Source organism: Balaenoptera physalus (genome assembly GCF_965194825.1).
Source record: "Balaenoptera physalus genome assembly, chromosome: 7".
Lineage (NCBI taxonomy): Eukaryota > Metazoa > Chordata > Mammalia > Artiodactyla > Balaenopteridae > Balaenoptera > Balaenoptera physalus.
The window spans coordinates 19399489-19468309 of record NC_138886.1 but is presented as its reverse complement, the minus strand read 5'-3'; the positions used below and the strand labels follow the sequence as shown (position 1 = coordinate 19468309).

Here is a 68821-nt window from a genome sequence, read left to right as displayed (position 1 = left end):
AGAGTTTTTAATCATAAATTGGTGTTGAATTTTGTCAAAAGCCTTTTCTGCATCTATTGAGATCATCAAGTGGTTTTTATTCTTCAATTTGTTAATATGGTGTATCACATCGATTGATTTGCATACATTGAAGAATCCTTGCATCTCTGGGTGCAATTCTTGTATAAAAAAGGAATTTGAAGGGAAAAAGATATGCACACATTCCTAAAATTCCCCGTACATATCCATATCCAAACTACCTTTCTATAAGCTCTATCCAGTCTCTCTGTCTATAATTCTGCTACATATCTGGCAAAAATAAGAATTCCTGCTTCTGATAAAACTTACATGGTTAATCCTCTAATAAGAATATTTCCCAAAGGAACATGTATTTCTCTACTTTGATATTTAGGACCTTCTTATTTTTTAGTAGCCATTAGTGCTATTTATCAAATATTTCCAGATCTTTGCTTTCTGGGTGTACGGTGGAATTATATTTCCTCTAACTTTGAGTTTAAATGTGGATATTACTTTCTTTGACCAAAGAAATATGACCAGAAGTGATGCATGTCAGACTCCTGCGGATCCACACTGAACATGTAGTGTGAACCAGAAATAAACTCTGGTTGTGTTAAGCCATTGAGATTTTGATTCTGTTTGTTAATGCAATGTAGCCTAATTTATTGATGGTTACAGCTCAGTCTACATTTCCAGTTTTCCCTCCCGTAATTTTCCATTGTAGAACCTTTACTCCATTCGTATTCCTTAAGAATACTTTATAGCCTCCTTTTTCTGACCTTTGCCACCCTTCTTTCTGTCTTTTTAAATCATCCTTATTTGCTATGGCCATGATGAAGTTATACCTCTTTCAGGAAACCCCTTCAGACCACCCAAACCATAGGTAAAATATGTGGTTTTGGTAAACCTAAATTTAAGGTAAACCTAAATTTAAATCTGTTTTCTGCCACTAACAAGTTGGTTGACTTTGTGCAGGTAATTTGATGTCTTTGAAATCTTTTGTATTCATTAACAAATGTTAGCTACAGTAATGGATAAACCCCTGAACTTTGGTGGTTTATGACAATAGAATTTTCTCACTAACCATGCAAAGATTCCAGGAATCAGACCCAAAGTGTCTCTGTCATCTTCAACATGTGACTTCCAGGATTCTTCTGGCTGTGACATACAGATGAGGGAAAATGAAGGATCACACAGAGTTTTTGTGGACCAGAGTTCCTGTTGGTCAGGACTCGTACCCATAGCCATACCTGCAAGGGATTTTGGGAAATGTAGTCTACATGTATGAACAGGTAAAAGAGAAATGAGTTTCTTCAAGGTTCTTTTTTTGTTTTTTTTTAAATATTATTTTGTTTTTCTAGATTTTTTATTTTTTTAATGACTACATTTATTTATTTATTTTTTGGCTGTGTTGGGTCTTCGTTTCTGTGCGAGGGCTTTCTCTAGTTGCGGCGAGCGGGGGCCACTCTTCATCGCGGTGCGTGGGCCTCTCACTATCGCGGCCTCTCTTTGTTGCGGAGCGTAGGCTCCAGACGCGCAGGCTCAGTAGCTGTGGCTCACGGGCCCAGTTGCTCCGCGGCATGTGGGATCTTCCCAGACCAGGGCTCGAACCCGTGTCCCCTGCATTGGCAGGCGGATTCTCAACCACTGCGCCACCAGGGAAGCCCGAGTTTTTTCAAGGTTTGTCAGTCTGTGCTACACTGAGTTTCTTCTCCCACTGTATATAAAATATGCAAAATAATTTCTATTTCATGGTTTGTTGTGAGGATTGAATGAGATGCCACATGGAAAGCACTAATATAGTATCTGGAGTATAGTGGGTGCTCAAAAATGTTTGGTTTCCCCATCTTTTGAATTTATGGCTTTAATTTAGGTTCTGTAGACAAAACTGCCCTGGCTGATAATGAGTCTTCTTTATCCTTGAGCTTTCCATTGTGCCAGGCACGATGACTGGCATATGGTAGGTGTTTGATACAGATCTGGTAGTTCATTGCATTTGCTGAGAAAGGGAGAAGGTTGAGGCCTGCAAACTCCAAAAGTCCAGAAGTTACAGACATCAGAGAGCATTAGTTGATCTAAGCCCAGCTCTGAGCAGAGAGAAGTGGTTTAATAATTGTGGTGGCATGTTGCTTCTTTTTGGCATGCTTGCCTGAAGAAGCAAGGGGAGTGAACATTGCTGTGACACCAAGACCACAGTGACCAAGGAACCATGGGTGTGCAAGGCGAGGCTAGGGAGTAGGTGGGGACAATTCTCCCATAAGAGGAAATGCTACCTTTTGCCTGATGTTTCCTCCCTATGTACAGGGACTGTTTTAACTGTGGGTGAAGGGCTGGCAAATTGTGTGGTGGAGATAAAGAAAGTCCAGGCCCCATCCCAGTCTGGTGGGGAATTTGAGCTGGACAGAAATGACTCCGGGTGATCTCTCTTGGATTTTCTTCCTTTGTTCCCCTAAAGAGGAAGTGCGAGCTTCCAGGGTGATGTTAATGACGACCAACCCCAAGGTGATCTTGGCAATTTGGCCTGTTGGGGATCCCTTGTTCCTGGGGGCTCCTACAGTCAAGAGGAGTTCTGTCCCAGCTCCACGTCCTCCTGACTTTATGACTTTTCGCCTCACGGACTGTTAGTGTCTCCATTTATGCGATGGGAAGAGTGTTATCTATCTTACAGGGTTGTTGTGAGTGGTATATAAGTAATGTACGATATTAAATACACCACCTTGTTATTCCCTGAGCCAAACGTGTTCTACCCCTGGCATCATCTAGCTTTGAAAGTAGCACTACTATGCTTCAATTGCTCCAGCCAGAACCTGGGCATCATACTTGCATATTCTTCTCCTCCAATCACTACATTCTATCAGTTGTCAAAGGCTGCTGAATGCGCCTTCTGCGTGTCTCTGGTCTTCATGCTTTGCTTGGTCTCTCTGACGATACTTTAGTCCAGGCCACTAGCCTCCAAATAGATCTTCCTGACTCTACTCTTGTTCCTAACCAATTCTTTTCTCCTGAGTGCAGCTAGGATAATCTTCCCAAGCTGGAAATCATATCAAGTTCTACCCCTGTTTCAAGTCCGTTCATGGCTTCCTAGGACTCCTAGAAAAAGTCCACAATCATTGACATGGCCCACAGTACTTCTCATCCCTGGTTCCATCTACCTCTTCAGCCTCATCTTTCTTTGTGCCCTCAATCTCCGCCTCTCACCCCAGTGCTCTTCTCTCAGTCAGATTGAATCCCTGTCAGTTTCCCAAACACACCAGCCTGCCTTGTACCTCTAGGCCTTTGGCTGGGCTCTCTCCTCTACTTAAACCTCTCTTTGCCAGGCTAACTCTTATTCAGGCTGGGAGGACTAGCTCATGGTCCCTTCTGCTGGGAAACTTGCCTGTGATGCTCCCTTCACTCTTTCCCGAATCATCTGGTTCCTTGTTATCTCCCACACTAGGGCATAAGCCCCTTGAGGTCATGGCTAGCCGTGTGTCTAAGGCACATAAGGTCTTGAACTGATAATTGTTAGCGTGAACTGAAATGAATTTAACAACGTATAGTCTCTTTTCTGAAAGGGTCCCCAGTCAAGACAAGGACAGTAGCTGCTGGTGGTAATGATCATACGGTAACACTGTGCTCGGTACTTGTTTTCTCTTTCTGAATGAAGCAGGTTGGTCTGAAACAGCATATTTTCATGTCACTGGAAGTTGCCAGGTAACATGGGGTTTGCAGTAGAGAGAGCACCCTGTTGAGTTGCTAGATTCCTCCAAACCTTGTTTCAGGAAAGTTTAGTTCTTGGTGAAGGACTTCCCGTGTGCTTCCAGGTGCCAGAGCAGAGCAAGGCTGATGGCCTTCATCAGTGAGAAGTGAAGGGATGGGGCATAGAGTCAGCAGAGGTACTGGGAGGGGAATCTTGATTCTGTGTACTCTCAGCTCTCCTTCCTCTTCCCCTTGTCATGGAAGGCCATTTGACTTGTTCCTCTCCTTCCTAAAATACTGGGAAAGCCCAACATCTTTTCCCTCACCCTCCTCTCAAAGTTGGGAGGACAGTTTATTTCACTTCTGAAATCTTTGAACATCTGGACCTGTATAGAACTTAGAACTCAAAGGCTGATGCTGTTGGTTGTAGAGAAAGGGGTAGGTGAGAGTTGGTGGATCGGAGAGAGGAAGTGTGGGTGAGCTGCGTTCTCACTGTAACGATAGGGGATTCTCTCTTGGGTGGAGTGAACCTCAGAAAGGTGCCTGGGGCTTAAACCTTCCTGCTGATTCCTCTAGGTGGACCACTAGTAGGGGAAGGGGCCTCTGCCCACAGGGGCTGTAGGACGGACTTACCCGGGGGTGAGAGGGTTGAAAGAAGAGGAAGATGTCAAGCCTCACCTGGGACTCCCAGCCAGGGGCCTGGGTAGAGAGCAGTCCCCAGAGAGCCCCCCCACCAAAGAACTACAAACAGCCTGTACAAGAGAGCCTGCATTTGGACACTGGCCCCTAGAGAGGAACAGCCAGCATTTCCAGAATCAGACTGAGAAGCAGAGAAAACCAAAAAGAAGGGTCACCAAAAAGAAGGTCACCCACCTTCACCTCGAAAGATCCCTGTGGGTTTGCTCACAAAAGGGAACAAGAGTTACGAGCAATGAAGAAGAGAAGAGAAGAGCCACTCCCCCACCAATAGTTGGGTGAGAACAAACATCAACTTCTTTCTCCCTCCTTCCCACCCCAACAGAGGAAGAAAGCCAGGGAAGAAGGAAGAGCAGAGTACGTACCGTATCCAACTCCTCCTGCCCCACGCTACTGAAACCACAAGCACAACCTGGGCTGGGGCCCAGGAAGAGAACTTTTATGAGATGGCTTCAAAAACAGATGGACCAGGCTGTAAAAATAGAAACTAGACCGTGTTTAATATTTAAGGTGACTGAGAAGTAGTAGAACAGAAGTGAACCATATTTAAGGAAGCTCATTATCCAAAGGGAAGGGAAAACTGGACAGAGTATAAAAGTAGCAAGAATTTGAAAACTAAAATCTTTCACTGTGTATGTACCAATAAATCGAGAGTCTCTTAATCCTTCCAAAAGCCCTGCAGCATAGGTATTATCGCCTTCATTTCCAGAGATAGAAATTGAGAGTCATTTAAGTGACTTGCTGAAGATCGCCCAGCTGAAAGGTGGATAATCATATTACAGTGTGACAGCAACACAGACTGGAGAAAGGCACAAGGTGGGATTGCTCCTATCTCGGAGGGGAGTGGGTTTAAGGAAGGTCTGCTGGAAGAATTAACATCTAAGCTGGATTTAGAGTGACGAATAGGATTTTCCTGCAATGGAGGGTGCTGGAGTCAGGAAACCCAGAGAGGTGGAGGGGGTCTGGCAAAGGTCGGATGATGCCGAAGAACAATGGTCTGTGTTTGTAGAGCAACAGTACATCTTATGCAGCTGGATTTTTGATAAGTATTTGCTAAATTTCTCTCCATACTTTTCTCTGGCAATGTATGGAAGTGCCTTTTCCCACTAACCTTGCCTATTTTGCGTGTTCACATAAAAGAAATTGCTCATGAGATTTTCAAAAAATGCCATCTCAGCATTTTATTTTGCATTCTCTGATTGCCAATGAAGTTGAAATGTTTTATTAATCTGTTTATTGGCTATTTTATTTTTTCTCTTGTATATATATATCTTTTGCCCATTTTCCATTGGGGTGTTTGTTTTTCTTCTTGATTTGTAAGAATTATTTAAATAGTGATGTTACTAATAAATTTCCTAGTTTTTGGTTGATTTTTTAAATTCTAGTTTTTGATGAATAGAAATTTAAAATATTCATCTAGTCAAAATGTCTTTCACTTTATGGCTCCTATTGTCAGAGTTTATAGGAAGGTCGCCAGCTTTATCTTCATATGACTTTATCCCTATTTTCTCCTAGTACTTTTGCTGTTTTATATTTTATCCCTACCTAATTTTATATTTCTTAGTTTTGGTAGGTTTGTAAAATTGAAAGTTAAACTTAGCAGAATTACTAGTAGGGTCATAATGAAGGCCTTGCCTTTTTTTCTTTTTCTTTTTAAAGCCAAGTTTGTGAACTTGAGTGCAGGTAATTTTGAGTTGTTTGTGGTTTCTCTCTCCCCTTCCTTACCTCAAATTCTCCTCTCAACTCACTTCCATCAGGCTATGGTCCTGTGGAAGATTAAAGATGGCCACAGTTTCTCTGCTAACCTCCTATTGGAAGGTGAAGGCTATTTCCCCTCCCCTTGATTCTGGGCTTCCTTTGATTAGTAGGACATTGTAGAAGCGGTGCTTCATGACTTCTGAAGCTAGCTCATCAGAATCCCTGCAGTTTCTGCCTGGGTGGGTCTCATGGTCTGGTCCCTCTTGCGACACTCCTTCTCAGAACTGAGATGCCGTGAGAAGCCCAAGCTATGTGGAGAAGCCACATGTAGTCAGTATGGTCCATAGCTCAAGTGGAGCTCCCAGCTGACTGCCAGCATTAAATTCCATCCACGCTGGAAGTTCCAGCTTGACTGATTCCAGATGACTGTAATCATTCCAGCTCACCACCCGATGCTACGTGGAAGAGAGGAACTGCCAGTCAACCCACAGAATGGTGAGAAATAATAAACTGTTCTTTTCAAGTTGTTTTTAAGTACTTTGGTGATCTGTTACTTAGTGACAGACAACTGAAACAGATTCCCACCACCACACTGAGAGACTGCTTTTCAAGTGTACCAACGATCTTCATGTTGTCAGATCCAGTGGTGGTCATTTCTTGGGTTTTACATTGTGTGGTCTCCCAGAAGTATCCCTTCTTGAAACGCTTTATTCCCTTGGCTTCTGTGACCTCTCACTTCCTGGCTTTTTCCCTACCTGACTGGCTGACAGTTCTGTTTCTTTTGCCTTCTCTTTCACTCAACCTCTAAATCTTGGGATGTCTCAGAGTAGTCTTGGGCTTCTTTCTCCATCTATATCTATATGAGTCTCTCTAGGTGACCTCATTTAGCCCTATGGCTTAAAAACTATCTCTGTGCTGATGGCTCCCTGACATATAGACTGGTGTTGGTTTCTCCCTGGGACTGTAGATTCATATTGCCCATTGCTTGTCTGCCACCTCCACCTGGCTGTTCAGTAAGCGTCCCCAAACTTACACAGTGGGATATAACTCTGGACTCTCCCCACAGCCAAGGCCATTCCTCCATCTGTTGACTCTAGGAAATGGCAGCAAGAGCCACCCAGATGCTAAAGCCCAGAAAACTAGATGTTAACCTTGACTTCTCTCTTCCTTTCAACGCCCACATCCAATCCAGTGTTAAGTCATGTGGGATCTATTTGAAAAACGTGATCCAAAAGAATCCACTTCTCTTGAATCTACATCTATAGACTATGCCCCATTTTCTCTTGCCTTGGATCATCCAAACGATCTCCTAACTGGTGCCCTTTTTCTCCTACTCTTGCACCTCTATCATCTATTCTCTAAATTGCAGACAGATTGCTCTTTGAAAATATAACTCAGATTATGTCACTACCTTGTTTACTGTTAATGGATTCCAACTGCCTATAGATTAAAGCCCAACTCTTTTTCCTTATACAGAGCCCTACATGATCTGGCCCCTATCTTCCTCTTTGACCCTATCTCCCACTGCATTGCCTCCTTCCTCCTCATTCTTCTAGGGCTGCCCTGGCTTTCTCTTGGCTCCTTGAACACTTCAAGCTCATCACGCTTAAAGTCTTTGCACTAGTTATTCTCTGTGCCTGGAATTGTCTCTTGTTTGATCAACTCTAATCGGTTCCTTTCTGCCCACTCAATCACTCCTGATTCCATCCATCATCATTCTTAGCTCTCCTTGTAGTGGCTGCTTTGTTACCAGTTTCCCCCACTAGAATATTATCTCCATGAGAGCACAGATGTTATCTGTCCTTCTCACTATGGTGTCTCCAGTACTTCCACTAATATCTGGCATATAGTAGATACTCAACAAATATTCATTAAAATAACTCTTCTTTTTCATTTTTTCATTCTTCTCTGCTCCCTTTGAGCCAGAGATAAATAAAATGCTGTTTAAAAAGGAAAACAGCAGTAAGCTGCCAGGGCAGAGAGCTCACTAGAAGAAGGGAATCTCCTGGAAGCACCATCTTGCCTTGACTCTCATAACTCCCCCAACAAAGCCCCGAATCAAGGAGGGCCACACCCAGTTCCACCTGCCACTTCGATCTTATCCACCATTGCTGCTCTGTGTCACTCTCTCTCCCCAGTAAACTCATCTTCTTCCCTAAATAGCCAATTCTTCTCCCTGTTTCTGTATTTTTCCCATTGGTCCCCAAACCGAAATGCCTGTTCCTTTTGTCTCAACATATCCTGCCAAATCCATCCTCAGCCCCACCTCAGCAGGTTGGCACACCTTTTTTGAGCTCTCACCACAGGTCAGGCCTGTTTAGTCACTGATGTCGGGCAGACTCACAGTGGCAGCCACACCTTACCTGCATTTGACAGATGGCCCAGGACTTGGTCTCTAGAGAGGTGAAGAGAGTCAGGGGAAGCTGCATCGGGGAAGGGGAGGCTCTTGGAGTTTCTCCCATGTCACTTCATCAGAGCCACTCTGCTTTATCTGTGGTATAGTAGAATCTGATCCTAACCAGGGTGAGATTTTAAAGTCAGCCTGTGAAAACCCATTCAGAAGGCATGGCTCTGGAGAGAAACTCTCCTTAAGCACTGAACAGCCAGTGTTATCTCCAGTAGAGCCGCTGTCCCTTTAGCTGGGCAGCACTGTCCTCCGCTTACTGGGCATGATTTATGGACAGTGCATATCTATACCTTTAAATGATGGAGCTACCTTCAGCTCACACTCTTCAAGGAAGCGTAGGCTGAGACCACCTCCTGCCCCACGGGTCCGGCAGCATCACAGCTGCTCACCTGGTGGAATGACTGGCAGAACCCCACACGATCAGACTTGCTGATCTTGTGTTTGTGGGCAGTAACCAAAGTAGTCTGGGATCTTGCCCAGTGACTGCCTTGCTTTCAAAGCATCTTATGTTTCATTTAAATATAGGGCTCTGCTATTAACATGTTGCAACCACATGTTGATAGCTGTACTTCAGCAAATTGCTGAATTTGCACTATGCATATGTAGTATGTCTTGGAGATGATCTGAGGCCCACAGTGAAATTATTGCTTTCAAGTTATGGGAGCAGGGAATTCATCACCTTGTGCTATAAGTACAGCCATGAGAAATGTGGATACATAGGATTAAATCCAGCTGTTTTGGCTAAAAAGAGTGCTATCGAGGTGCTTTTTTTCCTTTTTATTCTAAATTCTCAGAATGTAAGGTTATTAAATCAGCAAGGTCAAGAGAAAAAAAGGTTCTCAATTGAATAAATTGAAAGCAGCTTCACTAAGCATTGTGTGAACTGAGTAATTAGGATTTCCAATCTCTTGTTAAAATACCTCAGTGACTTTCAGGAGGGAAATTTTCCTGAAATTTACAACATATCAACAGAAAGGACTTGATGATGGGCTTGACTATGCATTTTAGGAGGCCAGTGCATTCAGTTCTTCATTCACCCAATATTTGTTGAGTGCTTACCTGTGCCAGGCAGTGTTTTATACGCATTAGGCTATAACCATTAACAAATAGGCAGGGTCTCAGCTCTCAAGGCGCTTACATTCTAGTGGGGACGGAGAGAGGCAATAAAAAAAAAAAACATGATTTTTTAAAATTGAAGTACAGTTGACGTAAAATATTACATAAGTTACAGGTGTACAATAGAGTGATTCACAATTTTTAAAGGTTATACTCCACTTATAGTTATTATAAAATATTGGCTATATTCCCTGTGTTGTACAATATATCCTTGTAGCTTATTTTTTTTTAAACATCTTTATTGGAGTAAAATTGCTTTACAATGGTGTGTTAGTTTCTGCTTTATAACAAAGTGAATCAGCTATACATACACATATATCCCCATATCTCCTCCCTCTTGCGTCTCTCTCCCATCCCTCTAGGTGGTCACAAAGCACCGGGCTGATCTCCCTGTGCAATGCGGCTGCCTCCCATTAGCTATCGATTTTACATTTGGTAGTGTACATATGTCCATGCCACTCTCTCACTTCGTCCCAGTTTACCCTTCCCCCTCCCTGTGTCCTCAAGTCCATTCTCTATGTCTGTGTCTTTATTCCTGTGCTGCCCCTAGGTTCTTCAGACCATTTTTTTTTTTTTTTAGATTCCATATATATATATGTTAGCATACAGTATTTGTTTTTCTCTTTCTGACTTACTTCACTCTGTATGACAGTCTTGAGGTCCATCCACCTCACTGCAAATAACTCAATTTCGTTTCTTTTTATGGCGGAGTAATATTCCATTGCATATATGTGCCACATCTTCTTTATCCATTCATCTGTCGATGGACACTTAGGTTGCTTCCATGTCCTGGCTATTGTAAATAGAGCTGCAATGAACATTGTGGTACAAGACTCTTTTTGAATTATGGTTTTCTCAGGGTATATGCCCAGTAGTGGCATTGCTGGGTCGTATGGTAGTTCTATTTTTAGTTCTTTAAGGAACCTCCATATTGTTCTCCATAGTGGCTGTATCAATTTACATTCCCACCAACAGTGCAAGAGGGTTCCCTTTTCTCTACACCCTCTCCAGCATTTATTGTTTGCAGATTTTTGGATGATGTCCATTCTGACTGGTGTGAGGTGATACCTCACTGTAGTTTTGATTTGCATTTCTCTAATGATTAGTGATGTTGAGCATCCTTTCATGTGTTTGTTGGCAATCTGTATATCTTCTTTGGAGAAATGTCTATTTAGGTCTTCTGCCTACTTTTGGACTGGGTTGTTTGTTTTTTTGATACTGAGCTTCATGAGCTGCTTGCATATTTTGGAGATGAATCCTTTGTCAGTTGCTTCATTTGCAAATATTTTCTCCCATTCTGAGGGTTGTCTTTTCATCTTCTTTATGGTTTCCTTTGCTGTGCAAAAGCTTTTAACTTTCATTAGGTCCCATTTGTTTATTTTTGTTTTTATTTCCATTTCTCTAGGAGGTGGGTCAAAAAGGATCTTGCTGTGATTTATGTCATAGAGTGTTCTTGTTCTGCCTATGTTCTCCTCTAAGAGTTTTATAGTGTCTGGCCTTACATTTAGGTCTTTAATCCATTTTGAGTGGGTTTTTGTGTATGGTGTTAGGGAGTGTTCTAATTTCATTCTTTTACATGCAGCTGTCCAGTTTGTGCAGCACCACTTATTGAAGAGGCTGTGTTATCTCCATTGTATATTTTGCCTCCTTTATCAAAAATAAGGTGACCATATGTGTGTGGGTTTATCTCTGGGCTTTCTATCCTGTTCCATCGATCTATATTTCTGTTTTTGTGCCAGTACCATACTGTCTTGATTACTGTAGCTTTGTAGTATAGTCTGAAGTCCATGAGCCTGATTCCTCCAGCTCCGTTTTTCTTTCTCAAGATTGCTTTGGCTATTCAGGGTCTTTTGTGTTTCCATACAAATTGTGAAATTTTTTGTTCTAGTTCTGCCAAAAATGCCATTGATAGTTTGATAAGGATTGCATTGAATCTGTAGATTGCTTTGGGTAGTATAGTCATTTTCACAATAGTCATTCTTCGAATCCACGAACGTGGTATATCTCCCCTTCTGTTTGTGTCATCTTTGATTTCTTTCATCAGTGTCTTATAATTTTCTATGTACAGGTCTTTTGCCACCTTAGGTAGGTTTATTCCTAGGTATTTTATTCTTTATGTTGCAGTGGTAAATGAGAGTGTTTCCTTAATTTCTCTTTCAGATTTTTCATCATTAGTGTATAGGAATGTAAGAGATTTCTGTGCATTAATTTTGTATCCTGCTACCTTACCAGATTCATTGATTAGCTCTTGTAGTGTTCTGGTAGCAACTTGAGGATTTTCTATGTATAGTATCATGTCATCTGCAAACAGTGACAGCTTTACTTCTTCTTTTCCGATTTGGATTCCTTTTATTTCTTTTTCTTCTCTGATTGCTGTGGCGAAAACGTCCAAAACTATGTTGAATAATAGTGGTGAGAGTGGACATCTTTGTCTTGTTCCTGATCTTAGAGGAAATGGTTTCAGTTTTTCACCATTGAGAACGATGTTGGCTGTGGGTTTGTCAGATATGGCCTTTATTATGTTGAGGTAAGTTCCCTGTATGCCTACTTTCTGGAGGGTTCTTATCATAAATGGGTGTTGAATTTTGTCGAAAGCTTTTTCTGCATCTATTGAGATAATCATATGGTTTTTCTCCTTCAGTTTGTTAATATGGTTTTTCACATTGATTGATTTGCATATATTGAAGAATCCTTGCATTCCTGGGATAAACCCCACTTGACCATGTTGTATGATCCTTTGAATGTGCTGTTGGATTCTGTTTGCTAGTATTTTGTTGAGGATTTTTGCATCTATGTTTATCAGTGATATTGGCCTATAGTTTTCTTTCTTTGTGACATCTTTGTCTGGTTTTGGTATCAGGGTATGGTGGCCTTGTAGAATGAGTTTGGGAGTGTTCCTCCCTCTGCTATGTATTGGAAGAGTTTGAGAACGACAGGTATTAGCTCTTCTCTAAATGTCTGATAGAATTTGCCTGTGAAGCCATCTGGTCCTGGGATTTTGTTTCTTGGAAGATTTTTAATCACAGTCTCAATTTCAGTGCTTGTGATTGGTCTGTTTATTTTTTCTATTTCTTCCTGGTTCAGTCTCCGAAGGTTGTGCTTTTCTAAGAATTTGTCCATTTCTTCCTGGTTGTCCATTTTATTGGCATATAGTTGCTTGTAGTAATCTCTCATGATCCTTTGTATTTCTGCAGTGTCACTTGTTAATTCTCCTTTTTCTAATTCCATTGATTTGAGTCTTCTCCCTTGTTTTCTTGATGAGTCTGGCTAATGGTTTATGAATTTTGTTTATCTTCTCAAAGAACCAGCTTCTAGTTTTATTGATCTTTGCTATTGTTTCCCTCATTTCTTTTTCATTTATTTCTGATCTGATCTTTATGACTTCTTTCCTTCTGCTAACTTTAGTTTTGTTTTGTTCTTCTTTCTCTAATGGCTTTAGGTGTAAGGTTAGGTTGTTTATTTGAGATGTTTCTTGTTTCTTGAGGTAGGATTGTATTGCTATAAACTTCCCTCTTAGAACTGCTTTTGCTGCATCCCATAGGTCTTGGATCATCATGTTTTCATTGTCATTTGTTTCTAGGTAGTTTTTGATTTCCTCTTTGATTTCTTCAGTGATCTGTTGGTTATTTAGTAGTGTATTGTTTAACCTCCATGTGTTTGTATTTTTTACAGGTTTTTTTCCTGTAATTGATATCTAGTCTCATAGCGTTGTGATCAAAAAAGATACTTGATAGAGAACGGACATATGGACACCAAGGGGGGAAAACTGCGGTGGGGTGGGGATTGTGGTGTGCTGAATTGGGTGATTGGGATTGACATGTATACACTGATGTGTATAAAATTGATGCCTAATAAGAACCTGCAGTATAAAAAAACAAACAAACAAAACAACTAAAAAAAAAAAAAGAGACTTGATATGACTTCAATTTTCTTAAATTTACCAAGGCTTGATTTGTGACCCAAGATATGATCTATCCTGGAGAATGTTCCATGAGCACTTGAGAAGAAAGTGTATTCTGTTGTTTTTGGATGGAATGTCCTATAAATATCAATTAAGTCCATCTTGTTTAATGTATCATTTAAAGCTTGTGTTTCCTTATTTATTTTCATTTTGGATGATCTGTCCATTGGTGAAAGGGGGGTGTTAAAGTCCCCTACTATGATTGTGTTACTGTTGATTTCCCCTTTTATGGCTGTTAGCTTTTGCCTTATGTATTGAGGTGCTCCTACGTTGGGTGCATAAATGTTTACAATTGTTATGTCTTCTTCTTGGATTGATCCCTTGATCATTATGTAGTGTCCTTCTTTGTCTCTTGTAATAGTCTTTATTTTAAAGTCTGCTTGTCTGAGAATTGCTACTCCATCTTTCTTTTGATTTCCATTTGCATGAAATATCTTTTTCCATCCCCTCATTTTCAGTCTGTATGTGCCCCTAGGTCTGAAGTGGATCTCTTGTAGACAGCATATATATGGGTCTTGTTTTTGTATCCATTCAGCCAGTCTATGTCTTTTGGTTGGAGCATTTAATCCATTTACATTTAAGGTAGTTTTCAATATGTATGTTCTTATTACCATTTTGTTAATCGTTTTGGGTTTGTTATTGTAGGTCTTTTCCTTCTCTTGTGTTTCCTGCCTAGAGAAGTTCCTTTAACATTTGTTGTAAAGCTGGTTTGCTGGTGCTGAATTCTCTTAGCTTTTGCTTGTCTGTAAAGGTTTTAATTTCTCCACTGAATCTGCATGAGATCCTTGCTGGGTAGAGTAATCTTGGTTGTATGTTTTTCTCTTTCATCACTTTAAATATGTCCTGCCACTCCCTTCTGACTAGCAGAGTTTCTGCTGAAAGATCAGCTGTTAACCTTATGGGGATTCCCTTGTATGTTATTCGTTGTTTTTCCCTTGCTGCTTTTAATATTTTTTCTTTGTATTTAATTTTTGATACTTTGATTAATATGTGTCTTCACGTGTTTTTCCTTGGTTTTATCTTGTATGGGACTCTCTGCACTTCCTGGACTTGATTGACTATTTCCTTTCCCATATTAGGGAAGTTTCCAACTATAATCTCTTCATATATTTTCTCAGTCCCTTTCTTTTTTCTCTTCTTTTGGGACCCCTATAATTCGAATGTTGGTGCGTTTAATGTTGTCCCAGAGGTCTCTGAGACTGTCCTCAAGTCTGTTCTTTCTTTTTTCTGCTTTGTGGTAGTTATTTCCATTATTTTATCTTCCAGGTCACTTATCCGTTCTTCTGCCTCAGTGATTCTGCTATTGATTCCTTTTAGAGAATTTTTGATTTGATTTATTGTGTTGTTCATCATTGTTTGTTTGCTCTTTAGTTCTTCTAGGTCCTTGTTGAACGCTTCTTGTATCTTCCCCATTCTATTTCCAAGATTCTGGATCATCTTCACTCTCATTACTCTGAATTCTTTTTCAGGTAGACTGCCTATTTCCTCTTCATTTGTTTGGTCTGGTGGGTTTTGACCTTGCTCCTTCATCTGCTGTGTGTTTCTCTGTCTTCTCATTTTGCTTTACTTACTGTGTTTGGGGTCTCCTTTTCGCAGGCTGCAGGTTTGTAGTTCCTGTTGTTTTTGGGGTCTGTCCCCAGTGGCTAAGGTTGGTTCAGTGGGTTGTGTAAGCTTCCTGGTGGAGGGGTCTGGTGTCTCTGTTCTGGTGGATGAGGCTGGATCTTGTCTCTCTGGTGGGCAGAACCACGTCCGGTGGTGTGTTTTGGGGTGTCTGTGACCTTATTATGATTTTAGGCAGCCCCTCTGATAATGGGTGGGTTTGTGTTCCTGTCTTGCTAGTTGTTTGGCATAGGGTGTCCAGCACTGTAGCTTGCTAGTTGTTGAGTGGAGCTGGGTCTTAGTGTTGAGATGGAGATCTCTGGGAGAGCTTTTGCCGTTTGATTTTACTTGGAGCTGGGAGGTCTCTGGTGGACCAATGTCCTGAACTCAGCTCTCCCACCTCAGAGACACAGGCCTAACACCCGGCCTGAGCACCCAGACCCTGTCAGTCACACAGCTCAGAAGAAATGGGAGAAAGAAAGAATGAAGGAAAGACTAAAATGAAGTAAAATGAAGTTATTAAAATAAACAAGAAAAAAAATTATTAAAAATAAAAAAATTAAAAAGCAGTAAATAAAGAAGAAAGAAAGAAAGAAGAGAGCAACCAAACCAAAAAACAAATCCACCAATGATAACAAGTGCTAAAATCTATACTAAAAAAAAAACCCAAAAAATAAACTGACAGACAGAACCCTAGGACAAATGGTAAAAGCAAATGTATCCAGAGAAAATCACACAAAGAAGCATACACATACACAGTCACAAAAAGAGAAAAAGGAAAAAAATATATATATATATACAAAAAAGAGGAAGAGAGCAACCAAATCAATAAACAAATCTACCAATGATTATAATCTCTAAATACTAAACTAAGATAATGATAAAACCAGAAACAAATTAGATGCAGGAAGCAAACCCCAAGTGTACAGTTGCTCCCAAAGTCCACCACCTCAATTTTGGGATGATTTGTTGTCGATTCAGGTATTCCACAGATTCAGGATACATCACGTTGATTGTGGAGATTTAATCCGCTGCTTCTGAGGCTCTGGGAGAGATTTCCCTTTCTCTTCTGTTTGCACAGCTCCCAGGGTTCAGCTTTGGATTTGGACCCGCCTCTGCGTGTAGGTCGCCTGAGGGCGTCTGTTTTTCGCTCAGACAGGACGGGGTTAAAGGAGCAGCTGCTTCGGGGGCTCTGGCTCACTCAGGCCGGGGGGGAGGGAGGGGTACGGATGTGGGGCGAGCCTGCAGCGGCAGAGGCCGGCGTGATGCTGCACCAGCCTGAGACGCGCCGTGTGTTCTCCCGTGGAAGTTGTCCCTGGATCACGGGACCCTGGCAGTGGCGGGCTGCACAGGCTGCCGGCAGGGGTGGTGTGGAGAGTGACCTGTGCTCGCACACAGGCTTCTTGGTGGCTGCAGCAGCGGCCTTAGCGTCTCATGCCCGTCTCTGGGGTCCGCGTTGATAGCCGCGGCTCACGCCCGTCTCTGGAGCTCGTTTAGGCGGTGCTCTGAACCCCCTCTCCTTGCGCACCCCGAAACAATGGTCTCTTGCCTCTTAGGCAGGTCCAGACTTTCTCCCGGACTCCCTCCCGGCTAGCCGTGGTGCACTAGCTCCCTTCAGGCTGTGTTCACGCAGCCAACCCCAGTCGTCTCCCTGGGGATCTGACCTCTGAAGCCCGAGCCTCAGCTCCCAGCCCCGCTCGCCCCGGCGGGTGAGCAGACAAGCCTCTCGGTCGGGTGAGTGCTGGTCGGCACCGATCCTCTGTGCGGGAATCTCTCCACTTTGCCCTCTGCACCCCTGTTGCTGTGCTCTCCTCTGTGGCTCTGAAGCTTCCCCCCACCACCCCCCCATCTCCGCCAGTGAAGGGCCTACCTAGTGTGTGGAGACCTTTCCTCCTTCACGGCTCCCTCCCAGAGGTGCAGGTCCCATCCCTATTCTTTTGTCTCTGTTTTTTCTTTTTTCTTTTGCCCTACTGAGGTACATGGGGAGTTTCTTGCCTTTTGGCAAGTCAGAGGTCTTCTGCCAGCGTTCAGTAGGTGTTCTGTAGGAGGTGTTCCACATGTAGATGTATTTCTGATGTATTTGTGGGGAGGAAGGTGATCTCCATGTGTTACTCCTCTGCCATTTTGAAGGTCTCTTATGGTGAGTTAATTAAATCATGTTTACAGCAGCTAAAGAAATGTGTCCAGAGGAAATAAACTTATTTAAGACTATTAACCTTTTGGCAAGAAGAGTTGCTTGAAAAGCTGAAGACATTGGGAGCAACATTAATAGTCAGTTAAAAAACAAGGTAAATGATTTCAGCTATTTTCCTTGGCTGTTGATGAGTTGACAGATGTTACCAATACTGCTTGGTTGTTGTTTATTCTAGAAGTCACTGCCATTTGAAATGACTAAAGAATCGGCCTCTATGAATAGTCTTTGTGGAAAAACTGCAGGTAAGAATATTTTCAGAGAGGTTGAGAAAACTCGAGTTCAGTACAACTTGAAGCGGGATCTGCTAAGATGTGTTACAACTGATGGTGGTAGAAATGTGTGTGAAGAAAAACTCTTAGTTGTGCAAATTTACAAAGGTTGTGAAAATGTGAGGTGTTTGAGACCAATGGTTTATTCATTATGTTATTCATCAGTAGGTACTTTGCTGAAAATATTTAAATCTTTCATGTGTTATTAAACCAGTAGTGTTAATGGTGAGTTCATACGGGAGTGAATGAAGTTCATATCAGTTCTATGAATTTTTGTCAACAATAAAAGTGAATATCTTTACTTGCCCTACCACATAGCAGTCTGATGGCTTAGTAGTGGTAAACATTTATTGCAATTTCCTTTTTAAGCTCAGGGATGAGATTGAAATTTTTCTGAATGAGAAGAACTTCCCTAAACTCCTGTTAACCAACCTTTGAAAGACAGGAAATTAGCTTTTGCTGCAGAGTCCGTCATGTTTCTTACGGAATTCAACTGAAAATTACAAGACAACACAGCATGTATTTGTGGATCGTGTCCGGCAACAAAGTCATTTGACTACAGCTAACATCATTTGAGTCACAAATAATGTCAAGCTGCTTGGTGCAACCCATGCTGTCAAAACTTAAAACAAGAAGCAAAATCTCTATTCTCAGGCAAGTTTACAACATACATATTTTCTGAGCTCAAACTACAGTTCCAACATTGTTTTTGAAACCCTAATGCAAGTGCAAACAAAATGTTCATTTTCAAAATCCATTAAAGTGGGCAGTTGAGGAGATTCCCCCTAAATTTCAATTGAAAGTGGTTAATCTGCATTGTAATGACATGCTAAAAGGAAAATATCAAGAGAAGAATCTAGTAAAAATTTTAAATGCCTTCCAGGTGGTGAGTGGTGAATATGTTCAATTATAGTCATATGCTAACAATTTGGTGTTGGTATTCCCAGTACCACCTGTGTGATTAAAACATTTTTCAGAAATAAAATACATAAAATCTCATTACAGATCAGGATTCACAGATGAACATTTGCAATTGAATTTGATGATAGAGAATACTAACTCTGAACTCCAGTTAGGCGAAATGTTATCCCTCAAAAAAAGAATTCCATTCTTCTCATTAGTAGACCTATATTACAGAAAACATTGTATTCAATATTTATAATTTTGTCAATGAAAATTTGTTGAAATTTGTTTTCTCTTTTGTTATATGAGAACTTATATGATATCTGATTTTGCCTGTTGGCTCACAGAGTCTAAAATATTTAGTATCTTGCCCTTTACCAAAAAAGTTTGCCAACTTCTGCTCTACACTGAAAACTAGTAAACAATATTTAGAAGACCTTAAAAAGTAGAGAGAATTACCACTTCTTGGATCATAAAACTCAATATTATTAAGATGTCAGGGACTTCCCTGGTGGCACAGTGGTTAAGAAGATTGCCTGCCAATGCAGGGGACATGGATTTGAGCCCTGGTCCGGGAAGATCCCACATGCCGTGGAGCAACTAAGCCCGTGCACCACAACTACTGAGCCTGCGTTCTTGAGCCCATGAGCCACAACTACTGAGCCCGTGTGCCACAACTACTGAAGCCTGTGTGCCTAGAGCCCATGCTCCGCAACGAGAGAAGCCACCGCAATGAGAAGCCTGCGTACCGCAAGGAAGAGTAGCCCCTGCTTACCGCAACTAGAGAAAGCCCGCATGCAGCAACGAAGACCCAACGCAGCCAAAAATAAATAAAATAAGATAAATTAATTTTAAAAAAAGTCATTTCTCCCTATAATTGATTGATAAATCCAATATAATCCCAATTAAAATCCCATGGGTTTTTTAAATAGAAATTGATAGATTGATTCTAATGCATAAGGAATTGCAAATTACTTAGAATATTCAATGCAATCCTCTGAAAGAAAATAGTTGGAGGATTTATCCTGTCTGATTTTGTCTTATGATAAAGCTATGGTAATCAAGACAAGGATACAAAGATAGGTCAATGGAATAGAATAGAGTCCAAAATACTCCTATATTTATACCTGCTATTGATTTTTTATGAAGGGCCAAATAATTCAAGGGGGAAAGGAAAGTCTTTTCTACACATGATGCAGGAACAACTAGATGTGTATATGAAAGATAGTAAATCACACCATGCACCAGAGAATTATTGGAAATGAGTCATAGGCCTAAATATAAAACCTGAAAGTAAAGGAACATATCTTCCCTACATTGGGGCAGGCAAGATCTTTTAGACAGGGCACAGGAAACACTAACCATAAAGAAAAAGTAATAAATTGGACTTCAGAATATATGAAGAATTCCTACACTTAAATAAAAAAAAAATTAGACAAACCAATATGAAAATAGGCTAAAACTTGAACATATATATCACCAAAGGTGATATTTAAGTGGCCAATAAGCACATGAAAAAGAGCTTAAGATCATTGGTCATTAGGATAATACAAATAAAAGCACAATGAGAAACCACAGTACACCCACTAGAATGGTTAATATTAAAAACAGTATTGTCCAAGATGTGTTTTGTTTTTGTGTTTGAACATCTTTATTGGAGTATAATTGCTTTACAATAGTGTGTTAGTTTCTGCTTTATAACAAAGTGAATCAGCTATACATATACATATATCCCCATATCTCCTCCCTCTTGCATCTCCCTCCCACCCTCCCTATCCTACCCCTCTATGTGGTCACAAAGCACCGAGCTGATCTCCCTGTGCTATGGGGCTGCTTCCCACTAGCTATCGATTTTACATTTGGTAGTGTATATATGTCCATGCCACTCTCTCACTTTGTCCCAGCTTACCCTTCCCCCTCCCCATATCCTCAAGTCCGTTCTCTAGTAGGTCTGCGTCTTTATCCCCGTCTTGCCCCTAGGTTCTTCATGACCATTTTTTTGTTTGTTTTTTAGATTCCATATATATGTGTTAGCATACGGTATTTGTTTTTCTCTTTCTGACTTACTTCACTCTGTATGACAGACTCTAGGTCCATCCACCTCACTACAAACAACTCAATTTCGTTTCTTTTTATGGCTGAGTAATATTCCATTGTATATATGTGCCACATCTTCTTTATCCATTCATCTGTCAATGGACTCTTAGGTCCAAGATATGGAACAACTGTAACACTCACACACTGCTGGAGGGAGTGGCAAATGGTACAATCACATTGAAGAGCCGTTTGCAGTGTCTTATACAGTTACCTTATATATCTACCTATGACCCAGTAATTTCACTCTTAGGTAATTTTCAAGAGTAATTAAAATATATATCCCCAAAAAGAATGTATTGAAAAGACTTACTCATAATAGCCAGAAACTGGAAACAACCCAAACATCCATCAGCAAGAGAATGGATAAATAAACTGTAGTATATGCACACAGCAGGATACTACTCAGGATGCAACCACAGGTATGAATCTCAAAAACATTGTGTTGAATGAAAAAGCAAGATGCAAGAGAGTACACACTGTATGATTCTGTTCATGTGAATAGGCCAAAATAATCCACAGTGATACAATGAGAGCAGTGGTTTCCTCTGGACAGGGGAGAGCCATGGATTGACTGAGAAGGGCTTTTAGGGAACTTTCTGGAATGGTAGAATTTTTCTATATCTTGATAGGGATGTGGGTTACATAGCTGTATGTATTTGTCAAAACATATGAAACTGCACACGTTCTGTGCATTTCACTGTATGTAAATTAGACTTCAATTTTTTTAAAAAAAGACCTTGACATTGTCCTAAAGAGGTTCACCCTCTTATCTGCAAGTTCCTTCAGGACATGAATGGAATCCTTCCTTATCATCTCTCCATTCCATCCGTTTCAACTGCAGCCTCATTTCTCCACAGTAGTTGACGCTCCGAACCAGATTCCCCATCTATAGCCCGACCTCTCCAGTGAGTCCCCCACACTGCAGTCAGCAATCAGTCTGAAATAGAAATATTCCAGTGTCACTCTCTAGGGCCCCTAGGGTAAGTTCCATCTCCTCCCAGGCATGATCCTGTGTGATCTAGCTCACCTCCCACCACCCTCCTTTTGCAAACTGTCTCACAGTCGACTTGAGTTCCTTAGCTCTGATTTTGCACATTGATCATTCTACTCTGAATGTTTTAATGAGCTCCAAGTGGTCCATGGACTCAGCAGCAGCTGAATTTAGAACCACTCTAAGTGCTCGATTTCACAGACCATTTCAAAACCAAAGTCTTCAGAAGATGTGGGTCCTTGAGTGTTTTTCTGTAAAGAAAAATTTTCACTCTAGTCCATTAAAAAGCAGACAAGTGAGCATCTTTCCAAATGAGGCCCCATTGTGATTGTAAACCTTAGAAAAAGTTAAACAAGGAATCAACCCTGGGACGTCATATTCACCATGGTTAGGAGTGCAAAGTGGAGTCAACCAACTGGGGTCCTGCTCTGCACTCTACTCCTCACCTGCTGAATAACTGTGGGCAAGCGACTTAGGGTCTCCAAGTTCCATGAGCTGCATGACCATGGGCAGCGGCTCAGAGCATCAGCCTCTTCATCAGCAACGTGAGGATGAGGATAGTTATGCCTCCACATTAGATTAAATCATGAGCATTAAATGAGACCCCATGTATAAACTGCTCAGCATTCTCTGAGTTCTCCAGGAGTGTTATCTATTACTATTATCTTTATCTCAGAATTCTATTCCCTTGGGCTGAACACTATCTAACGTTTTCGGTGCCCTTCTCCCATTTGTGCAAAATATTCAAGAAGGAAAGTCAAAATTCTCTTAAGGGGTATCAGCTCACAAATGGCTTGAGTAAGCTGTTGTGGGCAAACCCGCAGATTTTTTTTTTTTCTTTTTAGGTAATGTGAGCACATTTCTATCTTGTGTTGTCTGCCATGTGGACTCAAGACTGTCAAAACAAGTTAATTTAATACTTTCTGTAAGCAGTATTTAAATAGCCTATAGCTAGTGGAATTTCTTCCGGGATTTCTGAAATGTACTGCTTTTACAAACGTCCTTGAGTTAAAGTATATAGTGAAAAAATGAGGCACAATTTTGGGTATAACTTTATATAATAAAATATTTAAATTCTAAATAAATAAATAAATAAATAAATGTTCCTACAGGAGTGAAACAAGAATCCTCCAGAGAGTGAGATAAGCTGCCAGGTGCTTCTCCAGACAAAGCTACTGTTCTGTGAAATCAGTATTAACCCCTTAGCTTCTGAAACAAAGCGACACCTCAGAAAAGATATTCATTATTGTTTCATTGTGTTAGCTCCCAGCCCTCCCTCAGTCTCATTCCAATTGCAGACACACAACGCACACACACGCATTGGTCCCCTATGCTCGCACACACACATACACATATATTCTCACACACATTTACACTTGCGTGTGTACACACACACACACACACACACACGCAGACTGAGGATCCCTTTGCTCTTCCTCATAGAGGACCAGTCCTCCACACCAGTGGCCTCACCGTCCTCTACATTTGGAAAGGGAGCAGGAAAGCCCCACCTTATCAGTCTTGTTGCTTTTGCCCTTGCTTTAGGGGTTCAAAGGATGCCATTGGGTGGTGCCAATCAAGTGAAGGAGTAAAACTAATTTGAAAGTTGGATCTAAGGATCATTGTCCTCGGCCACATCAATTCTGATATAATATCGATAGAACTAAGGGTTAAAATGAAAGTGCACAGTCTTTATTCCCAAAGTGCCCATTGTACTCTGTTCCCAGAACATCTGGCCACTCTGAGCCACTTAAAGATCCCTGAGAAGCTCCTTGATAACTCAGTGCTTTGCACGGGATGTTGCAAAGGTCTGGAAAACCTTTTCCCATCTTCAGCCCTCTCCCCTTCCTCAGTCTCCTCTGGCTCACTCTTACTCATTGTTTGGGACCCAGATGAAATGTCTCCTCTTCCAGGAAGCCTTTGCTGACTCCACATGTGCCACTGGGTCAGCTTTTCCCTCTTTTCTCCCTAGCAGGGCTTACGTCACCCATAACACTTGCCCACTCTGCTGTGTCATTTGCATTGATTTGTCCTCTTTCCCTGGATGGTAAGCTCTGTGAGGGCAGGGACTCTGCTTGTTTCATCTCTGTGTGCCCGTGTCTTTCACATGGCAGGGGCCCACTGCACATTTATGGAATGTGCATCTTGTTATTCACAGAGGTTAACAAGAAATACGGAGCATGGTGCATGACCACTTTCTGGCAAATTTTGTTCTGATGTGTTTGGATCAAAAAACATGAGGATCTCCGGGCTTGAGACTTGGAAACACTAAGTGGCATCATCTGAAGACACCCCTTTGGGTTAAATCTTAAATAGTTAAATCTCTTTTTGATGCCTAGGACCTAAAATGCATTTAATAAATGAGTAAATGGATGAATGAAGTGAATAGCACTGCCAAGAAGTGAAGAACGCTATAGAAAGTCCTGGCCTATAGGAATAAAAAATCCAGGGTTCTAGTTTTCTCTAGGTCGTGAATTTACTGTTTGAACCTCGGCAAGTCCCATCTCCTGCCTGAGTCTTAGCTTTCCTTTCTGCACAGTCAAAGGGTTGGACTAAGCACTGGTTCTCACACTGAGTTCCGTGGAGCCCTCAGTGGCCACAGAGCACTTTCTTGGCCTCTGTGGAGCAGGAGGGGACACTGCACTAACTGGATGTGGGGTGCCCTGCCACTGTCTCTGTTGGGACACCTCACTTTGACTTGCTTTATATTTTGACATTCTGTCTAACATTTGATACAGAACATGGCAGAGGGTGGAGGGGGGGGAAATAGATTGAAAACAATTACATTAGATTCTTTCTCTGAATAAACGTTTATTGAGCCCAGCACTATTCTAGGCACTGGGGAAAATAGCAGGGCACAGAAACGGCAAAATTCCATCCCTCGTGGAGCTTACATTCTTGGGCAGGAACACAGGCAAATAAGAAATAATCAGAATAATTTTCACATAATGATATGTCCATGGAGGAAAAAAATTAATATGATAAAGAGTAATAGTTTATTATTGTTTGCTCACCTTCAGTGAGGATGTTGTTTGGCTCATGTGGGCAGAGAAGGTCTTTTTGAGAAGGTGATGTTTGAACTGAGATCTGAATGAAGGGAAGGAGCCAGCCAGGTTAAGATCAGAGGGAAGAGCATGCCAAGCAGAGGCAACAACAGGTACAAATGTCCCAAGGAGGGAAGAAGCTTAACATCTTCCGGGAACAGCAAGGAGGACAGTGTGGCTGGACCTGTACCTGGAGGGGACTGGGCAGGGCAGAGCAGTGGGGAAGGAGAGAGAGATGGGTAGGGGCTTCAAAGACCATGGCAAGGAATTTGGAGTAGATGAGCGTGAAGGGCAGAGCTCTGGAAGTAACCTAAGAGGAGCAAGATGTTCTACCTGGTGGAACAGGGCTAGAATTTCCATGTAAAATGGACTAAAATCGAGGCTCTAAAAAGGACAACATTTAAAAATCAAGGAAAGAATTCTTTGGCAAGTGATTTGGAAACCTTCATTTACTTAGCTCACAAGAGCAGAGACTCACAGTTAGCAACGATATCTTTAAGAACCAAGGAGAAGATGCTCTTTACCTGGGGCCAATTCAGGAAGAAGAGTGAAGCTGTATTTCAGGGACTGCTGTGCCTTTGGGAGCTCAGTCACTATACTTCCCCCATTAAAAATGTTAAAGAAGTGGCCAAGAGCATTACAAAAACTAAAAATTTTAAAGGATTTTTGGGTGAATATACGAATTCCCCTTAGCACTAATGAAGACAGCTCAGCCTTGGAAATGAAATCTACAAGCTTTAGGGCTTGGAAATTCTAAAACCATACACCAGTATCAATTCAGATCATCTGAAAATAGAGGCTTTTTTCTATTTGATAAGTGCTAAGGAATGTATGCGATAAGTCTTAAATCCATTGGGGAAATGATGGGTCCCTCTGTGTACAAGCGTAAGGAACCATCTAGTCCTGTCTGATGGCCCATTTTTGCGAAAATTCTATTCTCACCTGGAGGCTCAGCCAAACATATTCTGGCCATAGGACCTGGGACTTTATCTGCTGTCTCACTTGCTTCTTAGAAGGTATAAATGTGATAAGGTGCATAAAGCACTAGCCCAGTACCTGAAATATAGCAGGTGCTCAACAAAACAATGGTAGTGGTTTTAAGTTTCTGCTATCTTTTCTAAATTTAACCACTCTTTTGCACTTATTTAATTGTAAGCTTCATTCCCATCCAAGCAGGAAAATATATCATTAAAAACCTATGATCTTAATTTCCCTACTTGTAAACACTTGAGGCAAAAGGGGATCATATGGAGAAGTTCCACAGCAGAAACACCAGGAAAGGCTCAACATTCCAATTTCCAAAAGCCTTATAAATCGGAATCTCTAAGATTGGGCCTGGATAAGTATTACTTTACATCTTTCTATGTGAGGTGATTCAGAATCTCTGATCTAATCCTTCCTTCTGCAGGGGAATAAGCTGACGCAGCAAGCAAATAATGAATGATCCCATTCTCTTGCTTAAAACCTTCCAATGGCTTCCCATTGCAATTAGAATTAAATGTCCACTGTGGCGATTTGCTGACTGTGATCTACAAGGCCCTGCATAACAGGACCCCACCTGCCTTTAACCACTCTCCTCCAGGGATTCTCAGGGACTTTGTACTGGCTGTCCTTGTGCTCATAATGTTCTTCCCAGAATTTTTTGTGCCTCACTCCTTCCTATCAGTCTCAGCTCAAATGTCACCTTCTTGAAGAGGCTTCCCCCAACCCTAGCAAGCCTGAACCCTACCCCTGCTCCCACCACTCTCTCCGTTGTTCCTATTGTCCATACAGAGCATGTACCACTATCCAAAATAATGTTTGTTTGTTTTTCAACCCAATTAAGAAATGGGCAAGAGAACTGAATAGACATTTTTCCAAAGAGGACATGCAGATGGCCAACAGGCACACGAAAAGATGCTCAACATCGTTAATCAGAGATGCAAGTTAAAACCACAGTGAGATATCAGCTCACACCTGTCAGAATGGCTATCATCAGAAAGAACACAAATAATAAACATTGGCGAGGATGTGGAGAAAAACGAACCTTTGTGCATTGTTGCTGAGAATGTAAATTAGTGTAGCCACTGGGGAAAACAGTATGGAGGTTTCTCAAAAAAACTAAAAATAGAACTACCATATGACCCAGCAATTCCACTCCTGAGTATATATTAAAAAAAAAAAAAAAAACACTAATTCAAAAAGATACATGTATCCCAATGTTCATAGCAGTGTTATTTACAATTGCTAAGATAAGGAAGTAACCTAAGTGACCATCGAAAGATGAATGGATAAAGAAGATGTGGGGTGTGTGTGTGTGTGTGTGTGTGTGTGTATGTATATGTATATGTATATACACGCACAGTAGAATACTATTCAGCCATAAAAGTAATAAAATTTTGCTATTTGCACCAACATGGATGGACTTGGAGGATGTTATGCTAAGTGAAATAAGTCAGAGAGAGAAAGACAAACATGGTATGATATCACTTATATGTGGAATCTAAAAAATACAACAAACTAGTGAGCATAATGAAAAAAAGCAGATTCACAGATATAGGAACAAACTAGTGGTTACTGGTGGGGAGAAGGAAGGGGGAAGGGGCAATATAGAGGTAAGGGGTTAAGGGGAACAAACTATTAGGTATAAAATAAGCTACAAGGGAGAAAATGGCAGCCTCCAGGAGACCTCACACGGAGGAATATTTTCTGGAACTTCTGCCACTAGTGTCTTTGTCCCCACAATGAGTCACAGCCACCCCCACCTCCCCAGGAGACCCTCCAAGACCTGCAGGTCCTATGGGAACTTGTCTGCCTGGTGGAACAGTCAATGGAGCCTGCAGACACTTCCTGAAATCGATTTCCTGACCAAGGGCACTGTCTATAGGGATCAATGAACCCCCAGAGTTTTGGAGGCTCTCATCCGTGAGCCAAGCACTTGGAACAGAAGCCGTGTGACTGACAGGGTCTTGGTGCTCCGGCCTGGTGTCAGGCCTGTGTCTCTGAGGTGGGAGAGCCAAGTTCAGGACATTGGTCCTCCAGAGACCTCCCAGCTCCAAGAAATATCAAATGGCAAAAGCTCTCCCAGAGATCTCCATCTCAACGCTAAGACCCAGCTCCACTCAACGACCAGCAAGCTACAGTGCTGGACATCCTATGCCAAACAACTAGCAAGACAGGAACACAACCCCACCCATTATCAGAGGGGCTGCCTAAAATCATAATAAGGTCACAGACACCCCAAAACACACCACTGGACGTGGTTCTGCCCACCAGAAAGACAAGATCCATCCTCATCCACCAGAACACAGGCACCAGCCCCCTCCACCAGGAAGCCTACACAACCCACTGAACCAACCTTAGCCACTGGGGACAGACACCAAAAACAACGGGAACTACGAACCTGCAGCCTGCGAAAAGGAGACCCCAAACACAGTAAGTTAGCAAAATGAGAAGACAGAGAAACACACAGCAGATGAAGGAGCAAGGTCAAAACCCACCAGACCAAACAAATGAAGAGGAAATAGGCAGTCTACCTGAAAAAGAATTCAGAGTAATGAGAGTAAAGATGATCCAAAATCTTGGAAATAAAATGGAGAAAATACAAGAAACGTTCAACAAGGACCTAGAAGAACTAAAGAGCAAACAAACAATGATGAACAACACAATAAATCAAATTAAAAATTCTCTAAAAGGAATCAATAGCAGAATAACTGAGGCAGAAGAACGGGTAAGTGACCTGGAAGATAAAATAATGGAAATAACTACTGCAGAGCAGAAGAAAGAAAAAAGAATGAACAGACTTGAGGACAGTCTCAGAGACCTCTGGGACAACATTAAACACACCAACATTCGAATTATAGGGGTCCCAGAAGAAGAGAAAAAAGAAAGGGACTGAGAAAATATTTGAAGAGATTATAGTTGGAAACTTTCCTAATATGGGAAAGGAAATAGTCAAGTCCAGGAAGCGCAGAAAGTCCCATACAGGATAAAACCAAGGAGAAACACGTCAAGACACATGTATATATATATATTTTAAATTTTTAGGGAAGGCTCTTTTATTTATTTATTTGTTTATTTTTTATATTTATTTTTGGCTGTGTTGGGTCTTCATTTCTGTGCGAGAGCTTCCTCTAGTTGCGGCAAGCGGGGGCCACTCTTCATCACGGTGCACGGGCCTCTTCACTATCACGGCCTCTCTTGTTGTGGAACACAGGCTCCAGACGCGCAGGCTCAGTAGTTGTGGCTCACGGGCCTAGTTGCTCCACGGCATGTGGGATCTTCCCAGACCAGGGCACGAACCCGTGTCCCCTGCATTAGCAGGCAGATTCTCAACCACTGCGCCACCAGGGAAGCCCAAGACACATATTAATCAAAGTATCAAAAATTAAATACAAAGAAAAAATATTAAAAGCAGCAAGGGAAAAACAACAAATAACATACAAGGGAATCCCCATAAGGTTAACAGCTGATCTTTCAGCAGAAACTCTGCTAGCCAGAAGGGAGTGGCAGGACATATTTAAAGTGATGAAAGAGAAAAACATACAACCAAGATTACTCTACCCAGCAAGGATCTCATGCAGATTCAGTGGAGAAATTAAAACCTTTACAGACAAGCAAAAGCTAAGAGAATTCAGCACCAGCAAACCAGCTTTACAACAAATGCTAAAGGAACTTCTCTAGGCAGGAAACACAAGAGGAGGAAAAGACCTAAAATAACAAACCCAAAACGATTAAGAAAATGGTAATAAGAACATACATACTGAAAACTACCTTAAATGTAAATGGATTAAATGCTCCAACCAAAAGACATAGACTGGCTGAATGGATACAAAAACAAGACCCATATAAATGCTGTCTACAAGAGACCCACTTCAGACCTAGGGACACATACAGACTGAAAATGAGGAGTTGAAAAAAGATATTCCATGCAAATGGAAATCAAAAGAAAGATGGAGTAGCAATTCTCATATCAGACAAAATAGACTTTAAAATAAAGACTATTACAAGAGACAAAGAAGGACACTACATAATGATCAAGGGATCAATCCAAGAAGAAGATATAACAATTGTAAATATTTGTGCACCCAACCTAGGAGTACCTGAATACATAAGACAAATGATAACAGCTGTAAGAGGGGAAATCGACAGTAACACAGTCATAGTAGGGGACTTTAACACCCCCCTTTCACCAATGGACAGATCATCCAAAATGAAAATAAATAAGGAAACACAAGCTTTAAATGATACATTAAATAAGATGGACTTAATTGATATTTATAGGACATTCCATCCAAAAACAACAGAATACACTTTCTTCTCAAGTGCTCATGGAACACTCTCCATGATAGATCATATCTTGGGTCACAAATCAACCCTGGTAAATTTAAGAACATTGAAATGATATCAAGTATCTTTTTTGACCACAACGCTATGAGACTAGATATCAATTACAGGAAAAAAATCTGTAAAAAATGCAAACACATGGAGGCTAAACAATACACTACTAAAAAACCAAGAGATCATTGAAGAAATCAAAGAGGAAATCAAAAAATACCTAGAAACAAATGACAATGAAAACACGACAACCCAAAACCTGTGAGATGCAGCAAAAGCAGTTCTAAGAGGGAAGTTTATAGCAATACAATCCTACCTCAAGAAACAAGAAATATCTCAAATAAACAACCTAACCTTACACCTAAAGCAATTAGAGAAGGAAGAACAAAAAAAACCCAAAGTTAGTGGAAGGAAAGAAATCATAAAGATTAGATCAGAAATAAATGAAAAAGAATTGAAGGAAACAATAGCAAAGGTTAATAAAACTAACAGCTGGTTCTTTGAGAAGATAAACAAAATTCATAAACCATTAGCCAGAATCATCAAGAAAAAAAGGAAGACTCAAATCAATAGAATTAGAAATGAAAAAGGAGAAGTAACAAGTGACACTGCAGAAATACAAAGGATCATGAGAGATTACTACAAGCAACTATATGCCAATAAAATGGACAACCTGGAAGAAATGGACAAATTCTTAGAAAAGCACAACCTTCTGAGACTGAACCAGGAAGAAATAGAAAATATAAACAGACCAATCACAAGCACTGAAATTGAGACTGTGATTAAACATCTTCCAACAAACAAAATCCCAGGACCAGATGGCTTCACAGGCGAATTCTATCAAACATTTAGAGAAGAGCTGACACCTATCCTTCTCAAACTCTTCCAAAATATAGCAGAGGGAGGAACACTCCCAAACTCATTCTACAAAGCCACCATCACCCTGATACCAAAACTAGACAAAGATGTCACAAAGAAAGAAAACTACAGGCCAATATCACTGATGAACATAGATGCAAAAATCCTCAACAAAATACTAGCAAATAGAATCCAACAGCACATTAAAAGAATCATACAACATGGTCAAGTGGGGTTTATCCCAGGAATGCAAGGATTCTTCAATATACGCAAATCAATCAATGTGATAAACCATATTAACAAACTGAAGGAGAAAAACCATATGATCATCTCAATAGATGCAGAAAAAGCTTTCGACAAAATTCAACACCCATTTATGATAAAAACCCTCCAGAAAGTAGGCATAGAGGGAACTTTCCTCAACATAATAAAGGCCATATATGACAAACCCACAGCCAACTTCGTTCTCAATGGTGAAAAACTGAAAACATTTCCTCTAAGATTAGGAACAAGACAATGTTGTCCACTCTTACCACTATTATTCAACATAGTTTTGGAAGTTTTAGCCACAGGAATCAGAGAAGAAAAAGAAATAAAAGAAATCCAAATTGGAAAAGAAGAGGTAAAGCTGTCACTGTTTGCAGATGACATGATACTATAAATAGAGAATCCTAAAGATGCTACTAGAAAACTACCAGCGCTAATCAATGAATTTGGTAAAGTAGCAGGATACACAGTTAATGCATGGGAATCTCTTGCATTCCTATACACTAATGGTGAAAAATCTGAAAGGGAAATTAAGGAAACACTCTCATTTACCATTGCAACAAAAAGAATAAAATACCTAGGAAAAAACCTAACTAAGGAGACAAAAGACCTGTATGCAGAAAACTATTAGACACTGATGAAAGAAATTAAAGATGATACAAACAGATGGAGAGGTATACCTTGTTCTTGGATTGGAAAAATCAACATTGTGAAAGTGACTGTGCTACCCAAAGCAATGTACAGATTCAGTGCAATCGCTGTGAAACTACCAATGGCATTTTTGGCAGAACTAGAACAAAAAACTTAACAATTTGTATGGAAACACAAAAGACCCTGAATAGTCAAAGCAATCTTGAGAAAGAAAAACAGAGCTGGAGGAATCAGGCTCCCTGACTTTAGACTATACTACAGTGCTACAGTAATCAAGACAGTATGGTACTGGTACAAAAACAGAAATATAGATCAATGGAACAGGACAGAAAGCCCAGAGATAAACCCACGCACATATGGTCATCTTAATTTTGATAAAGGAGGCAAGAACATACAATGGAGATAAGACAACCTCTTCAATTAGTGGTGCTGCGCAAACTGGACAGCTGCATGTAAAAGAATGAAATTAGAACACTCCCTAACACCATACACAAAAATCCACTCAAAATGGATTAAAGACCTAAATGTAAGGCCAAACACTATAAAACTCTTAGAGGAGAACATAGGCAGAACACTCTATGACATAAATCACAGCAAGATCCTTTTTGACCCACCTCCTAGAGAAATGGAAATAAAAACAAAAATAAACAAATGGGACCTAATGAAACTTAAAAGCTTTTGCACAGCAAAGGAAACCATAAAGAAGATGAAAAGACAAACCTCGGAATGGGAGAAAATATTTGCAAATGAAGCAACTGACCAAGGATTCATCTCCAAAATATACAAGCAGCTCATGCAGCTCAATATCAAAAAAACAAACAACCCAATCCAAAAATGGGCAGAAGTCCTAAATAGACATTTCTCCAAAGAAGATATACAGATTGCCAACAAACACATGAAAGGATGCTCAACATCACTAATCATTAGAGAAATGCAAATCAAAACTATAATGAGGTATCTCCTCACACCAGTCAGAATGGCCATCATCCAAAAATCTGCAAACAATAAATGCTGGAGAGGGTGTGGAGAAAAGGGAACCCTTTTGCACTGTTGGTGGGAATGTAAATTGATACAACCACTATGGAGAACAGTATGGAGGTTCCTTGAAAAACTAATAATAGAACGACCATACAACCCAGCAATCCCACTATTGGGCCTATGCCCTGAGAAAACCATAATTCAAAAAGAGTCATGTACCACAATGTTCATTGCAGCTCTATTTATAATAGCCAGGACATGGAAGCAACCTAAGTGTCCATTGACAGATGAATGGATAAAGGAGGTGTGGTACATATATACAATGGAATATTACTCAGCCATAAAAAGAAACAAAGTTGAGTTATTTGTAGTGAGGTGGATGGACCTAGAGTCTGTCATACAGAGTGAAGTAAGTCAGAAAGAGAAAAACAAATACTGTATGCTAACACATATATACAGAATCTAAAAAAAAAAAAGTGGTCCTGAAAAACCTAGGGGCAGCACAGGAATAAAGACACAGGCGTAGAGAATGGACTTGAGGACACGGGGAGGGGGAAGGGTAAGCTGGGACAAAGTGAGAGAGTGGCACGGACATATATACACTACCAAATGTAAAATAGATAGCTAGTGGTTAGCAGCCGCATAGCACAGGGAGATCAGCTGGGTGCTTTGTGACGACCTAGAGGGGTGGGATAGGGAGAGTGAGAGGAGACGCAAGAGGGAGGAGATATGGGGATATATGTATATGTATAGCTGATTCACTTTTTTATAAAGCAGAAACTAACACACCATTGTAAAGCAATTATACTCCAATAGAGATGTTAAAAATAAATAAAATTGCTTTCTAAGTAATAAAAAAAAAAATTAACTCACCATTGGTGAGTGATTTGTCCTTGCTTGGCTAACATATGAGCCCCTTGGAACTTATTTTACTGCGGCTTCATTTCCGTTTCTCATTTTTGTGAGGAGATTGTGTTGTGAGGACATTTGTTATTTCTAAATTTTCTAGTTCTTCTGACCATTGCTAGCTCACGAATGGGGAATACTGTGACAAATGCTTAGTCTGGTAATGTTAACATATATTGTATTCTTTTCACACAGTTACAGTGCCATTGCATAATAAACAGACTATATTGCCATCTATTTGGCAAAAAAATAATCCACACTCCACAGTACCTTAAAGCGAGACATCGGAAGTCCACTTTTATTTTTTTTAACATGACAGATTTGCATTGGTAATATTAAGAAAAGTTGCATTACAGGTATAAGTATGAAACTCAAAATGCTCTTAAGTTATGACTGCGTTACTGTGATTTGCAGTTTACTACAGAGCAGTGAGAGGTGACGGGAGTGGCAAATACCGGTTCTGTTGGTCTACTGTGCCATTATTGTGCAAAAGCAGCCATAGATGCTGCCTAAGCAAATGAGCTTAGCTGTGTTCTATGCAGTGAGTGTTTTTATGGACAGTGAAATTTGAATTTCATATAATTTTCCACATGTTGTGAAATGTTATTACTCTGTTGATTTATTTTCAGCCACGCAACATTAAAAAATTTTTATCTTTAACAAGGCATTTTACCTTGTGGGCTGTACAAAAATAGACAGCAAGCCAGATATGACCTGCTTGTTGTAGCTTGACGAGCTCTACTTTAAAGTCAATTGCCTTTTTTTTTTTAATTGGCGTATAATTGCTTTACAACGTTGTGTTAGTTTCTGCCGCACAGCGAAGTGAATCAGCCATACGCATACACACACCCCCTCCCTCTCGGACCTCCCTCCTCCCCATCCACCCAACTAGGCCATCACAGAACACTGAGCTGTCAACGGTCTTTTAAAAGATTAACAAATAAGGGAAAATTTCTTTTATATTCCCTTTTGTATTTGCCATTTCTGGTGTTTTCATTTCTTTGCACAGATCTTTGTTTTCTGTGGTTTCATCTCCCACAACCCTGAAGAAATTCCTTTAATATTTCTTTCAGTGCAGATCTACTACTGATAAATTCTCAGTTTCTGTATATTTTAAATGGTTTATTTTGCCTTCATTATTGCCCCCCCCCTTTTTTTTTTCGATGTGGATCATTTTTACAGTCTCTACTGAATTTGTAACAATACCGCTCCTGTTTCATGCCTTGGTTCCTTGGGTGTGAGGCAGGTGGAATCCCAGCTCCCTGACCTGGGATCGACCCTCCTGCCCTGTCCCCACACTGGAAGGTGAAGTCTCAACCACTGGACTGCCAGGGAAGTCCCCATTATGCCCATTTAAGTATTTTTATTTTCACAAAGACAAAAAAAAAAAGGCAGTACACCAAATAATGACAATATTAATAACATTTTAAGGAAATGAGAAGCAATTTGTAGTTCTATTATGTAATCACTCATTTATATTCCATCTTGGCCATCAAAATATCCAATACTATTAATTTCCAGTTAGCATTCACACTGCTTATTAGATACATTTTTCTCCTTTCTTTAGTTCCAGCATGATGCTGGTACAATTGTTTATGTGATAATGCACATCTCAAGAGGTGTGTGTAAATAGGTGTATGTGTGTGGTATGTGCATGCATGTTTTGGTCCTCTACCCAAAAGTTTACAAATGTCAAGAAAATCTGGAGTTCCTCTTTTCTGGATCTTCTTCTGTGTTACACCCTCTCAGTTGTCTCCATCTTCATCAAGTCTTCGCAAAAGCTAAGGTCTGCTTTAATTCCAAAACATTATATTCCTCTGCTCTCAATTTAACTCTTTTTTTTATAACTATCAACCAATTGAAGTTATTCAGTTAGATGAAAATTCAAATTCTTAAGGTTACCAAAATGAAATTCATGTGTGCTTAAAATTCAGCATATGGAACTCTCCATTAAGGAGAAGAAAGTGCAGACATATCGTGGCTTTAAAGACTTTTTTTGGTGATCAAGTTTAAGCTGAAATATTTTTATATGTTTCATAGTTTTCATATACCTCAGGAATAGAATTAACATTCTTTGTAGAATGTTTATACCTTTATACTTCAATTTCAACTTAAAATTTTATCTTACAGACTGGCTATAATTAAAAACTATAAAACTACTTAGTGTAAATATTTAAAGATGTATAATATCTGCATTTCTGCCTTTCAGTAAGCTATTTTCCAGTTGAGTATTCATTCAACACATTTTTGTTACATAGTCACTATAGTTAGGGCACTGTGTTAACTGCTGGGATTCTGCAGTAAAAGTGCAGATGTTCTGCCTTATAAGCACTTAAAAATAAACTATGCAAGGTGATATGAAGGAAACAAAAGAGATGCAGGGCTATATGTAGAGTTTCAGGGAAATCTTCACTAATGAGGTAATCAATGAATTGGATGACTTTGAATAATGACTGATAAAAACATGGGTGAGAAGGATGGTCTCTATGGGCCATCTGAGACAACAGTAGATTCTTTTCAGTTTACTTGTAGCCATATGGAATCTAGTTGCCTTTCGTTCAGGCTTCGAAGCGTTCCTATGTATGGCTGCTGAACTGGAGCTATTGCCTATTGCTACAGCTGAGCTGTATTACCTGCTGAAATGTTAGTTCATCAGTGCCCTGAAAGAGCTGCTGCTGGGAATTGTGGTCCAAAAGACCTAGGGTAGCTTCTGAAGAGTCCACTGGTACCTGAATACCAAGACTGTCAACTATAAAAAGTCCAGATCAACTTGTTCCAGGTGTCCAGATTCTGTGTTTCAGCATTTGAAAATTCTTCAACTAGGGCTTTATTACCTATAGAATTAGGAAGAGGCCACAATTCACCTGGGGGATTAGCACTGGGGCCCAGGTGCTCAACTACTTCAGTTGAGAGACTTGATGACTTCTAGGAGTACACGTAAATCTTTGCAATTAACCTCCATTCCATTTGATAGATTTTTAAAATTTATTTTATTTATTTTTTGTTTTTGTTTTAAATTTTTAATTTATTTTTTTACAGTAGGTCCTTGTTGGTTATCTATTCTAAATATAGCAGTGTGTACATGTCAGTCCCAAACTCCCAATCTATCCCTCTCCCCGACCCCCCGGAATCATCATCATCATCTCCTTTTTTAAGATCTCTGTCCGCAACTCCATCACTCTCTCCATGGCTCCTATTGCCCATATAGAGCATGTGTACTATCCAAATTGTGTTTTTAAAAGATTCTCCACTCCCACCCTACTAGAATGTTAGCTTCTTGAGAGCAGAGACCATGCCTATGTTGTTAATGGTTATAGTCATGACACACAGAACACTGTCTGGTACAAGGTAAGCACTCAACAAATACTGGGTGAATGAATGAGCTGAATGCATTGGCCTCCTAAAACGATATCAAGCCCATAGGTCCTTTCTGTTGATATGTTGTCAATCACAGGAAAATTACCCTAGTGAAATTCTCTGGGGTATTTTAAAAAGGGAATCCTAGTTACTCAGTTCACACAATGCTTTCTGATCACAGAGGCAGTATCACATTTACTGCATTGTTTCCATGAAAAAAACCCTGTCCAGATTTTCTCTGTACCATAAGCTGGAACACTGAATGATGAGAAGTTTCCCATGCAGTCTCTCTTCATTCATTGTCCCCCAAGAAATGTGCCTTTTTGTGGCTTTTGTTAAGGTTCCCAAAGAATCTTTTTCCATAGAAAAAGTTTTCAAAAAATTTTGCTAGTCAAAAGCTATTTCTGGGTGAACAACTAGAAGAAATTGCCCTTCTGATGGTGGGTCAGTAAAGTTATCATCATCTCTTTCATTCCCTGAGATTTTAACCTCAGAGCTTGAGAGTCACGATTCATTTCATCCACAGGCAAACCTAGACTACTGCAATTCTCTCGGGTCTCCCATGCTGCAATCTAATCTCTATTTGGCCTTCACTTCTGAAGGAGAGTTTCACTGAATACAGAATTGTGTGTTGATATATTTTTTCCGTCAGCAATTTAAAGATGTTATTCCATTGTCTTGTTTCTGTTGAGAAATCGGATGTCATTCCTATCATTGTTTCCCTGAATGTAATGTGTATTTTTCTCTGACTGCTTTAAGATTTTTCTCTTCTCCATTCATTTGAATATGATAACCTTCGTTTGGTGTTCTTTCTTTCTTTTTAAAAAACATATCCTGTTGGTGGCTTTAAGTTTCTTTGGTTCATGTGTTGTTTTTTTTCCATCTAATTTGGAAAAATTTTGCTATTATTTCATGTATATTTTCTGCTTCAATGAATTTTCTTCTCTCTTTTGGGGACTCTCATTAAACATATATTGGACCTGATTTTGTCCCTCAGGTCACTGGGTTTCTGTTAATATTTTCAGTACTTTTTCTTCTTCTGTCTTAATTTGGTTAATTTCTATTAACCTGTCTTAGAGTTCACCAATATTTTTTTTTTCTGCAATGTCCATTAAGCTGTTAAACCCATCCAGCAAATTTTGAAATTTATGATGTGGTATTTTTCAGTGCTAGAATCTTCTTTTGATTGTTTTTATAGTTTCCAGTTATTTACTGAGAGTCCAGATGTTTACTTGTCATGTCCATCTTTTGACTTAAAACAATGACCATATATATAATATCAAATAGATATTGTCCCCTATTTCCAACAGCTCTGCCATCTCTGGGTATGTTTCAGTGATTTTTTTTTTTCTTTCTGGCTGCAAGTCACATTTTTCCTGACTTTTGCCCATGTCTGGTAATTTTTATTGTATGCTGGATATTATGGATGCTAGGTTGTTGAGAGCCTGGATTTTTGTTGTCTTACTTTGAAAAATGTTGAGCTTTTTTGTGTTTTCTTTTGTTTGTTTTGTTTTGTTTTGTTTTGTTTTGTTTCTGGAAGTCTTGATCCTGTCAAGGCATGTTCAAAGGGCTTGTTAGGATGAGACTAATGTCTACTAACATTTATCCTATTCCTAAATGTGGTCTTTCTAGGGTCTCAGCTGAATGCCTGGGCTTACAGTCATCTGTCTCTACTCTGGTTGGTCAGAATTCCATCATATCACAATAGTGTGTGACTTCTGTAATCTCCATTCAGCTCTTAAGCTCCCTGTAGCTGTTTGCTGTGATGCTTCTGCGTTTGCACAGTTTAATATTCAACCAAAGGGACCTGCATGAAGATTTCTGCAGCTTCTCTACACAATATCCTTCTTTCCTGTATCCTTCTGCACAAATTCTAGCTGTCCCCAAACCTGCTGTTTCCTCTACTTTGTAAGACTGCTGCTTTCTCTTTGGGCACCGCTTCCCTGGGTCACTGTTTGCAAACTGCACAGGCAGGAAGCTGAGATGAATGTGGAGCGCATCTCACATATTTCCTTTCTCTCAAGATCACAGCCCTATGTTGTCCAATGCCCAAAAGCAGTTGCTTCATATACTTAGTCCAGTTTTGTAGCTGTTATGACAGGAAGTCTTTTAGTCATTACTCTGCATGGCTAGAACTGGAAGTCCCAATGTCTCCTTTTTTTTTTTTTTTTTAAACTTTTTTTTTAATTCAGTATTTTTCAAGTATAAGTAATATTTGTTTTTTTAAAAAATTTATTTATTATTTATTTATTTTTGGCTGTGTTGGGTCTTCGTTTCTGTGCGAGGGCTTTCTCTAGTTGCGGCGAGCGGGGGCCGCTCTTCATCGCGGTGCGCGGGCCTCTCACTGTCGCGGCCTCTCTTGTTGCGGAGCACAGGCTCCAGACGCGCAGGCTCAGTAGCTGTGGCTCACAGGCCCAGTTGCTCCGTGGCATGTGGGATCTTCTCAGACCAGGGCTCGAACCCGCGTCCCGTGCACTGGCAGGCAGATTCTCAACCACTGCACCACCAGGGAAGCCCCCCAATGTCTTCTTTATCTTTGTTCTCTCAGGGTAGTGCTTAGAACTAGGTGCTGATGTTGGTTGAATGAGTGCACAGTAATTTTGTTAAGTGACCTGGATGAGGGCATGCGGTGGAGCATTACAGGGACCCCATGTCTCTAGCCTCTTGCTCTTGCTTTTCTATGCTGTACTGTAAGGGGCTTCATTTTCTTCCCTCTGTGGTTATGAATTGCGGCCCGGTGTTCACCTTTGCAGAAAGAAGGCTTAAGTTCCCCACGAATGACTTTTTCTTCCCCGTTTTATGAAATTGACAAGCACACTTGTGATGAAACCACTTTTAACCTTTCAGGATTCACTTTGGGGGACTATGGGGAAAGCACAGGCAAATGTCCAGTGTTTTTCAGTACTGTCTTCATAGCTTCCTTCTTCATTTACCAAAGCCGTGGAACATTGCTTAGACCGTCTGTCTGATTCAATCAGGGGCTACTTTTCTGTCTTCCTGAATAATCCTAATGATTAGCCTGGTCCATCTGGAGCAACTGTTGACTGGCTCACACTCTTTCGAGTTAACGCTGAGCCATCAATTGCTATTTAAGCCATTTCCTGGGAGTGACCGTGGGGGAAATCGGGTTAGAAGATTGCGACAGGTCAGAAATGTAAACCCTGGAAGGAAGAAGGCCTCTGAAAGCTGAGTTCTATTACTTACGAGGTGAACAGCAGTGGTCAATTTTCTTACACCTTTCTAAGTCTCAGTTCCTTCATGTGTAAAACGGGAATATTAATACCTATCTTCTAGGTAAGGTTAAATGAGTTAACAAGGGTAAAGCACCTTGTGTCACGCCTGCCTCAGGGGAGGTGCTCAGTAATGGCAGATATCCTTCCCTTTCCCTCCCCTCCCCTTCCCCCTCCCCATCCTTCCTTCCTTCTTCTTTTGGACACTTGGTGGAGGATGGCGGTGCCTCTGAAGTGCTAGGGCTCATGAATATATGGACAGGGAGAATATCCTAGGGGGTTCTAGGTATTTTTGCTGTGAGCTTCTTTGCCATAAACATCTTTGCCATGAGACTTTTTGCCGAAAATATTTTTGCCGCATAACAAATTGATGGTAAGGCAATTCTGCTGTGAAAGATAAAATAACTGGTTGACAGTTTGGCTTGACAGTTTGGTTTCAAGTGGTTGGAATGAATAGCGTTCTTCCCAGTTAGCGACGTTATTGATGGCTTTATCAAGTTGACAGAGCATGATGGTTTGCCCCAAGAGTTGGTTTCTTATTTTGAAACACCCTACATTGGAGATGAAATGGGCCAAGGGCTTTGAAGGCACAGAGTTGAACCCACCTTTCCCATGGGATGTCTATCAACGGACATGTGCCAGTATGTCAAGAATAAGCAACAGGCTTTCACCATACAATACAGAGCTCGGTTACAAATATGCATCCTAGTATTTGGAAATCTCTCTTAACGACAGAAGAAATTTTAGCAAAAAGGAAAATGTATGATGTGCTGAACGAGGAGACGAATTAATAAGCCAAAAAATGTATATTACTGTGAATGGAAGACTTGGAAGACAAGTGCTTAGGTACAACCCACAAAATAAAATCAGTTCTTTGTGCAGTATTGCCATGAATCTACGCACATTTTAAATGTATTCAAATATTTTGTATTTTGCAATAAAGTCTTTAACTTTGTTATTCATTTTTCATGTTTCATTATGTCCTTTTTTAAGATTTGAGTTGTTTCGAAATTTTTATTTTATATTGGAGGATAGTTGATTAACAATGCTCTGTTAGTTTCAGGTGTGCATCAGAGTGATTCAGTTTTACATATACATGTATCTGTTCTTTTTTAAATTCTTTACCCATTTAGGTTATTACAGAATATTGAGCAGAGTTCCATGTGGTATACAGTAGGTCCTTGTTGGTTATCCTTTTTAAATATAGCAGTGTGTACATGTCAATCCCAAACTCCCAATCTACCTCCCTGCCTCCCACCCTTCCCTCTGGTAACCATAAGTATGTTCTCTAAGTCTGTGAGTCTGTTTCTGTTTTGTAAATAAGTCATTATGTCCTTTTTTTTTTTTAGGCTTTTTTTGGTGTTTTTGAATTTCTGAATTTTATTTTATTTTTTTTTTTACACAGCAGGTTCTTATTAGTCATCCATTTTATACACATCAGTGTATACATGTCATGTCCTTTTAAATGTCCCTCTTTTTTTATTATTTTATTTTTATGGCAAAATTGCCTTACAACCAATTGGCTATGTGGCAAAAATGCTTGCAGCAAAGATGTCTATGGCAGAAATGCTCACAGTGAAAATACTGGACAAGGTCGTGGAGACGTGAGAAGGTCCCAGTGTGTTGGTCCTTACTTCTCTGTTCCTGCCTGCATCATATCTCAAGCACTTACAGGGATTTAATTTTGCTGTGTAGACTTCCAGAGTGGGACATGTCTGGCCCTTTTGCTCAGGGACCACACCCTCTAGGGAGGCACTATAGGGGCTGGGAACACTGTATTGGTGTTGATCAGACATGGCTCCCTTTATTCCTATGAATCCTTGGGCCTGATGGTTTCCTCTCTAGGCCTCAGTTTACTTCTCTATAAAATGGTTACTGTCATCCAGACCCTCTTCTCCTCTCCATGGAACTCTTGGGAGAAGGGATACATGCCACTAATTTTTTTTATGGTGTCAGATTGTGTTTCTTAGTGCCAGGGCAATAACTGGGAGAGTTCCCTAGCACAGGAAGCAAAGTCCAGTTGGGTGTCATTTCTAAAAAACCGCAGAGAGTGCCAAGAAGCGTTCTCGATCCCCATGCAGTGGTACAGGAGAAATATTTCCCATCTGAGAGCATGGAATGGAGTTCTAGGGATTGGTAGGGTGGTTGTTACCAGCCATGCCAGAAGAGTCCAAGGTGCAGCTCATTTGCTTTTGGCTCAGGGACAGCTGGCAGCTGGCCAGGGCTCAGTCATCTTGTTCTTTGCCCCTGAAAGTCCTAGTAATTAGCAATACCCGCTGGGTGAGTCATGCTTGCTAGCAGTCAGTAATTGTGTTGTGGAGTCATCAGTCCAAATGTTACTAAATCAGACACACTGAATCACCTACATGGGTCCCTCTTGTTCTCTCTCTTCGCACCCTGTTTGTTTCCTTTAGATGATGGCTTATCAGAATGTATTATCATTTTTTAATTCCTTTATTGTACCTCCCTCACAATTTCAACTCAATAGCTTGGAAGCTTGGTGAGCTCAATAGCCATGTCGATTTCACTCACAACTCCCAGCAGGAGTCTAACACATTGAGGGTGCTTATTAAATATCAGTTGAATGAATGAATAACCAAATCTGCAGCTCATCATTTATCTTACCCCATTTCATTATGATCTTATAATTTCTGTAATTTGGTTTTGCTTCCTTAAATGCGGAAGAAAAGAAATACAGGGAGCAGAATCTCCAGGTCATTTTCTGACAGAATGACAATCGCCATTTATTAAGCTCTGACCAGGGGCCATGCACCTTCATGGGCAATATCGCATTTCATCTTCACAAGGGCACCTGAGGCATGCACTATCGTCATTCTCATTTTGCAGATGAGGAAAGTCAGGCTCAGCTAGACTAATCTGTCTGAGGTCTCACAGCTGGAGCAGGGTGGAGTTGAGAACATAAGGCAGATCTGTCTAGCTTCAGGGCCTTGCTTTTTGCTTCATATGCCAGTGCTTCAAAAATTCTGGTTCAACTCTGGCTGCACATTGGAATTACCTAGGAGTTAAAAAAATACAGTTGCTTGTCTTGCATTGTTGGAGATTCTGATTTAATCAGTCTGGGGTACTGCCTGGACATCAGGTTTTTTAATCTAGCCCCATCCGCCACCCCAACTCTGGCCAAAGTGTAGTCAAAATTGAGAACTATTGCCCTGAAAAGCATGAGATAAACACAAAGCCAGTCAAGCCGCTTTGCTTGGGGGCAGAGCTCCCTGGGAAAGGCTTTGATGACGGTTCATCATGGTCCCCTGGGATGAACGCACAACCTGGAGAGGAGAGGGCTCTGGGTAGGATGTCCCCTTAAAAAGCAAGACCTGATCTTACTCATCTATAATATGGGGAAGATGACAATTCTGGCATTGCTCAGCTGGGATTCCGAGAATCTTAGGCTGCAAGTGAACTTAGAAATTCACATTGTGGCCCAGAGACGTTAGATGGCTTGGCCAAGGCCACGCAGTGGGTAAGAGGTAGAGACGTGGGGAAGACAGAGAAGCAGAGCATGACAGTGGATAAGAGGTTGGGATTAGACTGACTGATGGATCCAAATCCAGATTTATCACTCTGGCTGTGTGCCTTTGAGAAAGTCCCTGTGCTTCACTGAGCCTCAGATTCCTCATTTACAAACTAGCCATAGTGGTAATAGTATCTACCCTCTAGCGTTTTGTGATGCTAAAAGGAAATTGTGTTTGCAACATGCTTAGCGTCGTGCTTGGCCCTGGGTAGGTGCTTAAATCTTTCTGGGGTTGACAAAAGCAGAATGGAGAATCAAGACAAAGGCAAAATGGGGCTCTAGTGGTAGGTGGTGATATTGCCAAGACCCTGGGGCCAGTAGAGAAGGAAATCAAGTGAGCTGGAGCTGGTGTGAGGGATGAGTGTGGCCAGATTTAGGGCGTCCCAGCCGGGGTAAGTTTGGGCTGACAGGACAGTGTTGCTGCCAGTGTTCCTATTCCAGGTACCAGGATTAGGACATCAAGTGGGACGTGGTATTCAGGAAGGGAGGCCATCCTTGGATCCCTTCTCAGGTTAGAGTGGTTGTTCAATCAGTGGTATTACACTGAACGGAAGACCCAGTCATCTCTGGAGGATTTGGAGGTCCGTTCCTGAGAATGCCAATCTCTGTGGGAGCAGATGTATTTTACTGTTTTGAGACTAGGAAATCAGCCTCTGACTGAGGATTAAATGAGATGATGCAGTGCTTATCTAAGTGCCCACTAAATGTCAGTGATTGTTATTTACTGCTAACAATAAACCCTGAGAGTTGGGCACTTTTATCCTGCCTGGGTTCAAATGTTGACTTAGCTGAGTAATTCTGGGCAGGTAAACTTAATCTTTTAGGCTTCATTTCCCTCATATGTAAAATGGGATAATAGTGCAATCTCATCACATTGGGAAGTAAGATGAACTGTCTGAAGAGTTGAGTTCAATGTCTGACATAAGGTAAGAACACAAAAAATGCCTGCTCTAAGCACTAGTGTTAAAGTCCAACCTCAGCCCGTGAGGGGCCATCCCTGTTATGTGGGATGGTGAGTGGGCTGCCAAATCCGGTGGAGAATCAGAGAGGTGGGGGGAGCAGAGGGGCATGGAGAGTGTTGCCAGCATGGAACAGCATTCACCGACCCTGGAGTTTAGGTCTCAATTCCAGCTACCTTTCCGTTTCATGCCCCGAAGGGGTAAAAAGTCCCTGTGTGCCAAGTGTAAGATACACGAAGTGTACAGTACATGGGGAATTTTGCTTTCTCTTGCAGAAACCCTCTCCTCTCCCCCCACGCACTGAAAAAGGGAAGCTCGTTTGAAAGTCAAGCATTATAAGCATAGAATATTGAGACCAGTTTCTAAACTACAAACGGAAGGGGCTTTAGCTCACTTTATCCACTGCTACTCATGATTCTCACAGGAGGACGTTGAGGTTCATAGAAGTGAAGTGGTTGGCCCAAGGCCTCAGAATTTGCCAGCTGGCAGACCTGGGCCTGGAACAAAGATCTGTTGACTCCAATCCACTGTGTTTTCTACAATTCCACCCTGGAGCATTATTATTATTATTATTACTATTATTTTGGTGTGTACATGTGGGTGAGTGGAAGCAATGTGAACAGGGATGGTAGTCAAACTATCTAAAAATTGGTCAGTTTTGTCTCCTTGATCTAAAGTTCCTAGGGATGAAGAGTCCCTTTGAGAACTGAGTGCAAAAGTTGTGTTTGGTGAGCTGGATTAGGAGAACAATATTTTTCATCTGGAGAACTGGCATTATGACTTTTGTAGACATTTGGCTTTTAATAAATTCAGGGCAAATAATTCATTTCTTTACATAAGGGTAAAAAATCTTTTGTTCTTATCACTCCCAGGAGTTGGGTACAAGCTAAATGTGAGAACTGAATTTCAGAAGGACACCACTACATGCTTAGATTTCCCACTGGGAGCGGAAATTTTGAGACTGAGTTTTTGGAGGAGAGTGTTATCCTCTTCTCCCTTAATCCATGTCTCATTTTACCTACAGCTATTAGCTGGAAACAAGTGAAATTTCAATGTGACCCTCTTTGACCCACAGAAATGGCAATTTAATATGGTCCCACCCTATTATTGGCTGAGCATCAATGGTGACTCCAACTACTGCTCTGGGAAATGGAAAGAGATGGATGAGTTGAACCCTTTTAATTCTTGCTGATTGCCATTTCATGAGTGGCAGCATGTAGTTTCAGAGAGACCTGGGTCCAAATTCTGGCTCCATCAAGTACTAATATGACTCTCTCTGGCCTTTCTTTCTCTTTTTTTAGGGTTGTTTGGTGTGAGTTTAAGCCACTTAATCACAGAGTCTCCTAATTCATAAAAGGAACTAAGTATATTCCCTCCTTCTCTTCCTTTCCCTCATCTGACTAGAGTGACACTATCTGTGGGGTTTCATAGTCAATTTGTCATAGGATTTATTATAACCTGTGAAAATCAGTTGCCATTTTGAATTCAAATACATGGAGAACTAGAGGCATTTTAAAACCCCAAGAGGTTATCCTTAGACCTTAATCTAGAAAGAAAAATAAATGAACAGATGGACAAAAGAATTGATCTAATTATTAAAATTCTGCAGCTTTCAATGCCAATTTATTAAGTTACATCTATTAAATACTTTAAACATGTACAACATTTCATTCACAGTGACTGGAATTCATACAGTAGTGCTGGAAGACAGGGCATGCATATCAGTTAAATACATATCCAACAACATACAATATGCAATTTACCTTGGGTTTGTGATGTTTTAATGTAAAACATAAAATCAATAAAAACACATGGGGCTTATCACTAAAACCACATAAACACCTATACTTGTTTAATCTTTTCACCCCTGAAACAAAAGGGGGGAAGTTACATATTTTAATGACTTTACAAATAAAGTCATCTGATTAATTTCAGCTACTTTATTTATTCAGCATTGTGTGTCTCCTTCCTCCTGAACGCATATGCAACATGATAGTGGGACTTGCCTGTCGTACTCCCTCTTGCCTTGGCTCTCCAGCATCTAGGCAAGTGCTGCCATGTGACGTATGCTCAAGAAAATAACTGAGTCATGGATGACATGGAAAGATTGCTGGGCTGGGTGTCAGGAGATATGCATTCTAGCCTCACATTGCTACTAGCTACTGTCTGGCATTGGGCCATTTACGTCACTTTTCTGAGCCTTGCTTCCTTCATCCTTAAAATGATGTAACTTGGAGCAGATAAGCTCTGCAGATCCCGTCAGCTCTAAAATTCCATGACGGGCTCTATTGGTCAAGATCTCAGAGTCACTTGTGTTGGACAATTTCTGAACAAGTGGGAAATGGCAACCACTTCTAGGCTAGAAGCCCTGAACTCCTGACGAGACCTGCCAGGTTCTTAATGATCAAATAGAACACACAGAAGTCAATTGAAAAATGGCCATGTAATCAAAGATTTGGAAAAGACCTCAGAAATCCTTTGGCTCAATCCTTTCTCTCACCTCAATGAAGGAATGGTTTCTACAAAAGCCTTGAGATGAGCCCTTTGCTTGAATGTCTCCTGGGACTGAGCAATCACTATCTGGGAACATTCTATTTTGGGGTGGAAAGTTCATTTGGATATCAAGCCAGAAATGGTAACCCTGTAACTTCAACTTATTAGCCCTAGCTTTTTCCTCTAGGGAGACATGGAAGAAATTTCTTCCCCCTTTCTACATCACCCCATAGATATCTGATAATATTTCTCATGTCTTCCTCCAACTTCTCCTCCAGTTATTATTTATTTTTATTTAATAAGAGCAGACGGTAATTGGGTGAGCCTAGGATTAAGATTCAGGGGGATAGTATCCTAGCTCTAGATCACCATTAACTCATTGTGTGGTCCTGAACAAGTAAGTTCTGTCTGGGCTGGTATGGTATTTTCTTGTTAAAATGGGTGATGGAAGGGATGGCAGGGGGCAAATGTGTCTCAGAGCTTGGAAAGTTGTAAATATGGTTAACAGAGTGGAGCAGGGCATAGATGTGACTACTCTGACCCTCACTCTCTCACTGCTGGAGCAGAAGCATTCAGGGGTTAATAGTCCACTGAATTCTTCCCAGGCCCAGCTGCCAGTGTGATGCAATAGCTCTTAATATCCAGGACAGCGGTACATCATTTAAAAAATTTCTTCTAAAAATGGCAGAATACTTCCAGGACTCTGGGTCCTGGGAGAGTAAGAAGTCTTGAGGCGAGTGGCTTCTGCATGTGTTTTGCAAGGTGTAGCATGTAAAGAGTCCTGTGCTGAAGAATTAATCCCCAATGTCACAATCATGGAAACACGACTGGGAGAGGACTTGGGAAAATACCTTGCAAGAGAAACTTGGCAACAGACCTGCGGTGTGCACAGTGAGCTAGTTGAACTTTTATAATCCAGAGGGGTTATTGACGATCACAGAGGTGGAATTTCCTCTGGGGTGACATAGCCTAGACTGAAATAGAGCCAAGGGCTCTGGCATGCCTAGTTATTGAACTGAACCAGACACCTTCCAGGATGTGAAAGTGTACCTTTTCACATTCTACAGTATGTTAGTCAAAAAAATCTAGGAATTTTAGTAGCTTAAGCAATTTTGTTCCAAATAGATCTAAACCAGGGTCAAAATACTAGTGACCCCATGCATTTTGATCATGGCTCCTGTATTGGCTGAGAAACACAGGCTTTTCAAGACATCTGGGTTATCCATAAAGTTCTAATATTTTCATGGGTGTTGATGGCCAAACTCTAGTCCAGGAGATAATAAACCTTTCTCTACATGTGGCTTAAGTAATGGATTTTACCATAGAAAGTATCTTTATTTTCTCCCCTTTTATTTATGGAGAACTATCCTTGAATAGCTATTTAAAAAACCACTTAGAGTATACACAAGTCATTTTGTTAATGATCATCCTTCATCAAATGGCACCCATTTTTGTAATGAGAAAATATCCATGTGTCTAAAGTTAGCTAATTAATTAGCTAATACAACCAAAATAAAGGATCTGCAGACAATGGAGCTGCTAAGCAGTTAGAATGAATATGTCTGAGACTAAAATAATTTATCTTTGTATCCCCAGGGCAAGTAGGTACTCAGTAAGTGTTTGTGGAATTGATTTGAATTCAGCCTTTTCAGAGACATTGAATCAGTAAAACATTTTCTCCCTACATTAACTATTTTCTAAAGCACATAAGCATGCTCCTTTTTCCCTTCCAAATCTTTGGATGCACCCCATTTACTCCTTTTAGGGGACCATCACATTCTTAAAAAGCATTCTCCCACCTCATTCTCCCAACTAGTACGCTAATTTTTGCTATGGACATAATGCCTAGGAAACAGAAGTTCTGACTTGAGTTCCACTAGGAATGTCTGGCTGGGCCTATCTGAACAGTAAAAGAAATATCAGAGAGAATTGAACAAATTCAGCAGTGAAGACTTGAGCACAATACAATCTTCAATAAACAGGATTATGACAGGAACGAAATAAATACGTGGCAGGGATTTTTCCAAAGCCTCAAGTCTTCTAGGATAGTAGGAAATTCCTATTTGTTGGATAAACTTACAAATTCACCAGATTCCCTATGGAACAGAGGGAAGGTTTGAGGGCCCTTGGTATAGGGGTGCCTTTCAGTGGAGGGGAAAGTGAGTAGGCCACTCTGGACCCTTCTATGCATGCAGATCCTCTCCCATATCCCAGGTTGCTGGGTGCGCTCATGCAGATGCAGGCAGAGCATTTTATTTCATTAATAGGGTGTTAGTTCTGATCTTGGAGCCAGACTGGAGTCATTGATAAAGCATTCCTGATTTAGCAATAAATATTGTTCTAGGAGTTGGTTGAGGAAACATTCTCTCATCAAGCTGGGTTTGTAGTTACTGAGAAACCTTTCCTTTCTGCTTTAAGCAAAGGGTAATTAGTCTGTCTGAGATGCCCTTTCCCTGAGGCCATCCGCTGCCTGCCCACCTCCTTTCAGGAGTCACTCAGGCTTCACTTCCCTTGTGAAGTCACTTCTGAACCAGGTGGAGGTGACCGTACCCTGCTCTGTGCTCATGCTGGGCCTGTGCTGACTGTTTTGAGAAGCTGAGGGCTTTAGAGCCTTAACCTCCCAACTAAGAAATTAGAAATTAATTTTTATTTAATTATAACTCAACAGATATTGATCAAGTACTGCTACACCAGTCATCATGTTCAGGAACCCCATAATGCTTGTCTCTGCCGCTGTAGTCTCCTGGTAAAAAGAGTAAGAGTGATGTCATTGCCAAATTTGCTTTCGGACCAACCTGTGAGGTCTCTCACAATAGGGAATCTTTATTATAGAGGCCAAGGTGCTGGAGATCACTCCGCATGTCACACTGACACGCTCTCAGACTTCACAGAATGCTCGAAGTTAGCATGTTTCATCCCCATGAGCTCATTTGATCCTGGGAAACAGATTGGTGGATTCCTCCTTTACAGACAAGTCAACAGAGGCTAAGAGACCAGAAATGCCTCTCCAACCCTTGACATATGAGTGCAGGAAACTCAAACATTAGAGGATATGAAATCATTGAAGCAATGGAAGGACCTTCTCAATGTTCAGCCTCTTCTTCAGGAAAGATGCCTTGGCTGGGCTGATTAGCCAATTCCACATTTAAATCCCTTTGAATATTTTAAGAGAAAAATACCCATATAACACTCTGCATATAAAGTTGTGAATCAAACCTCAAAGCAGATCTCGGTTAACATCTCCAGATTTGGTGACTGATATTTTGCCCCCCAGGGAATAAGTCCATTGTCTCTTGGCATCAATCAAGTTTGTTATATAATTGGTCTGTTAACTAGAACTCTGTCTTCAAGTTTTTTGAGTGACCTAATCAGCTGGTTATATTACATAGTCAGGAGAGCTTCAGAAATCCTCTGTAACAGTGTCTGATTTGTTAGGACTTAGAATTAGTCCTTAGAATATGTTGAGTGATATTTGACCAGAAGCCATCTAGTGGTATTCATATACATTTGGGTAGAGTCTGTCTCATTCTTCATAGTGTCTTTTGGGTTAAGGTAGCACACACATAAAAGGCGCTCAAGAACACTGTTCTGAATAGATGCTATTGTTATATGTATTTCCACATATACATGTGGAACTCACACTTGCTTGTTTTGATGCATGTGTACATAATAAAGAGAAAGGTAGTTTTTCTCACTTGCCATAGATGGCGTGAAAATCAATGTTTTTTTTGAGAACATTTATGAGAAATATCAGCTCTCTTTTCATTTTTTTAGGTAAGGCATTAAAGTATGTGTTTAGAGGAACTGACGTAGGATTTTGCCTCTGAAGGGTTTACACTGTTTTCTAGGGCATTAGATTTTGTTTTTAAGGTTCCTGAACCGAAGCAAATGCTTCATAATAAAATTGAACAGTATCTGGGCCCTCTAGTGACAAATGTGTAGTAGGAAGTCGTGGAAATGTTCCATTCATTTGGTGATCAGTGTTTTAATGTTTAGAAACTCACCACTCTTCCAAGCAACCATGATAATAGGTCTGTTCTCTTATGCCTTTTTCCAATTAGTAGTCTCATCAGTAAGGCACATAAAGTGTGAACTTTGGGTCCCTAAATTTCATGGCTTAACTACTGTCTCTATGGATGTTCCAAAGAAACCTTCTAGTTATAATTACATATGAATGAGGAAAATTAGGAGCTAAGAGGCAGAGGACCTTCACACAATGACATCTGCCTTGCCACTATAGCAAGAAGGCTCCGAAGAAGGTTTTATCTTCTTTTGTGTAATCCACCAAAGAGATGTCACTGACGTTCACCATCAGCTTGTCCCCTTCATTCAAGAAGAACATGGCCCCTAGGTAGATGGGTTGGAACCAGTTGCTGCCTATTTCACACACTGACTTGGTCCCCATTAGGAGCTGGGTCGGCTCAGGGTAGCTGTCCGTTACCTTGGTGATGACCACGATGATGGAGTCTGGCTTGTTTAGTCGGCTCCCTTGGCTGATTTCACCACACTCGGATGTGGTCCCTCGGAATGTGACCTGGGAGTAAATAAAGTAGTCTCCTGACTCTGGAATCACCAGGAATTTGTTGGTGTAGTTCATCCTGTTCTTGGTGAAGGCCAAGCCAAGTTCATGTTCCCAATGCAGAGCTGGGAACTGATTTTTCAAGGACTGCGTGGGAGTTTGTCTCACAACTGCAAAGACAAGAGGGAGGTTTCATTTGCTTGTGTCAGAACCTGTGGAATTTTCTAAAAAGAGTCTTACATCAGTTTCAAAGAGTAAAGAGATTGGATAAAACCAACAGCTGTCAAGTTCCTTGAGGAGGAATGAGTAGAGGATATGTGAGTGGACATACACATCTGTTCAGAAAGTAGCATCTTAGGTAGGTGACCTCAAGCAAATCGCTTTGCCTCTCTGAGCCTGAGTTTTCTTATTTGAAAAGTTGGAATTTTTCCTGAGCCCTGTGATCCTGGAAAAGAGTTAAGGTTACAAAATCTCCTTACTCCTTTGTGTTTTGGAAAACAGCTTACAACAAAGAACTACTCTTCCCCAGTGACTTAGATAAAACTGATGGATGACCTCCCTTGTTTATCTGTGCCAAGGCCAGACACCAGACCCTCCCAATTCTTTGCTTCATAAATGATTAGCTGGACTGTTTTATCCTCACTGATTCATCAGAACAAAATGTTTTTTAACCAAACTTTAGGTAAGTTTCTCTCCTTCCTCCAGGCCCCTGAAGTTCGGCCCACCCTCAACCTGACCCTCAACCTGAACCAGCCTCCTGAAAATAGGCTGGCCTCAGGGTAAAACATTCTCTGAGCCTATCAAGCCAACCTTTCATCCCACTTCCCCACACCTGGTTCTTTTCAGCTTTGTGTCCTCCTCTCTATAAAAGAAAAACCCTTTTAGCCTAACTCTTGAGACACTTGCAGACTTTATGGTCAGAGGTTCCCCTGACCGCAGTAGTCCCTTCCCTCCCCTACCTCCCCGCCTTGTGATAATCCTTTTGCTTAAAGTATTTCTTCACTAAGCGAAGATTTGTTTTTTTGACGTACCTTTCCTTAAAAAACAAACAAATAAGAAAAAAAAAAAAAGGAAAGGAAAAGGAGATAATAATACCTGTGGAAAGGATTAAGAGATGGTTAATTTTTTTTTTAAATGTGGAATTAGGAATAGCCTCTAAACTACATTTACTTTTATTAGGCTTCTGGCTTCAGAAATGCTCTGCTACAGAAAGAGGGCATTGCAGAGAGAGAGAGTCATGTTCCTTGTTACTCCCTTCCAATGCACGGTCCAAAGCCACATGAAACACAGGCAGTAGTTAATAAAAAATTAGCATGCAGAACACCAGAGATCCAGAAGATTTTGCAAATGCTTCTCTCCCATCAACAGGGCCAAAATGTACGACAGAATATAATTGAGTTGTGGAGTGAAAGGGACTGGGGCTCCAGGCCACGTAGGCCCAGTTCCAATCCCGACTCTGTATCATGTAGGTTCTTCTCTCTGAGTCTCATTTTCCTGTCTGTGAACTGAAGACAAAGCTCCCTTATAGTCTTGTTCTGAAGATCAAATGAGTGAAAGAGACATGGACATATTTATCATGATGGCTGGATACAGTGTTACTCAATACATATTTATTTTCTTTCCTCAAATAAACTAACATCTTTCATTTTGACAGATTAAAAAATAAGCCTGCTTCATTTTATGTATTTTTATATGTTTTTATGTTTGCATTATTTACAAGTATATGTTATATAGAACATATGAATGAATGCTTTTTATGAGGTTATATCTATAGCAGAAAAAAATGAATAGAATCACACCATTGATTCAAACCATTGATTTCAAATAAGATAACCTGCAATAAAACTAATACTTTTCAGAAAAAATTAAAACACATTTTAATTTCCTACAACCGCTTTTGAAATCCACAGCAATTACCATTATGCACTGCTGGCCATAGTTTTGGGATAGGTCATATTTAAATAAGTGTTCAGCAAACTTCTCACCTGGTAATTGACCAAAAACCTGGTTCCTGGATTTTCTAAAGTGTCTTTCCCATTGCTGACTAGACTATGGCTTCTTTTGCAATTATGACACATGTTCAGAATGTGTATGGCTCCCCTGACCCCTGCACTAAGTGACCCCTGGAGAGCTCTGTTGCTTCTTTGCAAAATCTGTAAAGGGCATTTTTATTAGTCACCTCTTATAGTCTCTACTCCTTCTTTGTGGGTGATGCAATAGATTTAAAAAATTCATCTCAGATGATTAAAAGCAAAAATCATGTATTTTCTAGACAAAGCAAGCTCTATTAACTTGGTATGCAATTAGGCTAACACAGCAGCAAGTAGGAGTTTGGGTACGAAGTACTTGTAATGGAAACAGTTGGAGTCAGTCTCAAATCTCAACCTTCCTAGTCTTGTGACTTGGGACAAGTGAATTTAGTTGTCTGAGCCTCCGTTTCCCCATCCTGTTGGGCTGATATGCAGATTAAAAGAGATCCTGGACGTAAAATGCCGACCACAGTGCTTGGTACATATTAAAAGCTCAGTAGAACCTAGATTCCTTTCCCAATTTCCACTCCCCCCATTCAGTAGGAAGAGGATTGGCATCTCCATACTCAGTTTCTAGGATTTTCGTGCCCAGCCTGTTCAATAACTCCCATTCTTATAGGCAAATGGTAAGTGATAGTGACTGACATCTCCCTGGCCCTAATCCTCACTCAGGACTCACCACGGTTCCCTCTTGGTCAAACGTTAAGACAAATGTTGTGGGCCACAAGGATATCCCCTTGTGGGTTGCAAATTTTCTTACAGATCAGAAGAATATGCTTGTTCTTTAACTTTCTAGTTTTTCAATGGATTTTTTTTTTGAAAAATCAGCAAAGTTTATTTATTTATTTTAAAATTTGTATTGGAGTATAGTTGCTTTACAATATTGTGTTAGTTTCTACTGTACAGCCAAGTGAATCAGCTATACGTATACATATATCCCCTCTTTGTTGGAGTCCTTCCCATTTAGGTCACCACAGAGCACCGAGTAGAGTTCCCTGAGCTATACAGTAGGTTCTCATTAGTTATCTATTTTATATGTAGTATCAATGGATTTTTAACACGTATTTCTGCACTGTCTTGCTCTTTTCTCTGGAGTCGTAGAGGTATATGTGACTCCAGATATGAGGTGTCAGGAATTTTGACACTAGACCTGGGAATCTGGCCAACTGGTGATGTTAAGAGATTGCTCGTAATCTCTTTACATCAATGAAAATTCTTTAGAAATACCTACCTGAATGTAAGTGTCCAATAACTTCTTGAATGGACTCAATAAATTGGCTAGGGGAGCTTTCATCTTTGACTAGATTCAAAATTACATGAATCTCTGAATCTGAGGAAAGCCATTTCTGAATGACTGAGTGTGAGAATGAAAGAGAGAAACAGTAGATAAGGAAGAGAGCTGATAGAATCTGGACGAAAATGCCCAAGAAACATGGGGCTTTGACACTTCGAGGGAGGAAGACATCTGAAAACCCTGACTGAGAGGAGAGGTCTGTTACCAAAGGGTGTGGTTTCCAGTTTAAAGCTACAAGAATGACTTTGGCAAACACTGAAAGAAATCTCAGGCCCAGGGCCCATAGTCTCCTGGAAAACACACCCGGAAGAATTACCTGTCAGGTGTGCCCTTGGCTTATCCCCACCGGCTCCAGGAGGTGCGTCTGTAAGGAAAGGAGAAAAATGCTTTCTATGAGTCAGAGGGTGACTGGAGTGAAGACAGCCTTTGGTGAGCTGCGTGGTGCCTGCAGCTGGAGGGAAACATTCCTCTCCTCCAGTTTGGTCCAGGTCTTTTTTTGGGGCGGGGGGGCAGGGACAAGGCAGCCTCAGGAGAAATAATCTTGAACACAAATGAACCTTGGTCCCGTGACTTTGGACAAGTTACCCATCCTGTCTGAGACTCTGTTTTCTCGTATCTAACATGGGTGCATCAATTCCTGCTATGGGTGATGGGTACTCAGAATGACTCCTGGCACATGCTTGGTGTTCAGCAAAGCTCACCTTGCCTCTCCTTTGCTTCTGTTGGTTCTGTGGGAGCTGGTTGGCCTTTTGCCTTCTTCATAGTCCCTTTAACCATATCCACTGAGCCATCTGGATGTCCTAACAGAAGTAGGTGGGGACTACTCTGTAGCTGTATGACCTTGGCAAATCCCTTTCCCTCTCTGGACACTCTGTTTCCCTCTCAGTCCTCCAGAAGGCTTCAGCATTTCCTTTTGGTTCTCAGAGATGATTATACTGGACAAGTGTGTTCTAACTACAGTGATAAAGATGATGTTATTGATGCTAAAAGGAAAAATTATTGCATACTTTTGATGTGCTAGGTATTGTTCTAATATCTTTAAAGGAATTAACTAATTTAATCCACACTAACCCTGGGAGGTAAGTACTATTATAACCACTTTTATTGGTGAGTAAACTGAGACAGAGAAAGGTGAAATTATTTGCCTAAAGGCTGTCACCTCCACAGGCCATGCACTTGGCCATGGCACCATTTTGCCTTCTTAGTGACTGGGGAGGAGCCTCTCTTTTCCTCTGGGTCTGCATCTTAACTTCCCATGTATCAGACTATGAGAAATGTTCTTGTTCCCCACAAGAAAAGGCATAAAATATGAACACACTTACAAGATCGCTGATGTGAAGGTCCAAGCTCCTGTCCTTTTGGAGTCTATTGGGAAAGAAAGATACGGTTCATATTATCTTGTGGTCCTTTTGACCCCACACCCATGCAGCTGCCCATGTTATGGGCCTGTTTAATATGCTGCTGCTACCCAGCCTTGGTACTCAGAGATAAGGGAAATGGGAATGAGAATATTGGGTTGATGGGAATCTTGCACCCAAGCTCTCTTCTTTCATCTTCCAGCACCCCAATGACCTTTCTCTCTCCTATGCTTGTCTCTGAAGCTCAACTTTAAAGTTTTGTCCTGAGAGCTTTTCCTGTTCCATTCTAGGGCGCTCTGTCATCTTATCATTGCTTCTATTATTTGAACAAATAGCCTCACTTGCTTTATTTTCTTTTCTTCAGCACAATTTAAAAATTGGAACTATTGCAAAAAGTGATACCAAAAAATAAATAACGACTATGCTCTCTTTCCCATCAACCTCCAAAATTCTGCTTTGTTTCCATGCAATATATGAAGACTTTTTTACTCTTGCAACCCTAGTTTGTGAGCCATTTCAGATACCACATGGTAGTTAAAGAGTAACTGCTTTGGGGGTAGATGGACCTGAATTTGAATCCTGGTTCCACCATTTATTAACAATATGATCTTGAGCAAGACACTTCCGCTCTGAGTTGTGGTGTCTTCATTTGAAAATTGGGAATAATAACAACCCCAGCGATAGATAACTCCCAGATTTGAGATGAAGAAAATGTATCAGTCAATGCAAAGAATGCGTGGAAAATGAAGAACCACCATTCACAAGACCTGCATATAAACTCAGGAGCAAAACTAAGCTCTTAGTTTAGGAGTGACATCACTCTCTTACATTTTCCAATGTTCTCTTCTCTGATACAATTTTGACTCAACCCAGAGTCTTCCGATTTGATCCTCATAACTACACAGTCCCCCAAGACCACTGATCCTCATGTCACCATGAACACTTGTCAGTTTTACGTCTTAAAATTCATGTGTGTTTGTGTGAGTGTGTGTGTGTGTGTACTTGTGAATGAGAAATTGTATGTCCATGTGAGTATGAGAGAAGACAGCTTCATCAGTGGAAGAGGGTATGAGTCAATGTGTTTTTGCATCTGTGTGTCTACATGTATCTATGGTCTGGTGTTGTGTGCATGGATTCTCTACATGCATGTGTGGTTGTGTGGATGCAGCTGTGTCATTGGTGAGTCTAGGTCTGTGAGCAGTCCTGTGATAACAGTGATCTTATTAGAGCCCAGACCACCAGGCTCTTTTTACTCCAAGACATGTTACCTAACCTCTATTGGAAGCCTTCTTGAAGGCAGAGATCTTGTCTTTGAATGACTAACTGCCTTTCTCCCCTTTCCAGTGCTCTTTTTTCCACTTCCTAATTCTGTTGATGGCAGCACTACTGCCTCTCCTCAGTTACCAAGCCTGCAATTTCTTCCTTTCTTTCTTCTTCCACAAACCCAAGCTGTCATTTCTTTTTTTTTTTTTTAGAAAACTCCTTTTTTTTTTTTTTTAACCTTTATTTTATTTATTTATTTATTTATGGCTGTGTTAGGACTTCATTTCTGTGCGAGGGCTTTCTCTAGTCGTGGCAAGTGGGGGCCACTCTTCATTGCGGTACGCGGGCCTCCCATTATCTCGGCCTCTCTTGTTGCGGAGCACAGGCTCCAGACGCGCAGGCTCAGTAATTGTGGCTCACGGGCCCAGTTGCTCCGTGGCATGTGGGATCTTCCCAGACCAGGGCTTGAACCCGTGTCCCCTGCATCGGCAGGCAGACTCTCAACCACTGCGCCACCAGGGAAGCCCCAAGCTGTCATTTCTATTTTGGAGTTTTTCTCATTCATGCCTCTACTCCAGGCCTCAGCACACTGCTCTCCTGGATTCTTCCCATAGGCTCCTAACAGAACTTCCTCCACCTGGTTCCTCCTTTTCTTGAACCCATCCCTTAGCCTGCCTTCAGAGGGCTTTTCCTAAAGCATCACTTTGAGACGCGTCTCTGTTCATAAACCTTCAATGGCTCCCCACAACCTTTAACACAGTCCCAAATACTTATGTTGGCATTCAGAGTCCCAACCGCCATCCCAGTCTTGTTACCTACTATTTATCCTTCTCCAAGTTCTCTGTACTCCAGCCATAAGAGGCAACCACAGTGAATGATTCAAGGGACATGAAAAAGGCAGTAAATGTAGCTACCATTTATTCTCTGAGTAGTGGCACTGGGCTGTGCTAAGCCCTTCACATGCATTATCTCCTTCAGCCTGGCAATGACTCTCCACGGTGGATGCTATTTATATCCTCATACTGAAAATTAGGCTTAGGACATTAAGAAACTTGCCCAGTGTCTTATACCTGGAAAGTGGAGGAGCAGGATTTTAACCCAGGTCAACTGACTCCAGAATCCCAAGCCCTCAAACATTGCTCCTTATAACTTCTAGGCAAGCCCCTCATCTGCTGAGGTGGATGGATAAGTACTAGTGGTTCCATGCACTGTGACAGCGGGGGAAACACAGAGACCAGAAAATAGGAACCTGGCCCAGAAGTGGGAGAATCAGGGGGAATTACGCCTGAACTGCGTCTTATATATACTCACAGGTATATAATACTCACAGGTATTAACCAGGTAATAAAGATAATGACCATTCCAGACAAGGCCAAAAGCTTGTGCAAGAGTAAGGAGGCCCAACAGAGCACAGAAGCAGTTGGGAAACTGCAAGCATTTCTGCTGCCAAGTGAATATATTATACGCTTTTAGCATAGGGTCATGAGTACCATAGTCTTTGAAAACCTAAACCCAATCGACATGACTACTTATCCAGCATCAATCACTTTGATGAGCTTGGGAGGTGGAGAAGCAGCCTAGAAATGGCCTTATTCTGTAGGCTGTTTCCTTACTTGCTATTGACAGAGCTGACAAAGGACTCGATCCTTTGGCAAGGCAGAAAACTGAAGGTGAACTCTCAAAAAGAATTTGGGAGAGCCTGGTGGCATCCCCTTGTGTAGGAAATGGCTGCCCTGGTTGGCCACCTTCTACTTCATTTAGTTCTCTGCTGAGAAACCTTCTTGAACATCCTACTTCTTTTTGTCTAAGCAGACCCTCAGCTAAGAGTCTGGAGCATTTCTTTTGGCTCAGAGTCCCATTGTCATTAGCAAGAATTTGGGAGTGAACACATTTCCCTATTTGCTCTGCTGGATTTCTGTAACTTGGACACACATTTTATTTTCTTATATGGATGGAATGTGTGTGGGTTTTAAGTGGCCCAACCAGAATACTACTAAACATCTGGAGGCTACGATAGTGCCTGTTGTCAGGTTTGAAGAACACAACATTCCAAGAGTCTCCAAGAAGAACATCAGCTGGGACCCTCTTTCCAAGAACAATATCTAAAGCCTTCCATTGCTGTTTCTCTTAATAATCACTCTGTTTATCATGCGAGGAAGATTATTGTGATAAGAAGCAGGAATGAATGAAGAGGAGATTTGAGAGGATGAACTAGTAGGTCTTTGAGGAAAGGTTTATGCATGTGAGCTGGCTCAATGCCTGCTCTCAAGATGGTTGCTTATAAAAAAAAAAGTCAATAAATGGCTTACTGTCTTCCAACTCTGACTCGTCTCCATCACTTCTTATTATTCTGGGATACCAAGGAGATGATGGCTCCCGAGAGATGCTGGTCACTGCAACATTAGCTTCCAAATCTGAATAGACATGGAGTCCAAGAACACCCCTGAAGGATGTGATTTATTTCCCCTTAAATACCTTCTCAAATCACTGGCTGAGAACCCGGGTCCAATTTTATTTCCCCTTCGGAGCATTTATTACTCCCTCAAGTGATACGACTTATTTGTATGCTATTGATTTTCTCTCTCTAGCAGAATTCCAGCTGCCTGTAGAATTCTGCCTGTCTTGCTCACCACTATATTTGTAGCACCTCAGACCGTGCCTGGCACTCCCACTGGATTATCCAATTGGCAAAATACACTGATGCTCAGGCACCAGTAAGACAGGCAGAAAACAGAGCAGAAGATGGAGTAAGCTTCAGCTTCAGTGACTTCAGCCAGAGTTTTACAATTAAAAAAACTAGGAAAGAGACCCTTTCATTTTAGAATACATGCAAAGTTTTGGGTTTTTGTTTAAATTAAAAAACTTGATTATGTAGAGGTGGGTAGCCATAATCTTTTAGTACTGGGGCCTCCAAAGTTTTTCATCAGGCTCTGCTTGGAGCATAGCCATGGCTCTAGAAAGGTTTGTTGCGAGTTGTGACAGTTGGCCAGGATCAGAGCCAGAAAAGGCAAATGTGTCTGCCGATGGGCACACATATTAGTGGGAGAGTGGGTTGCCTGCCGCCCTGGTATTTATTAACCCCGAGCAAAGTAAGCTGGTGCTTTTCACCCCTTACTTCTTATAGGTCAGGGAATTTTCACTCTCACTTGATTTTATTTCCTTTTTTCTTCTGGCTTTTTTTTGGGGGTGGGGGCTGCATATAGATTGATAAACCCCAACTCAAACTAACCATGACCTATTACTTTAAGCATTTTGGGAATTCTCTAATACTTCCAACAGGGAAGAAAGAAGGATGGAGGGAAGGAGGAGACTACTGTCTAGCTGAGGGTTTCCCTGGGCCAGGTCCTACTGGTGTTTATGTGTGCTCCTCATCTAGTAAGTACTCCAGCTGCACTCAAAAGAGCTTATCACCTGATTACAGTCTTTGTAAGCCAAAGGCAAAGAGTACGTGAAAGGCCTGGGAGCTAAACCTTTAGACCAAGTACAGACTGGCACATAGCAGGAGCCCCATAAACATTAGCTGACTACATAATGGATGAGCCTGAAGCGATGTGGTCTTTGAGATTCTCTTATTGGCATTTCCCCAGTATTTTAACTAATGACCCATTTAGCCTTTCTCCCATATTCTGTACTCACTCTCTAGTATATTCATAAACAGGAAGAGATATCTATTTCTTGCCATCATAAATGCCACAATTGCAAAGGCATAAATGTTTTATGATCCATAACATCCTCCCAGCACTTCTAGGAGAAATACACAGACATTTGCCTTTGCCTTTTCCTCTTGCAATTTCCTGTTTGTACTTGCACAAGGATAAATCCAACCTGGACCTGTTTGATTCCAAGGTTGTTTCATTTCATCCTCCTCTAAGGTGCACTGGACGGTGTGGTTATTTTTCCCCCCACATCTTTATTGGAGTACAATTGCTTTACAATGTTGTGTTAGTTTCTGCCGTATAACAAAGTGAATCAGCTATATGTATACATATATCCCCATATCCCCTCCCTCTTGAGCCTCCCTCCCACCCTCCCTATCCCACCCTTCTAGGTGGTCACAAAAGCACCGAGCTGATCTCCCTGTGCTATGCGGCTGCTTCCCACTAGCCATCCATTTTACATTTGGTAGTGTATTTATGTCAATGCTACTCTCTCACTTCATCCCAGCTTCCCCTTCGCCCCCATGTCCTCAAGTCCATTCTCTACATCTGTCCTTATTCCTGCCCTGCCACGAGGTTCATCAGTACCGTTTTTATAGATTCCACATATATGCGTTAGCATACGGTATTTGTTTTTCTTTCTGACTTCACTGTGTATGACGGACTCTAGGTCCATCCACCTCACTACAAATAACCCAATTTCATTCCTTTTTATGGCTGAGTATTATTCCATTGTATATATGTGCCACATCTTCTTTATCCATTCATCTGTCAGTGGACATTTAGGTTGCTTCCATGTCTTGGCTATTGTAAATAGTGCTGCAGTGAACATTGTGGTACATGACTCTTTTTTTTTTTTTTTTAAATTCATGTTCTTTTATTTATTTATTTATTTATTTATTTATTTATGACTGTGTTGAGTCTTCGTTTCTGTGCGAGGGCTTTCTCTAGTTGCGGCAAGTGGGGACCACTCTTCATCGCGGTGCGCGGGCCTCTCACCATCGCGGCCTCTCTTGTTGTGGAGCACAGGCTCCAGACGCGCAGGCTCAGTAGTTGTGGCTCACGGGCCTAGTTGCTCCGCGGCATGTGGGATCTTCCCAGGCCAGGGCTCGAACCCGTGTCCCCTGCATTGGCAGGTAGATTCTCAACCACTGCGCCACCAGGGAAGCCCCTACTGTCATTATTATCATCAGCTTATCCTCTGCTGCTGCTGAGCCTTCTCTTCAGGCCTGTGAATGTATCTGAAGGTCTGTGAGACCCTCCTCGCTCAATTCTTCTTGTGTTAGAATTGAATTGCCTTTTGCCTGGCCACTGTGTGAATGGAAAACTCATTCCATAAACAATCTCAGATTCCATGGATCTTCTGAAGGCTGTGGGCAGAAGAGGAGGACTGTGGGGCTGCGTGCGGGAGGGGAAGAGGAGGAGGGAGCAAGGCTGGGACACAGAGGGGAAGCGGGTGTGGGTGGCGGCGAAGGTGGTTATTGGCCCCTAGGTGAGTCTGGGGGAGTCCACTCGGGCAGATCATAGTGGGGCTTTGTATTTGCAGGGCTTGTGGAATGTTCCAGGCTTTGAGGGAGACAGATCTGAGTTTGAGTTCTGGATCTAGGTCTTACTAACTGTGGGATCTAGATCATAAGGACAAGTGCAAATGAAAAATAAGAGGCTTAGTTCCCCCTGTTGAAAATAAGGGACGAGATTTCTTTCCCTTCCTTTTTCCTAGAGCATTTAGGTTAGAAAACTTGTAAGTACTTTCTTCTTGCTTTGAAATGTATATAAATCCTTTTGAAGAACAGCTAGGCCTTTTCTTCTTGCTCCCCCCCCACCCCCATGACCTGGGAGCATCTCTCTGAAATGTGAACATCAGGAGAGGTAATGCCCCCATCTCCCAGTTTCTGTAGGAAGACAGGTGCCTAATTTAGGTGGGCACCTTGCTCCAAGTTGCAAAACTATCATAAAGAAATTAGAAGTTGGTTTTTCCTCTGGAGAAAGCCAATTACCTAACACAGATGGTCACTTCAATTACAAGGAGAAGTTTGGATGAACTCTGCGTGACAAATGGTGCTGTCGAGTCCTGTTACCGCGTACTTGTAGCTCTCCCCACATTCCCAACATATAAACTGCTCCTGCACATACCTTATTAGTGCTGTCAGAGTACTTATGTTAGTATCTTTTTTTGGTAGAAAGAGAAACAGACTCCAAAAAAAAAAAAAAAGGAAGCCATATGCTTATTTACACAGCTGGAGGTCAAACTCAGGTGACTCAGAGTCCTGACATTTCGTTGTTATGTCCCCAAACTGTCCCAGTGACCTGGTTTTCCCACTTGAATTCCATCTTCTTGCATCTCTTTTGAGCTGGTTATTGTCTGTTAGCCCCTCCGGATCCACTCTATGCCCTGAGCCCTCACTGACCTCCTGGCACACTTGCTCCTTGGCTCTTTTGAGCCCAGCTTCCAGTTGAGTCTGGCCAAGGGGATGAGAGGCTGGGGGCAGACTGGTCAGAGTTTTCCCTCCCTGCTTTCTGTTCCCTCCCTGCTGCTTTGGCAGATGGCCTTCCTCAACTCAGCCCTCAGCTCCTCCAGGCAGGCCCTCTCCTACGTTTTAGGTCTCCTTGGGTTCCTCTAAAACTTTTCCCTCTATTTGCCTCTTCAGGCCAAGGGGTGGTGACCAGCTTCATACTGTTGGTAACCCCAGGATGCTTCCGGCCCTGTTGTTCTCATTAATCTGTCTGCAACTCAGTAAATTGACCTTTCTTTGAACTCTTTAAGCATTCTTACTTAAATCTCTTCTTTGAATGGGCCAGGTGTTTCTTTTCAGTACTCCGATTGCTGCATGTGCCCCAGCCTTAGCCCCATTTCCCTTTCTTTTTCTTCTAAGTTATATAGCCTGGCCAAACCACAGCTCCAGAGGTCCCCAGGACAGAATGGGGTATTGGCCTTTGCATCTCTTGAGCGCCTGCAACAGGGCAGGCGTGCAGCTCCTTCCCTCGAGGGGCTTCCTGTGCAGCGCCAGCTTGTGCTTCACACTCTCTTCCTAAGCACCTCACTGGCCTCCGCTGTGCCGTGGCATCCCACCTGATGGACTTCTAGATCAACACAACATGGGCAATCTCAGACATCGTTTGGGGCAGAGGGAGTGTTTTTCATCAGAACGCAGGAGAGCTCAGGTTACTGGAAGCCACTTAATGCCTCATTCAAGAACGGCCATCTCTTTCTGGCTAAAGAGGGACTGAGTCCAGAATGCTGACTGCACGCTGCAGCTTGACTTTGTTGGAACCAGCCCCATGGCGGTCTAGGGGTCACAGCCTGAACCCCCAGGCCCTCCCATTCTCCTGTAACATGAACAGCATTTCCAGTTGTCTGCATATTTCTACATTTCCTGAATGATGGCATGTGGCCATGAATGTTGCTGTCTGAATCTCAGTCTGTTTGCTGACCCTCATGGGTGGTGAAAGTTACACATTAACCATGGCTTGCTCATGGTCTCTGCTTTGAAGTTGCCAGCAGTGCTTAGAAAACAGGTTTCCAATTAAACCAACTGAAAAACCTGTTTTCCCCTCTGGAATTTAATACTTTGGACTGGGGTTAAATTGGCTACCAGAGATTATGTAGGAGAGTTTTTTTTTTTTTTTTTTTTTTTTTTTTTTTTTTTAAAGGGTATCCCTTGAATGACACATTCTTCAGGTTTTAAGGTTTTTGAAGTTCCTAGTCCAGAACTATGTTTTCCCCGTCACCTGTCAGCACCTGCCCACCATTGCACCATTGTTTTCCCTAGACCCTGTATTCTTTTTTGACTAAGCTCCCCACCCCTACCAAGACCAGAGAGATAAATAATCAGGTAGGAGATTCTTACTTGAGCTTCGAAAAAGAATATTTCTAAACCCAAGAAAGGGGAGTTGATTAAATTATAGCACATACATACATAGGAATACAATACAACCATCTATATCATCATGCTGCTGTGAATTTACTAACAATAAACAAAATCATAATAGGAGACTCAAAATAATCCCATCTTATTAAAAAATATGGAATTATATATCCTCAAATGTTAGTAGTGGTCACTCTATGCAGTTATGGGTAATGATAATTATCTTCTTTTCCTTATCTGTGTTTTCTACCTTTTTTCAATGACTACGTATTAGTTTTGTAATTTAGTTTTTTTTTTTTAGTTTTTCATTTTTTTTAAGGAAAATGAATGTTCCCAAATTATCAGTGCATTATGATTATAATAATCTAAAATAAGTGGCTTGTGGTTGTTTCCATATAAACCTAAAAAGGCAGAATTCATCCCCCAGAAATACTGAGAATAAAAACCAAATTGGAGTTCTCACCTTCCACAGTCTGCCTTTCCTTTGCATATGGAAGCAGGGACCATGATGGACCAAGAAGCTCTGTCCAGAGCTGTGATAGTGGCCAGGTGGCCCCAGGGGGTCTGCTGACCCCCAGGTCACTGCGGAGTCTTGCTTACCTGGAACACGCAGGCCTCTCCTTGGGCCCGGAGCTGGCCAACGAGCAGGTAGGTGGTGAGTCCTGCCAGGATTGGGAGCAACACCAGGCAGCAGGTCAGAGCCCAGCGTGCACTGCTGCTGCTGGGTGCTAGCCCAGCTCTGGCCTTGGGCCTGCAGCCGCCGTCCTCGGGCAGCATTTCGATGCTGGCTGTTTCCCCACAGCCCGGCCCTAGATCCTCTGCCATGCTCCTGATGGTCCTAGAGTTGCCTCTCACTCCTTCAGGGCAGAGAGACCCCCCCCATTAAATAGAAGCCCAGCTCTCACAGTGGGTGAATTAATCACTGCCTACTCCTCCCCCTGCCCTCCCCCCTCCACTTTCCACAGCGCACTGTGCCCCGCCCTACCCTGCTAGGGAATGCACCGCCTACAACAGAAACCAAGTCTGGTTTAAGAAAAAAAAAAAAAAAAAGAGAAGGAGAGAAGAAGAGGAAAGCTTTCCCAAGCGTATTTATATATACAGTGTGCTCATGTGCGCCTTCCTTCATTTACAGAAGGAAGTTAGGAAAGTCCCTGGAGGAGGAGAAAATGAATTCATCAAGTCAGTGGGAGGGGCCAATGAAAATATACCTGCTCCCTGAGCTGAAGGCCTGCCAGCGTGCCAGTCTGGGGAGTGTGCTTCTTCCGGAAGTGAAAGTGAGTCTGGGTGGTGTGGCTTGCAGACTGGGAGATGGAAACGACGTTTGCATCACCACTTTGCAAGGTGCTGCCAAGCCCTCTGTCTTTTTGAGTCTCCTAGGAGCTCGTTCCCATTGCACAGATGGGACTACTGACGTTCTGGAAGGCGAAGGCACTTGCCTTAGGTCAGCCAGGGATTAAGACAGAGGAGCCAGGAAGAGGATCTAGTTTTTCCAAATCATGGTTTAAGGTTCTTGCCTCTACTACACGGTTGCCTGTGAAAGGAAAGCGTATTTCTAGCCTGTGTTGACCAATTGCCTGAGGAAAGAGTATGAGGTCATAGAGGTGACTGTCTATAAGGGGAGGACATTGACTTCTACTCTCTGATGAGTCCAAAGTTGACTGAGCCTACAGTTGGGTGTGTACGGGGGCCACAACATGTAACAAAGGCTAAGACTGATTAAATGCTGGCTTTGGGCCAGTCACTCTTCTGAGTGAGTTAAATGTATCCATGAAATTATTCCACCCTGAGATAATCTTTTGACGTAGAAATGTTGTTATTTCCACCTGACAGATAAGGAAACTGGAGCATAGAGAGTACGCAGGAAAGCCAGGCTTGGAACTGGGGCAAGCTGGTTCCAGAGCATCCTGATTATTACTCTGTACTGTATGTGATGCCATACAGTGCACCTACACAGATACCCATACCCACTCTACCCGGAGTAGGTCATCCCTTCCAGTTAGCGGTTGGGAGGCTTCCTGGAGAAAGAGGTGGTATTGGAACAAGGTCTTGAAACTTAGAGAGGGTGATAGTGGACAAGAATAGAGGGCCCTGCAAAAAGATGGGTTACAGAAAGAAGAAAGCTTAAGGATGTCCTGTGGCATGTGGTGGAAACCAGTCTGACTAGTGCCTCCATTCAGTGGCTATTTCTGCTTATATCATAGCCTAAACCCTTCAGGCTACTTGGAAAAGCCTTTCATGACCTGCCCACCATCATCCCTCCTCGGCATCCAGCTCTTCTCTTACTACGTTCCAAGCTGCAGTTCCTCCAAATGCACTGTGGACTAGCTGCACTGTTATATCTGCTGTTCCCTTCACTGGGAAATCTTCCATTCCTTTCCTTTCATATCACCAAGCTCCCATATTTTTTTCGACTTCACGTAGAAAACTTTCCTGCATCTCCCTGCCTCCAAGATGGGATGAGATGCTCATCTATGTTCTTATAGCTTCCCATTCTTCCTCTGTCATTGACTACTTCATACTAGACTGTGATTGATTGTTTTTCATCACCCTCATTAAGGTAGCAAATCTAAGAGGGCAGTCACAACCCTTCCCTGTAGCTTCTAACATAGTAACTGTCACACAGAAGACTCTTAACCAACATCTATTGAAATAAGCATCTAACATATTTTCAAAGAAACCCAGCAAAGGATGATTTTTTGTGTTCCTTGGTTACCCATTCTTGGTTTAACAAATCAAATAAACTTTTCTTTGAAACTAACCTAACTCTTTGCTGTTGTAACTTTTAAACACAAAATCACACTTAACATCAAATCATCTTGAAGGGACTTACAAATGTGTTCTTACCCTTGTATTTCTTTTTTAGGAAGTTGGTGTGCTTGATCAAACCAGGGTCTTAAAAGTGGTAAATGTATGGGTTCAAATGAAGAGGTATGTATTATCCTCCACAATATACGAAGGCCGTAAAAGGTGGTGAATACTGAAAACACCAGACTGGGGATTTGGAGACCTGTGTTTTAGTCCATTTATTGTGTGACCTTGAGAACTCTAGCAGACTCTCCTCATTCTAATGTATCTAGCTATCTGCAAAATGTGGTAACTAAGCTTGTTATAATTCTGTTTAAAGTAAGGGTCAATGGATTCTGAGTTTGTGCCTGGGGAACTTCCTATGGGAAGAGGATAAGAGTTTTAGGGCATGGACCTACAGACATTTATTTGAGATAACTGTAGAGGTAGATTTACATATAGTTGTAAGAAAAAATACAGAGAGATTCTATATACCCTTTACTCTGCTTTCCCCAAAGACAACATCTTGCATAAGTATAATATTGATATAATAACCACAACCAGGAAGTTGACACTGATATTCAGATTCTACCAGCTTTATATGCACTTTTTTGTGTATATGTATTTAGTCCCGTGATGTTTATCACATGTATAGATTCCTGTGACCATCACTACAGTCAAGATACAGAAAATCTCCATCAGAAAGATCCCTCGTGCTGCATTTTATGGTCGCAGCTGCCATCCTCCCCCTCTTCCTCCCTTAATTCCTGGCAACCACAGATCTACTTTCCAACTTGGAATTACATTATTTGCCAATGTTATATAAATGAATCATGTGGTCTGTGTCTTTTGGGGAC

At 41.4% G+C, this 68821-nt stretch overlaps 1 protein-coding gene and 1 long non-coding RNA gene across 3 annotated transcripts; both read right to left on the bottom strand.

The window, feature by feature from the left end:
• Positions 1-39138: 39138 nt before the first annotated feature.
• Positions 39139-66210, bottom strand: TNFSF15 (TNF superfamily member 15). Of its 2 annotated transcripts, XM_082469283.1 has the most exons (5): positions 65781-66205; positions 56360-56402; positions 55354-55401; positions 51636-51883; positions 39139-49937 (listed from the first exon to the last, which is right to left on the bottom strand). In XM_082469283.1, exons 1-5 carry the CDS (start codon positions 66003-66005, stop codon positions 49845-49847), a joined length of 657 nt encoding a protein of 218 aa, XP_082325409.1. In that variant the 5' UTR covers positions 66006-66205; the 3' UTR covers positions 39139-49844. The 2 variants fall into 2 exon arrangements, with proteins under 2 accessions (XP_082325409.1, XP_082325408.1); XM_082469282.1 differs by having other exon boundaries at positions 39139-51883; positions 65781-66210.
• Positions 57572-59954, bottom strand: LOC309664211. Its single transcript, XR_014265679.1, has 2 exons — positions 58175-59954; positions 57572-57825 (listed from the first exon to the last, which is right to left on the bottom strand). It is a non-coding gene; the product is annotated as an uncharacterized lncRNA (long non-coding RNA).
• Positions 66211-68821: the final 2611 nt, after the last annotated feature.

Bases quoted from the DNA above. Each gene is read 5' to 3' on its own strand.
- TNFSF15 (XM_082469282.1), bottom strand. From the start codon at position 66,005: ATGGCAGAGGATCTAGGGCCGGGCTGTGGGGAAACAGCCAGCATCGAA. The intron at 55,402-56,359 runs GTAAGTGTGTTC...CTTTCCTTACAG, and splicing joins ACCTTCACATCAGCGATCTT to ACGCACCTCCTGGAGCCGGT. The intron at 51,884-55,353 runs GTAATTCTTCCG...TTGTCTTTGCAG, and splicing joins GCCAAGGGCACACCTGACAG to TTGTGAGACAAACTCCCACG.